The sequence below is a fragment of the Trachemys scripta genome, chromosome 5, assembly GCF_013100865.1.
Source record: "Trachemys scripta elegans isolate TJP31775 chromosome 5, CAS_Tse_1.0, whole genome shotgun sequence".
In the NCBI taxonomy this organism is placed as follows: domain Eukaryota; kingdom Metazoa; phylum Chordata; order Testudines; family Emydidae; genus Trachemys; species Trachemys scripta.
In genome coordinates this window covers 9,811,278-9,883,366 of record NC_048302.1, presented here as the reverse complement: position 1 = coordinate 9,883,366, position 72,089 = coordinate 9,811,278, and the positions used below count along the sequence as shown (strand labels likewise).

Sequence of the window (72,089 nt, the reverse complement as noted above, 5' to 3'; positions counted from 1 at the left end):
AAGTTATTCAGAAGCCTGATTTCAATAGTACTGATCACCCAGTTGCTCTCATTGAGGAGACTGGAAGCCTCAGGGTGGGCTCCACACTTTGAAAACCAGGCCACCTAGGGCCAGATTGTGAATGGTGATGAGCCCCATTGACAATAAACAGTAACAGGATCACTGAGTAAAGAGTTACATAAGGGCCAGGTTATGGGCGCCTTACCCAGGGACAGAGAGAGTGTTACTTGCAGGAGTAATCAATGGGGAGGTGCGGGGAAGCCTGGCCAAGCTCTAATGTATTTAGTGCCATCACACTTGAAAGGAGATACGACGCTTGCAAAGCCTTTACCTCCTCTGCATCCCTCCATCCCTACTTCGAACTACAGCTTCAGTCAAAGCTACGGAAGAAGCCGATGTTGCCACCCACCCTTCCGAAGGCGTCATGCGAGTGTGTGAGGGTTCTGCTGGGGCGAAAGGCAGAAGGAGCCTCGTGGTTTCTGTAGGCCTGTGACTGTCCAATGATGGCTCTCTCAGGGTTGGCTTTTTACCCCTCTTGCTGGTGAGAGAGTCTCAGCTCCACATCTGTATGCCTGCAAATTGGGCTCTGAGGCCCAGGACACCAGTCGCTGAGTGCCTGAACCATGGACCATTGAAGTTAATAGAAAGATTCCTATTGACTTCAACAGAGGTTGAGTTAGGTCCTCAGGATATGTCTACACTGCAAAGAAAAACCCACAGGGCACAACTCAGAGCCTGGGTCACATGACTTGGGCCATCTGGGCTCAGGATGAAGCCCCAGCTCTGAGACCCGGCAAGATGGAGTAACACACTGGCATTTTCTGAAAATCCCAGCCAAGCTGTAACCTCGTAGCAACTGTACAAAACAGCTAATGCGGTATGGAGACTGAGCAGAAGAACCAGGAAAGTGACCGTTATTAAAATACATAGAAGGTCCACTGCACGTCTAGAGAGCAGTTTTTAAAACAAGGTTAGTAGGTTACACCATCCCTGAGATACCTTCATCCCAGCCCCCTGGTGGTGTCCCTGGGGAAAATAGAGGAAAAAAATACCAGTAAAGAGTTGGGGAGGAAAGGGGTTGGTTGGTTTGTTTATTATTCCAAATGCAACTCTAGATCCCCAATTTTGCCATAACAATATTTTGCCATCTGTTTTTCCATCCTCAAACAGTTAAAAAAGGATGCAAGGTCATTAAGTCTTCCCTAAACAGTGATCCTAAAGGAGGCTTTTTTTTTCTTGTGCTGTCTCCGTTCCATAATGCTGTGAAGTGGTGAACTCAGGTGTGAACCAGGGGTCTCAAATACGCGGCCCATGGGACGCATGCGGCCCGTGGGTTGATTTTCTGCGGCCGGCGAGCCCCTCGCAGCTCCCCAGTGTTTACCAGAGCGGCGGCCAGACGTGCACCGGGAGCAGGGCATGCTCCCTGCCCTGCCCTGCCCTGCACAGCTCTGGGAAGAGGCTGGAACGTGGGGAAGGGGGGGCGAAGGGGCTGTGTGTGGCTGTTACTTTAGGCAGCGCCCCCAGCAGCTCCAATTGGAATGGGGAACCGCGGCCAATGGGAGCTGCTGGCGACGGTGCCTCAAGCAACAGAAACACACAGCCCCTCCGCCCCCCTTCCCCACATTCCAGCCTCTTGCGGGGGCAGGGCAGGCAGACAGGGAGCCTGCCCTGCCCCCGGTACGCGCCAGGCCAGATCCTACCCCCCGAACTCCTCCTGCAGCCGAACCCCCTGCCCTGAGCCCCCTGCCGCACCCTGCACCCCGACCCCCTGCCTCACCCCACACTCCTCCTGCATCCCAACCCACTGCCCTGAGCCCCATGCCGCACCCCTCCTGCACCCCGACTCCCTGCTGTACCCTGCACCCCTCCTGCACCCNCCCTGCCCTGAATCCCCTGCTGCACCCCTCCTGCGCTCCGACCCCCTGCCCTGAGCCCCATGCCGCACCCCTCCTGTGCCCCGACCCCCTGCCATACCCTGCACCCCGACCCCCTGCCTGAGCCCCCTGCTGCACCCCGACCCCCTGCCATACCCTGCACCCCTCCTGCAGCCCAACCCACTGTCCTGAGCCCCCTGCTGCAGCCTGCACCCTGACCCCTTGCTGTACCCCTCACCCCAACTCCCTGCCCTGAGCCCCCACCCCACACCCCTCCTGCCCCCGCTGGGGGCTCCGCTCTACCAGCCGCACCGCTGGGGACAGGGAGGGGGCAGAGTTGGGGGTGGGGATTTCGGGGGAGGGGTTGGAATGGGGGCAGGGAAGGGGTGGGAAGAGGTGGGGCAGGGGCGGGGCCTCATGGAAGGGGTGGAGTGGGGGCGGGGCCGAGGGCAGTGGTGGGGGAGGTGTCAGTAATGCGGCCCTCGGGCCAATGTACTAGTCCTCATGTGGCCCTCGTGGTCATTTGAGTTTGAGACCCCTGGTGTGAATCCTGGGCTGAGTGGCTTGCTTCCCCCAAGCCATGAGCCAAAGAGTCCAAGCAGAACACACTTCAGTCCTCGTAGCTGCAGAAAAGCTCTGGTTATGTGAGGGCTGTATGCAGGGAGGGAAGAATTTACACTGGAGGATAAATAAGAATTTCTTGAAAGTAAATTTAGGGCTGGCACCTGTCCCAAAGTTCATCTTATTGCCCTGACTTTGATGGGTAGTGTGGTACATTGAAAACTGTATGAAAATTGTAAGTGGTCACTTGAAATGCTATAGGGTGGGGGGGTGTTCCTGGTCCTGCTTGCAGGCTTGTGTGCAATCTGAACCTAGCAACAGTCGGTTCTGTAGACAGACAGCTTAGAGTAAGGTAGGGTAGTTTGTGCTTCTCTGTTTTAAGGAGCAGCCTGGTTTGACTGTCTCTGGTTGTGGGTTCCTGCGTGTTATCTTTCTGAATTCTAAAAAACAAAGCAGTATGACATTGCAACCTTCCAGCAAAAGTGTTCATCTAACTTCCCTGTGTGTGCGGTGTGAACATTACAGGTAGATACTCCAAAGAAATAAAGAGTCATGTTCATGTGGTGGCGATACTCAGTCTTCATGTTGTGAGGTTACTGGATCAGCTAGTGATGTGTCAACATGCAGTAATACAACACACTCCTACAGAGCACGAAGGAGTCAAGCGGAGTAGGTCCCTTGGGGACAACAGCAAAGCTAGGAGCCCCCAGCATGTGTAATTCCAAGAACATGTCGCTGTTCCCCAGGAAATAATGTATAGTGGAGGCAATGCACAAGCAAGCTAAAACAAACGCTACACAGCTTATAAAAGTCTCAGAAATAGAGTTGATTTTAATTGTCTCTCTCTTTTGGGATTCCTCTGCTCCAGGGCTGCCCCGGCGGGGGGGGGAGGGAGAGGGGCAAGTAGGACAATTTGCCCCAGGCCCCAGAGGGGCCCCCATGAGAATATAGTATTCTAACTTTTTTTTAATGGAAGGGGCCCCCAAAATTGCTTTGCCCCAGGCCCCCTGAATCCTCTGGGCAGCCCTGCTCTGCTCTGCCTCTTGCCCCGCATGGGTGTGTTTTTTAGATAATTGTTTCTCATGAAAAAAACTGACTTTCTATTGATCTTAAACATGTCCTAACAGACAAAGCTATGCGTGTACATTACAGGCAAGATTTTCCATGAGGAATTGCGCCATGAACCCTTTTTCCATGGTGCCACTCAGTGGCGAAAGAAGAAGATGCCGATGCTGCAGATAACAGCTCCGCAGTAAAAAAAAGAAAAGAAATCAAAGAAGAATTTTGCTCTGTGACAGCAGATAACATTAAGAAATCTCTTGTATGTGCCCCAGACACTCTAGTTTAAGTTCTCGGCACTGGTTGCACTAGGAGACTATTTGAAACTCGTTGGCACATGTAATTTGTATGCTATCTATAAGGAAAGGACTGGAGAGGATAATACATATTGAAACATGGGTATTTACTGGAATTGGGTAGTTAAGATCCTGTCCCTAAGGGCATAGAAATGTATCAAATTATGTATAAGCTCTGCACAGACTAGCACTCATTTGGACGTTTGACATTGGAGTCCACCCTCAGCCCTCCAGTTTTCTTTGTAATTTCAGTATTTCCAGTGTGGAGGGAAAAAATTAAAAGTTTTGAGGGGGAAAAATGGAGAGAGGGGAATCTTGAAGATAAGGGATGGGATTTCAAAGAACATTTAGTGCTGTGCTAACTCTGTTCCCATTGAAGTCAATGATAAAACCCCCATTGAGATCAAGGGGAGCAAAGTTTTGAAAGTCAACCTTTAAGTGTATGTTATTCTCTTAGACAGTATCTCTTAAAATAAAGCATTTCAATAAAGCCCAGGGGTCCTATGTGGAATACAATGTCTAGCAGGCAGTATAGTCTTCTACTCTTGTTTCTATGATTTTTTTTCCACTTAGAAAATATTGTAATAAAACAAAACCACCCTGTAGCTATTCATTTAACACACTGGGGCATGAAAAGTTTCTCTCTTTAGCAGATGTGTGACCATACAAAGTAGCGATGCTCTGGAATAGGCAACTAGTTTGGACCCATCCAGCTGTGGGTACAACCAACAATTGAAATAGCAACACTGTCTTAATGACTCCCCTAACTTTGGAAAATAAGGATAAACATACAAAAATAACCCACTTTTACTGTTGCTATTAGATGAATGTTCAATGTTGCATGTTTCACAGAGATTGCTGCCATCCTGTAACAGGCTAGATGTTCAGCCCTGACATCCTGCAGCACAATGCAGGGAAACGTACAATCTTTATGCAAATTAAATGTTCATAGTGGATAAAAAACAGTGGGGCTTTGCAAAGGAATTATTTTTAGGTGGGCTGAACTGTACTGGCCAGCAGATGGCAGCCTATAATCAAATATGCATAAGGTGCCTGCAGAAGAACCACTGCTACATTTGACTCAACTGTCCTGTAGCTTCTAGGCTTGCTAACAGGGAGTTAACTATTGCTGAAAGTTTTCCCAACTCTCACAGTTCCCCCTGCAAAATCTTTTAGCTAAAGAGCCACATTCCCTACATAGTATCAAAGGGGTAGCTGTGTTAGTCTGGATCTGTAAAAGCAGCAAAGAGTTCTGTGGCAGCTTATAGACTAACAGACGTATAGGAGCATGAGCTTTCGTGGGTGAATGTACATGCATCTGAAGAAGTGGGTATTCACACACTGTACTGCTGGTGGGTTTTGCTCACAAGCTGAGGGTCTAACTGATTGCTATATTTGCTGCAAAGCCCTCCAGCCTGGACTTTCACCAGCACACATATAGGTAGGGACACACGCAGCTGCAGTTACATGCAGGCTCTCTGACCAGCCCCTGCATGGGAAGGCTACAGTTAAGACAGTGGTTCCCAAACTTTAACAACTTGTGAACCTCTTTCACTAAAATGTCAAGTCTCACGAACCCCCTCCTAAAAATGAATATTTCCAGGGATTTTCTCGTCTACCCTGAGTATAAATTATAAAAGCAGTGAGCTTGGAAATATAACATTTGTTTTTATGACATGCTTATTACACACTATTAATTATTTATCATTACAGTATTTTGATTACATTATGAAAACAGAAGAACAGGAGTACTTGTGGCACCTTAGAGACTAACAAATTTATAGTCTCTAAGGTGCCACAAGTACTCCTGTTCTTCTTTTTGCGGATACAGACTAACACGGCTGTTACTCTGAAACCTGTCATTATGAAAACAGCAACACTCTTCCAAGATCTCACTTTCGTCACTTGTATCACTTTGAATAAGCCTGTTATAAGACAAGGCTCCTATGTTTCATCAAGGACTATCAGATGTGAAACAACATGAAGGTATTTAAGAAGTCAACTCAAAGACTTCCTCCTACACAAGCATTCAGGTCTTGAGCAGTCCAGGCAAACAACGCACATTACAACAAAGCTTAAACTTGTTCTTCATAATAATTTTAAAAACAATACTAGTTGCCTATTTACTTTTAAAAACAGCAAAAAATATCTACCTCCCTTTCCATTTCTTAGAAGGAGTCTTGAAGTTTAATTCTCCTCAGTGTGATAGCTATGCTTGCTTTGAACTGCTTAGCTCTTGGAAGTCCAGGGGCTCTGGGCTGCTGGCCCCCTGCTGTCCGGGGTGCCTAGGGACAGCTCTGTCCGCCATTAGGGAATTTTTTCCCCGAGAACCCCCTGTAACATTTCGCGAACCCCCAGGGGTTCACGAACCCCAGTTTGGGAACCACTGAGTTAAGGCAACTCCCAGTTTCCCACGTGCACACCCCCTCTGGAGTATAAACCCCAACCCTGCTTTGCCTCCAGCATTTATAATGGTGTTAAATATATAAAAAAAGTGTTTTTAATTCATAAGGGGGGTTGCACTCAGAGGCTTGCTTTGTGAAAGGGGTCACCAGTGAAAAAGTTCCAGAACCCCTGTTCTAGTTTCTCAGATAACTTCCTCTTTCTCGTATTCCTGCTCCTAACCAACAGAGCACAATCATATGCAAACAGAGTGACAACTACCCTGGCAAGATCAATCATCATAATGTTAAATAACATTGGGCTGATAACACTTCCCCGTGGTGTGCCATTTTGAGTATGTATATATATTCGACATAACTTTCCCAACTCAGACCTGCATGGTCCTTTTACTCAAAAATTCTCTAAGCCAGCCATACAGTCTTCTCCTTATCCCTAGTGCAATACGCCTTTCCTCCATAGCATGTCATATGTCTTTTCAATATCTAGAAAGGCAACTCACATGAAACCCTTGTGCTTCAGACTTTTTTGTGTTTCATTTTCTAATTTAGCATTGTTATTAATGGGGCATCTTCCTCTCCTAAAACCACTCTGCACCTTGTCTGTAATGCCATTGTTTTCCAAATAGACAACGAATCGTTCATACACCATTCTTTCCATCATTTAACCCAGACAGTACCTACCTCTTTACAGCCATCCACTTTTGTGGATAGTTTCCTGGGTTGCATACTGGGATTACTACTGCACGTTTCCATCCTACTGGGATCACGCATTTTTCCCACGTAGCATTAAATAATTCAAAGATAACCTTCAAACTGCTTTCGGAGAGATATTTAAACATTATATTACATATCTTATCTTTACCTGGGGATGTATTCTTGATTATATGAATAGCTTTCTCAAGTTCTTGCATACAAAACCATTCATTCAGTATAGTATCTTCATGTTTACTCCAACTACATATTAGATCATGATTCTCTTTAATTAATTATCTTTTAATAATTAATAGTGGAAAACTTCACTTTGGTTTACTCACCCCTCGGAAAGTTTCTGATAAAACTTCTGCTTTCTCATGATCAAGGGGAGCAGTGGGGGCAAAAAACCTAACTTGTTTCAAGATTGAACTTCATAAGTTTATGGAGGGGATGGTATGAGGAGACTACCTACAATAGCATGATGTAGCCAGTCTGCGACTGCTAGCAGCAAATATCTCCGACAGCTGATGATGGGACACTAGAGAGGGAGGACTCCGAGTTAGTACAGAGCATTCTTTCCTAGGTATCTGGCTGGTGGGTTTTGCTCACATGCTGAGGGTCTAACTGAGTGCTAGATTTGAGGTCAGGAAAGAGTTTTCCCTTGGGTCAGATTGGAAGAGACCCATGGGGTGGGGGGTGGGGTTGGCTTCCTCTGCAGCATGGAGCACAGGTCACTTTTCAGTCTTTAAAGTCTTTAAATCATGATTACAATAGTAGAGAGTGACTAGGGGGTGCATTTGGTCACAGGGGACGACTGCTATGGATTACTATACATTAATAAAACATTTCTGGTGCACTGTGACTTCCTGGAGCCAGTGGTCCCATGAAGTTGTCCAGGGAGCCGGTGCCCGCAGTTAGTTCTCAGCCCAGTCTTGTGGGGTTGGATTATGAACGCTGTGGGGCAGGGACAGCCTCTCTCCCTGCATTTGTACAGCGCCGAGCGCAATGGGGCCCCGGTCTGTGGCACCCCTGCTAGGCTCTGCTCCAATCCCGGCCCCGGCCCGGCTGCTGGGGGAGCGGGAAGCGCTAGGCACCGGGGTGCAGGGGGGCGAGGTGCTGGGGGAGGGGAGAGCGGGCTCGCTGCGGGGAGAGGGGCCCGGCTCCCCCGCCCCGTCCAGCAGGGGCCGCCGCGGGCCGCTCCCCGGGGAAGGCTGGGCGGCGTGGGAGGGGCCGGCGGCAGCAGCCTCCGGAGGGGCCGGGCATGGAGCAGACGCGCGGAGGCTGCAGCTGCTGAGTGCGCCCCGCTCTCGCCCGGCTGCTGCTGCTTCTCTCCCGCCGCGGACCATGGTCTGCCCGGCTCGCCTGGCCCTCCTCCTCCTTCTCCTCGCGGCAGGTAAGGGGGCGCCGGGGGCCGAGCGCCGCGGGTCGGTGCCCACCTGCCCGGGGAGCGGCTGCGGGCGAGGGGGGCTGCCCCCCGCCAGGGGTGTGGGTACCATTTCCAGGGGGGGGTGAGAGCCATTGAACCAAACTGCAAACCCTGCATAGAATGGAAACCACTTCAAGCCATCGCTGCTTTAGGAAGAAGCGGCAGCACCCCCATTTCCAGCCCCGGGCCCCCCTCCTCCCTGTGCCCCCAGGCCCATAGCTTATGGGGGAGTGGCACTAGGCTTGCCTGGTATGCCACAGCGAGGAGCTGCAGGGACTCTGCCCACCCCCCCGGGTGCCACCGGGGTGTATTTTACCCAGACAGTCTGGTTTTTGGCTTCTGTGTCTGGGTGCCATCGCTCTGCCCTCGGAAAACTCAGCCCTCTTCCCTTCTCAGCCGGGCCTGGGGCCCAGAGCGAGGAAACCCAGCCGGTGACACCGGGTGCCCGGGCCCGGCAGCAGGTTGATAACGCCCATACCTTGCCCTTCTGATGACCTAAGGGCGGCACTCTAGTCCAGTGACTTGCTTATCTGGGGCTGGGTGTCGTTCAAATAGTGACACACACACACTGCAAGCAGGTGAATGGTGTTGATTCGGCACAGTCCAACTGCAACTCCTTGGACTCCTGGCTGACTCAGCCAAGGTGCTGGGGCCAAGTAGGTGATGGGCTGCTGAGAGTTTTGTTACCACCAGCTGTGGGTTTTTAGGAAGCTCCACGGTCCATAATCATCTGATGCATATAGGGTGACCAGATGTCCCGATTTTATAAGGACAGTCCCGATTTTGGGGGCTTTTTCTTATATAGGCACCTACTATCCCCCACCCCCCTCCTGATTTTTCACATTTGCTATCTGGTCACCCTAGATGCATAAGTGGAAGCAGCTGGACTGAAGGGGACAGCGGGGAGGCACTTAGAACTGGACTCTGGAGGGGACGGGTTAGGGATGATTCTGACCTGCCTCTGGTGGTCCTGGGAAGTGCTACTGATTATCCCAACTTTATACACTACTTGGTGAGTTCACCTTGCCAATGCAAAGCATACCTGTCGACTTCCCTGTGTTGCGTATTCATCTATTAATAAAATCAGAACCCCATAGAGAGTTATACATAAGGCCAGAAGGCACCATTGTGATTATCCAGTCTGACCTCCTGTATAACACATGCTATAGAACTCCCCCCAAATAATTCCGAATATATCTTTTATAAGCGCATCCAATCTTGATTTACAAATTGTCAGTGATGGAGAATCTACAGCTCCTCTGATGCAACTGCGTTTTAGATGCCTAGAGAGCCCTTTTAACATCGGAAATGTGAAACTTGCATGCTGACGATAGGATCTGGTTTTAGAGGGGTGATTATTACTTTACCCACACAGCAAGAATGAATTATTACTTACTGGACTGCGGTTTTACAGTTGAGCTTCTGTAATCCATCAGTAAACAATGGGCTATATTTATACTAGGAAATGAACATTGTAATGGTGAAAACGTAGGTAGGTATGTGATCCATACATCTAGCCACTGCTACTTTAGGAAGAAGCAAAAGTGAAACATATCGTTTGTCTAGTTCAGCATTTGTGGCTTTTTAAAAAAACAACACAAATGTCAGAGAAAAACGCTACAATATACTTTATAATTGCTTCAATCCGCTTAAAAAAATTTCAGGTTTTCAACCATAGTTAGCAGAAATCTCTCCCATTCATAATAGTTCCCAAAATGTCACATTCTGTTTGCTGATAAAGACTTGTCTGCATTAAAGCTGTCTTCCTATTGGAGGAGTACAGACCCGATTTAAGAAGAAACAGTCTGATATTCTTCTGTTACGTAGTTTTACAGCCCTTGCAGTCTGTCCGTGAGAGAGAGTTCTTTTCCTAGTGGTATGATAGTAGTCACTGTAAAAGGGATGGGGAGGGGGGTGTTTGAAAAATGACCTTGCATGGAAGACGAAGACAAAGAGGGGGGTGGGGAAGAGAGCTAGGTATTAAGCACTAAGTCATATGGCTGAGAGCTGCTGCAGGGTTGTTGTTGTTTTTTTACAGTACTTGCTAGCAGAGATAGGCCTGAACAAAACCTCCCCTGAATTCTCGGGAAGTAAAGTCCAACCACAAAGTTTACGATTGGAGCCATTCTGAGAACGCTGCCAGACACTGTTGTTCAGACCCTTCCCTTTTAACTGGTACTGGCTGCATACGGCTGGGTGGGTCCTCCTCAGCCTGGATTTCCCCATCCCTTTCACACAGGTGCCTCTGTGACGCTGCTGACCCAAGCCTTTCGTCACCCCTTCTCCCTAGACATGGCAGAGCTCTCGCTGTGCAGTTGGAGTCAGGGCCAGGTGACTGGAGGAGTGAGCGGTGGGTGGGAATGCACCATCTCAAACCCTGTAGGGACCTTGCCAAGCTAAGTGGAGTTCCTGTTAACATAGCCCCAGTGAAGCTAAGCTGCTATGGAGCAGGTGATGCATCAGAATCAGGGGTCACCTAAAAAGGGACACCTCTGTCCTAATAAGGTTACTGGACACTTGTGCAGTACTTAATGTTTTTACAGTGGCTTGAGACACTCCAGTAAGTCTCAACAGTCCCGTGAAGCAGATAGGTCTGACTTACCAGTACTACAATTATTTGTGTGGCACCATAAACGTATATGGTGCTTTACAGCAGACTAAGGGCCATACTCTGCCTCCATAGCGGTCAATAGGAGCAGGACAGGGCCTCATGACACATTTACCATCTTGGAGGGGAAGAATGCGGTCGCCTTTTGTTCCACCACCACTGTCTCCCCTCTGGCATCAAAACCTTGTAGGTCAGCTCCCCAGTGAAGGAGAAATCAGTACCACTGAGTCATGGGCTGAAATCCCAGGAAGAAAGGATTTCCTGCATGCTGCCTGATCACCTCTGTTCCAAGACAGGTGCATATGTGTAAATTACATGCACACAAAAAACTATGTTAAGAGAACCTTAAGGGTACAGTGTCGAGCATTCAAAAGTCAGGAAATCCCACGGGACCCTTGTCTCATTCAGCGCACATAATGGATAGCATTCACTCACAACTATTCTCTATTTTGTCTTCTCCTTGTTCACTGTGTGGCCCCAGGCCTTAATTTATTGCATCATCATTGCTCTGAAGCCAGTTCTTAATGTACACATGGGCTTTTCTATGGTGCTCATCTCTACAGAGCTTCATAAATATTAATCGGTTTTTAAAACATCCGTGTAATATGAGGGGGTATCTTCCCCATTTTATACATGGGAATCAGAGACACGATTTAAGGTCAAAACTATCCGCTAACTTTGGGTGCCCAGTGTCAGGTGCCTAGGACCTGATTTTTCAGAGAACGTAGCATTATACAGCACTTTATCTGTTCAAAGAACATGCTCCCATTGACTACGGTTGCTCAGCAATGTTCCCTCTAATTTTTTTACATGTATGTGCGGAATGAATTTTATGTGCACCGATATGGAGGTGATGTGTGGTGGGGGTAGGGCCGAGGGTTTGGCATGTGGGAGGGGGCTCAGGGCCGGGGCAGAGGGTTGGAGTGCCGTGAGGAGTGACGGCGCTGGCTGGGAGTGCGGGCTCTGGGGTGGGGCTGGGGCTGAGGGGTTTGGGGTGCAGGCTGCCCCAGGGAGAGAGGACTCCCTCCAGCCCTCTCTCGCCGCAGCAGCCCTAGGCCGGGGGAGAGCATCTCTCCCCACTGGTGCAGCTCTGGGGCTGGTGGCCAGGGGAGAGGCGCCTCTACCTGGCTGCAGCAGCTCCGGGGCCAGGGGAGAGGTGCCTCTCCCCAGCTGTGGCAGCTATGGGGGGGGGGAGAGATGCCTCTCCCCAGCTGTGGCAGCTATGGGGGGGGAGAGATGCCTCTCCCCCCATGCAGCCCTTGATAGCCTGCTGCGTGGCCGCACAAAAGCTTAGAGGGAACTTAGTTGCTCAGCACTTTTAATAATCAGACCCCAGAATCTCAAGTGCTCCCTTGTACAGTCACGCCTCCGAGCAAAGTTACTCCAGGCAATGTCCACTGACTCCCTAGATGCCTTTGATGAACAGTGGGCACTGTCAGGGGCTCTCTGCAAAATGTCCCCTTGTGTTCACCTGATTTTTGCCCTGTGACCGTCATTCCTGTCTCAGTTTTTTCACTTGTCCTCCATAGTTGCTTGTAGCCCTGGTCCACTGGTCCCTTCCCCCAGCCAAGGGAGGGCCTTTAGCTATAGGCGGACTTAGGCCCACTGTTTTCCCTGGACCTACTCTAGGTTCTGGAGTCAAGTATCAGGGGGTAGCCGTGTTAGTCTGTATCTACAAAAACAACAAGGAGTCTGGTGGCACCTTAAAGACTAACAGATTTATTTGGGCATAAACTTTCGTGGGTAAAAACCTCACTTCTTCGGATGCATCCGAAGAAGTGAGGTTTTTACCCACGAAAGTTTATGCCCAAATAAATCTGTTAGTCTTTAAGGTGCCACCAGACTCCTTGTTGTTTTTATAGGTTCTGGAGTAACTGAGAGAAGTAGTAGGTTGTTACCTTCTGTAGGGACCAGCGGGGGATGGGATAGTTTCACAGATATTTGCTGACAGCAAAGGAGGGGTGAGACTCAGGGATCTTGGGTTCCATTCCTGGCTCTGAAGGGAAGTGTGCTGTAGTGGGCACAGATTCTTCTGTCCATTCCCCCAAGCTTGACCTTTTTTGCCCTGTCCCCTCCTACCTGTCTCTGTCATGTCATCCCTGCTATCTCATCCCATCCCAGTCACCTGACCAGTAGCAGTCTCCGCCCCACTCAGCCTTCTCATCTGCATCCTTGCCCTGCCATTCCTGCATCTTCCACCCCCTACCCTATTTTTTTCCAGTCTCTATGACCAGCCAGTCCCAGTCTCCACTCCCCATCCTCCAGTCTCAGACTTTCCTGCCCCAGGCACCTAGTTTCAATCTGCTCCCCCTGCCCCTCGAAGTCCAGCTCTTGTCCCCTCTACATTCAAATCAAACAGCTTCTTCCTCCATGCTGCCTGGGGGGGAGGTTGGGAAGTCCTTGAGAGCACAGGCGAGATTCTCCCTGCTCTCAGTACAAGTGCTTGGAGCCTGCTGGGAGAGGGACGGCAAAGCAGGTGCCTTCCCTCTAGCCCTTCAACACAAGGACACAGTATACATTTGTCAGGTTGTAGTGAAAAGGGCAAAGCATCCTTGCCCAGTCCTTGTGCAAGGGCTTTTGCATCAGAGCAGCGTCACAGCTGGGGGAGTTCCATTGACTTCCACGGGACCCTCCTGTCTGTAAAGCTACTCACGTGCAGAAGCATTGGCAGGATCAATCCCACAGTGTGACATGTCCACACAATACCGACATCAGTTCATCCTCAGTGTTCCGGTGAGCTGGGGGAGTATTAGCCACATTTCACTGATAATGTCCTGGCTTTTACAAAGCCTTTATTTGAAGTGAAGTTATGGTATGATGTATAGATTTGCCCAACCCCTAAGAGAGTCAGGACAAAAAACTTTGCTATTGTTCCCAGCAGGCAGTTAGTAACAGAAAATGGCTGTAGAGTTTAAAGCAAAGGACCATTTTACAGGAGATAGGCAGCCCCCTTATTAGTGACTGCTGAGACTGGAAATTCAGCCCTAAAGTTACACAGCTCAGTTTCAAACGTGGTTGCTACTTGGGTGGTGTTATCACTTCTTCCCTGCTGCACAAAAACACTTAGCAAGCTTGGCTTGACTGAATTACTAATTCAGAAACCCAGTAATTCTTTCAAACTGCTCAAAGAGGACAACGGCTTTCAGTGTTGCACTAAGACTTCAGTACATTTACCAAATACGCTACAATGATTCACACTTCATAGTAAGGGTACATATAGTCTTATAAAGGGTTTAAGGATTAGATATCTAATGGTTAATAGGTAAAAGTCCAACAGATTGCTTATAACCATGTCGAACCTTCTACTGACATGCTTACAGCTATCTATAACATGTACTGCTCGTGTCTGACATGCTTATAGCATATATTAATCATTAACCCTTTTAAAGACAGCTTATAAAAGTACACATAATATAAAGTGTGACCAAGTACATTGTCAGAAAAAGTGAACAAGTTCAGCTTGTGAGGAAATACTTCGTCGGGATTAATACTGTATTTGTTTACTTGCAAAATTCAGTATGCAGGTATAAAGCAGCGTCTCAACTCTGTTTCATGGAGCGTGTAGACTTGGGTGCCTTTTCCGGGCGGAAGGATACGGGAACTCTAAATACTGTCTGCATGGGTTTTATAATACAATAGCTGCAGAACTTGTAAACGGTATTGACTTTTATATACATAGATAATTGCGAGCCTCTAACTTTGTTTCTAGGCAAAGTCAAAACTAGCATTAAAAAATATTTAGTGTTAAATTTTGGCTGCTTCTCCACACCACAGCACTAACATGAATGCAACAATTCACTATAACTTCTCAGTGGAATGTCCTGTCAGATGTTGGCTTTGATGTCGCAAGTGTCCACCCCTGTGTTGGTGTGGCACTACTTTGGAACAAACACTTACTCACTGGTACTACTTCCACCAAACTTAGCAAGGTCAAGGAAGAACCACATTTGTTGTCATTTGTAACTCAAAACTTAGAGTTGAGTGGAACTTGATGAAATCTGAAAGCCAGCAGCAACTGTGCACCGCATATTTTGAACCCGTTGTATTTGTGTTTACATATGTTCACATAACAGTAAGGAAGATTTACAAACATTTCTGTCAGAGGTGCAGCAGTGCCTAATTAAGGTTGTACAATTGTTTCCATTCTAAGGTTTCATTTTTTGTTGCTTGTAATTTTTTCAGTCTCTGTTTTAAATTTGGCAGGTTTGTTCTCAGTCCAGGAGTGAACTTTGTTTGGAAAGTTTAAGCCCAAATAATTAATTGGTTGCTACTGCCGCTGTCACCTTTTGTTTGTTTTTGAGAACGAGGAAAATTGGAGCAGGGGAAGAATACACATTTCTCATTCCTCAAAAAAAAAAAAAAAAAAAAAAAAATTCAGAAGAGATCTTTTTTAAAAGTGGCAGGAACAGAAGCTTGATATTTTGTCAAGGAAATGGACAGAAATGTGCTTTTCAGAAGTTATTTAAAAACCAAATATCAGATTGATGGGAGTACCCCTTCATCCCTCATCATCTATTCATTCTGTCAGTTCCTCAACCAAACAGTGTTTTCAACTCTTGATTTACAAAGTGGGCAGGCAGCCTGGTAGGCATTTGTCAGCCTTGCCACCAACTGCATCTGGCTCCAAACTGTCTAGTTGATTTATTCAACCAGGCACTTCACACTTGTTGAGTAGAAGGGGAAGTCTCTGAGAAACAGGTTCATGGAAGGAAGGCATGGATCATCAAAGGGTTGCTGGGTCAGGCAGATCACTTCCTCCATTCTCAATACTTCCCCACCATGATCCACTTTTCAAAGACAGGTGGTTGCAGGATACACTAGTTTGCAGCTGCTATAATCCAGGCAGCCAGGAGAGGAGGCAATGTTCTACTGGATGTGGTCTACCCCTACAAGTGCCACAGTGGAGTCAATAGGTCCTTTCTTGATGTTTGGCTTCATTTAGTTACACCCAGTGGGATTAGAGTCACGTTCAGAGAATTGGGCTTTTAACCCCAAGAGCTACCGTAGGCTCTCCTGCCATCCCACTTCAGCATTGGTGTGAGACCTTGTGCAGAATATAACCCATAGCAAAAGATTGCAGCATTCTCACACTCATGAGAGGCGGTTGTGTGAGAGTATGGGTAAAGTTAAGTGCAGGGATCGCTCCATGCACTGAATAGAGGGAATTCTCAGGCCCTTTGCATGCCTGCTTCCATCCTGGTGAAAATGCAGGGTAAGAGAGAGCTGCGTGTGGGCAGAGATAGGAGCCTCTGGTCTTCAGTACCGTCCTCCTGCAAATGGAAGCACTTAGCGATACACTCCTGCTTGGCCTCACTCCAAACTAGGCAAGGATAACTTGGAAGCTGTGCTACAGCACTCTTGCCACAATACCAGGACCCCTTCTGCTCCCTTTTCCTGCTAATTGCGATGCACCATGTCCTTATATTTGTAACATAACACACGTGCCATGTACGGGAGCAGGCCCTTCATAAAAGGGGGTTCAGCTGGCTACGGAGCCAAATTCTGCTCCCCTTCTGCACATATCGTATCCCAGTGCCTTCACTAGACGTGTTCTAGCAAAGCCGCCAGGTTTGGCTCGTTGTTATTCTGTCGGCAGTACGCCACCACGTTACTAATGTGCACTCCTCCTTGTGACCTGTATCAAGGTGTCTGAACAGATTCCTTTGGGTAAGTTAGGGGTTTCCTGGCCTAATCACATCTATAGTCTACCCTTAGATTTAAGCAATGCTGCACGTTCTCCGAGCTGGGTGCTTCTCCCTCTGCTCCTCGTTTTCTCTGTGCTACAAGCGTTGACTTAGGCAGGCTCAGTGGGGCTTGGCCACTGCGATGCTTTCCCACTGACTGCGTTTTGTGCTCCAGAATCAAAACTCACTTCTTGGCAAAGAAATGAATCTCTTTAACCTGAACGGGCGCCAAGATCACCTCCAAAATATGGAACAAGCTCAGTTCAGCGACCTTTGCCTGTTCCACTAATGCCGACTACCCCAGTCCGTGACAATAAGGGGTTGACTCTGAAGCCCCGAGATTATACCGTAGAAGTCAGTGTTGTTAATTCATTGCCGATAAACACATACAGGGAGGATCATGTTACGAAAAGCTGTCCCTTCTACTGAGTGTGCTGTCATTGTGTGTGTCAGTGAAGTGGGAGAAGTATGAGCGCCACCCTTTTAATTTTCAATTCAGCGCCTGGGTAACGTGAGTCACTGGAGAAGCAGGCCCGCCTGTTGCTGCCTATGCTGTCTGAAATCTGTTCGGAACCACGTCGCCTATCACGGCCACCTATCAAGATTCCAGGCTGACACTGTGGTTGCTGTTCTCACGCACTGAAACTGTGGGTGGTTTATGAGAATCAAATGTAGGTCAGCAAAATAAACCCAGCTGGCTAGCTCCACTCGGGGCTCAATTCTGCTTCCACTGAAGTCAATGGGAGTTTTGCAGTCCACTGCCTTGGGAGCAAGATCAAGTTCCCTGTTTGTTTTTTACGTGCTCTAAATCCACTGCTCAGTTAATTGTATCCCACATTGCTAGAGCTAAGCCTAGAGAAAGACAACCTGGGGATGGGCTCTAACCATGAAGCAGTGGTGGGCAACCTGTGGCTCCCGGGCCGCACGCGGCTCGTCAGGGTAATCCGCTGGGGGGCCATGAGACAGTGTGTTTACATTGACCATCCTCAGCTCCCCATGGCCGCGGTTCGCCGTTCCCGGCCCATGGGAGCGGCACAGGGTGGCCGCCATTTCCTGCAGCTCCCATTGGCTGGGAATGGCAAACCACGGCCATTGGGAGCTGCAGACGGTCAATGTAAACAAACTGTCTTGCAGCCCCCCAGCGGATTACCCTGACGGGCCACATGTGGCCTGCAGGCTGTAGGTTGCCCACCACTGCCATGAAGCCTATAACTTGGAGGCGGTGCCATTACCTGTTTTTATGGTGAGATTAGCGCAGAGAAAGTTGGCTCAGCCAGTGAGTTTAATCAGCAGGACCCGATACTCAGAGCGGCTGCCGGTTAGCACAAGCCTGCTTGTAAGCAATGCTGTACAATGTAGCATACCTCACTTTACTGTTCTGAATAATGGCATAAGTGTGAGCTTTGTTCTTGTTCCACAACAATGCTTCCTTCGGTTTGGCCATCCAGTACCATATTACCTTAGGGATTGTTATATCCTCCTTTCTTGGAGCACATCCAGTTGCCTTTTGAAAAATACGTTATATGCAGAGGTGCTGGAACTAGGGGTGCTCCCGCACCCCCAGGCGTGAAGTAGTTTCCATCATATTCAGGGTTTACAGTTTGGATCAATGGCTCTCAGCACCCCCACTATACAAATTGTTCCAGCCCCCCTGGTTATACAACCGTGTTTAGAAGAAAAGCACCACTGGCTTGCATAGCAGTTGTAAGTGTGTTATAAGGAACATCAAAAATATACTGTACTTGTTTGGTTCTCTGCTGTGTAGGGTCCTGTAGAAGCATGTGAATAACTGTGGAGGAGGAAGGTGTGTGCCTAGATTATTGTGGTAATTACAGTGCCGCTGGTGCTTGTTTGCAGATACCATTGAAGTTCTAGCAGTCCTAGAGGTAGCATTACAGTGTGTCCTTAATGTGGCCACATTTCCGAGAGACCCCACTCCAATGCCTACTGAAAACCGTGAGAATCCGCTTACCTTTAATAGGCTCAATGGGGCTTATAAGGGGCTCAATTCTTTGCCACATTCCACCGCTGGGAATCCAGGCTGTGGGGTAAAGTCCAGCAAGGGGAATGGTCAGTGGTGCAAAGGATCTGCAACTCCCATGCTGCCAGGAAGCCTCAAGGCAGCTAGGGGAGACTTCCCCAGGGCCCCCGTGCTCGTCAATACTCCCCCGGAGTATCCAGCAGCAGGCACGCTCACAGGGAACTCCGGCTGTAAATGGAAGCAGTGCACCCAAGGCAGAGCACGAGCTGCCCTCTGTAGAGGTGAACCTCCCTGGGCTCGGCCCACCCCGCCAGTGTGCAGACAGGGAAATCAGCAGCAGCTGTTGGAGCAGGGTTGAAGCTCGCCACCCCCCTATGTTTTGTATTTGTTTCCTATTGAGAAGGAGGGTGTCATTAATACACGAACAGCTCACGTGCACGAGGCACCATTGAATCTGTCCAATTGTGCAAGGCTCGTAGTAAAGAAACATAGGAGCTGATCTTGCAAACGTTTTCTACCAGGCATAATGCTCATTACCCTGAATGAGTCCTAGTAAGTGGAACTGCATCGAACTCAATGGCATTCCTCACAGTCCAGAAGTAAACGTGCAAAGGGAACAATCTGTTCAAGAACTACTAATACACTAGGACTTGCCCAAGACTTTGGACTAACCAACATCTGTGTGCCAGTTTTCCCTCTAGGTGCCAGTCAGGTATTTATTGACTACAGAATTTGCTTGCCAGGTTTAAAATCCACTAGCAGGCCATAACAGAGCACTCCCACTCTGTGACTTCCCAGCTCTGTAGCAGGGTTCACCTCTAGCACTTCAGCTTGCTCCCCGCATCTGTTACAGACAGCTCATAGACTCAGGACATCAGATAAGTTAATTATCTTAATAAGGAGAAAGCAATTCTACCCTAACTACATAAGGCCTGAATCTACCTGCACTACCCACCTGTGTGACTGTTTGCAGGAGCGAGCCTTAATTCTGCAAGATTTTTGTTGTTGGTGTTTTTAACACAGAAGCATTGTTGTTGAGCGAGAATGACTTATGCCATACTCTAACTTGGTTCCCCTTATAGTAAAATAGATGGATGCCAGCGGGTTTTTTAACACATTAACACACAATGCCTCTTCTTTGGAAAATTCTTACAGTGTAATTGGCTCAACAATATTTCATGGTTATTGAAAATTAATTACTCCCATTTTAATGGTGGAAGACAGTGGGTCACAATCTCGAAGTATAGACTTGACTTCTGGAATCCTCCCATTGGAAATTGGATCTAATAAGTACAAAGGCCAACAGAGTAATCCAGACTAAAGTGTTGGGAATCTCAACCTTGCTTTAGAAAATAAAATACTCAAAAGGAACAGTAAGTCTCTCAGGTGCTTTCTAGTTTAACCCCAAAATTGCTCCACAAAAAGAATCGCCTCTTTTTTTTCTTCTTAGCCTAATTCATTAACCAAAAGACTCCTGTGATATATTGCGCCTGCTCAATCTTTGAAGTTTTAAACAACAACGAGGACATTACTTTGGAGGAGGAAGATGACACTAAAGTTTGCACTGAGCAGAATGAGAAAGTTTTCAAATGATCCCATTTCTCCATTGGAGAGGGGAAGCAGAAGGCCTTCATTAGACCATTTCTATCTTTGAAACTAAAAGAACTTTTGTCTCTGCCATTACTTCTCTCCCAAAGCGTTAGCCCTCGTAGCTTTGAATATTCTTTACCTCAGATTTTACAGTTCAACAGCTGGTGGTGTTCTTGATCCAGCAGCTGTTAATTTTTAATTTACTGGTATTTTTTTTACCTAACATTCAAAGCGATAACACTTCACATATGTTTGGAGACCAACCAATCTGGAATGAAGAACTGGAAGGGACCTCCTGAGTCATCAAGTCCAGTCGCCTGCTATCGCACACAACCCCATCATATAATCCCCTTCATGAACGTAGCAAGCTACAGCTTAACACTGGTTAGGTTGTTTGCCCCCACACCTGCTCTGGAGAGGCTGTTTCAGAACCTCACTTCTCTGATGGTTAGAAACCTTCTAATTTCCAGCCTACGCAGGGGTGGGCCACCTGGGTGGTCAGGGGGGCGCTGTGCGGCATCACTGAGGCATGCACGGCCGGTGTAGAGTCAGAAGCTACTCCGGGCTAGTAGGGGAGCTCCATGTAGGGCAGCACCCAGATTTCTCCCTGCTTCCTCCTAGTGGAGGGGGAGGTGAGCAGTGAGGCAGATACTGTTCCTCCACTCCACCCCCCAGGGGGCTGTAAGTGGGGGTGGGAGTGAGGAGTAACACCAAGCGTTACGTCTGTGCATCCAGGTCACTTTCCCCATGTGGCTGCAGGAAGGGGGTGCAGTTAAGGGGTAGGGGTGCAGGGGCTAAGACGGCACAATGCAGTGGTTCGGAGTGAAGGGGGGATTCTGGGGAGCCCATGAGTACCAGGGGCGGCACCCACACAGGCCTGGGGCAATGGGGGGCACCCATGAGGTCTGGGGCACCAATTTTCCCTAAGGTCGGCCCTGAGCCTACATTTGTTCACGGCCAGTTTGTATGTTGTCCTTTAGTTTAAATAACTCTTCTCCCTCCTTGGTGCCACTAGCTACCGAATTATTTCCTCTTATGGTCACAAGAGTTGCTGAAATCCCTGTGGGATAAACATGTGTTTTAATTATTCAGACCATTTTGGCTTGTAAAGGCAAGAGAGACTTTTAAGAAATGTAACAAGTCCAGCATCTCAAGAGAGCTCTTCATTGGGGAGGGAAATCATCATTGGAGAAAGACTTGATGCTGTAAACAATCTGTCTTAATGAGAGCAGAGTTCATGCTGAGATAAAGGGTTACAAAATGAGCCAGCGGCCTCATTATGTTCAAAAATCAACTTAAGCCATTGTGTTGCTGGCATATAGCGATGTGACAGGATGCCAGATCTCAGCACGCAGGAGGCTGGAAAGTTCACTGTTAATATGGTGGCTTTTCACACTGTCCCCTTATCAGAAGTTTCTGGCTGTGTAGGGGACACGGTGACCAGCAACTGCACATTTCTCCAACTTTCAGGAAAATCCTTAAGAATACGACGATCTTTTGAGGATGAGATGTATGCTTTTGCTGGAACAGCAGTTCCAGAACATATACCATCCGTTCTCCATTGTCTGAAGTCCATTGTGATTTCAGATAGAAGTATCTGTATAACAATAGATAGAAAAAGGAAAGAGACATTTAGAGCTAAGGCACAAACATTCACTTTATGTTTGCAAGGAGGAGACTGGATGGCTTAGCCATGATTGCTTGTGAGATTCTAACTTCAGTACTTGATTTACTCAGTGAAATGTGGTTGGGGTGTTCCATATTGCAAAGCTGAATTTAGCTTCGTCTGCTCTTACTGGAAAATAGCCAGAGTTTGTGTTACTTATTGTGGGAGCAGCCTGGCTTGGTTTGTTCTTCGTGTACAGTAGGTTGTTTACAAAGCAGTGCATGTGGAAAGTTGGTGATTTCAGACAGTCTAGCAGAGAAGAGCTAAAGGACAGCTCTTTAGTTTCTGCAGTAGGTGGGATGCTGCTTGACCTTCATGATTGCAAGTAAACCACATTAGATTAGGTTTTGTTGTGCAAACATATGAGTGGAAAACAAACTGAGGTCTTTTCTGGGGTCTCACCCTTATTTACTTTTCAAGTCAAGAGCTTAGCTGGTGGTCAAATAGGTCTTTGCTATTTGAAAGCTGAGACTGTTCTATTGTGGAAACTTTATCCGTTCATCTGATCTAGTCAATCTGGGGGCATGAGTAGGTGAGTTGATATGAGGTGTATGGGGCAGTTGCAGATTTTTGTCATAATCCAGTCATAAAGCATTCAAGAATGACTCAGAAAAAATTGTCCATATCTTTGAAAGAGTTGGCAGCAGTGGACCATTTAGATACAGCAGCCATCTGTTCTTGTTTAAAAAACTGACTTTGCAGTTGCAACGTTTGAGATAAGAGTGTGAACCAGCGAGCCCCTCAATGCCAACTGGCAGAGGGTAACATAACTCCTATCAGGTCTGACATACTTCTTGCCCCAATTCACTATGGTCATGTTCTGCATCTAAAAGATATCATGTAAGGGATCATAAACTGCCAAATATTATGGTGTAGTGTATGTATGGGTGATATATGAACAAATATAAATGTGCTGGAAATATGTTCTTAAAATGTGTTGGTCAGGCAAGGCTCAAGTCACCCCGCCCTAGACAAAGGAACATGGTTCCTCCTGTTTGGAGGTGTCTCCGGTGTGAATTGAGCAAGGAGAGACAATGAAATTACATTTACATGAAGAGTAGACAAAACAGTCCGGCAAATCACTGTGGAAGATGGCCACTTAACACTCTCAATGGGGGGATGGAAATGGCAGCGCCAGGAAACTTTCCTGCCTCCTGAAACGAGGTCTTTGAACTTTGGAAGATATAAGCAAGGACAGAAACCCATGATGGCATCCGTAAAACAAGAGGCCAGAGCTCTTGTACATCTGAGCAAAGCGACCCCTTTCAATCAAGAGAGTTGAAAGCCTCTGAAACTGAATATAGGTGAGAAACCGGCTTCAACCAAGACTGTAACTTGCTGAAGTTAAATTTAGTCACTAGAATCCATGTTTAGTTTGTAACTTTTCATCTTTCCCTCTGATTAGAAATCACTTCATCCTATAGTCTTAGCCTAAAAATAAGTTTATTAATGTCTTCACTATGGACCTTAGTGGCACAGCTGTATGGTCTCTCTTGTAGCCACTCTCCTGCTGGCATAATTAAACCACCCCCAAAGAGCAGCATTAGCTGTGTCGGCAGGAGAGTGTCTCCTGCCAATGTAGCGCCATCCACACCTGTGCTTTTGCCAGTGAAACTTGTCGGTCGGGGGTGGTTTTTTCACACCTCTGACTGATAACAGTGGTAGTGTAGACAAAGCCTTGCATTTCAGTGCTGTATGTTAAAGAAAGGGCAAGTCCTCTCCTAAATTACTGGGTTGGTCATGTGTACTGTCTCTTTAAGGGAGCAGCAAACTTCATAACCTTCTGAGAGTGCTGCAGTCAGAAGGATGGTTTTGGGAAAACTAGGGACGGGAGTTTGTGGGTGCCACCCCGCAAGGAGTAACCAGGGTGGTGAATGCCAGGGTGAGGCTTTCGTGCTGTAAGCAGGGCTCTGAGCCAAAACTGCACAGAGGCACCCAGAGTAGCAGGGCAGAGAGTGACACCCTTTACTGGTCTGGGTTGAACCCCAAAGCATCACACAGAGAAAATCAGGAAGTTGGAAGCACAGGAACCGCTTTCACAGATAGGTTATGAGTTAAAAGTCTTAGTGATGACCTTTCTTCAGAGCGTGGGAGAGCACTTGTGAATTTTACTGGAATGTTTGTTCAGGAAGACATCTACATAACCCTGAAAAGACTGAGCTGTGTCTGCCACTAGGACATTCCCAAAGTTATCCATGTGTGGGTGACATTCTGTCTCCTCTTCGTCAGATGCCCTGGGGAAGAGGGAGCCTTTCCCCTCATCATTGCAGGAGCCAGGCAGAACTGTGACCTAGCCCTCCAAGGAACCCTATGTACTGTATAAATCCAAACAAAGCGCCTAACCAAAATTAGATGTGCTTTTGGTGGATGTTAAACAATCATGGGAAGCAGAATGAAGCCAGCCACTTCCGCAAAGCCAGAAAATAACCAGCCAAAACCCTCCCACACATCACCCAGACCCAGGGTCTTCGGGACACATTGCCAGACTCGGAAAATTCAGGCAGTTTTAGACCAAGGGGAGGAGTAAATTCCAACCCGGAGAGCCCCTTGTGGAGAATGCCCTGTCTGCAAGGAGGACCTAGTTTATTTGCTCTGCAGCACTCACTGATCCAGTGGGATATGGCCAAGTCCTCCACCCCAGTGCATCCGCAGTAACTTAGAAATTGCGTCTGGAGCAGTCATAACAATTGTTGTTGAGCGTGCGAATCCCAGGCACCCTGAACAGTCCTGCCTTTTGGCTGCCTAGGATGGGAAGTCTCCATGGGGCTGCTACGGTCCCTCTTCTCCCCATAGCTCTGGCAGTACAGGCTAGATTGTGAATATTGGTCCATTGTGGTATCTGCCATAAAGAATGATTGTTTTGTCCTGGCCTTGATAGTCTCAGGGTAGGCTCGTTACTTAACGGGGGCGGGGGGTGAGGGGGAGGAGACAACAGAAAATGTGGAAATGGCAGACTTTTTTGTTTGTTTTCATCAAAAGGTTTAGTAACGATTGGACATCTAACATAGTGAATACCAGTGGAAATGAGGTAGAATCTGAGGCTAAAATAGAGAAAGAACAAGTTAAAAATTACTTAGACAAGTTAGATGTCTTCAAGTCAGCAGGGCCTGATGAAATGCATCCTAGAATACTCAAGTATCTGACTGAAGAGATGTTTGAGCCATTAGCGATTATCTTCCGAAAGTAATGCAAAATGGGAAAGATTCCAGAGGACTGGAAAAGGGCAAATATAGTGCCCATCTATAAGAAGGGGAATAAGGACCACCCAGGGATTACAGACCAGTCAGTTTAACTTCAGTACCCGGAAAGATAATGGAGCAAATAATTAAGCAATCAATTTGCAAACACCTAGAAGATAATGAGGCCAGTCAGTATGGATTTGTCAAGAAAAATTGTGTCAAACCAAACTAATAGCTTTCTTTGACAGGGTAACAAGCCTTGTGGATGGGGGAAGCAGTAGATATGGTATACCTTGACATCAGTAAGACTTTTGATGTTGTCTTGTGAGATCTTCCCATAAACAAACTAGGGAAATGCAATCTAGATGGAACTACTATAAGGTGGATGCATAACTGGTGGAAAACCATTCCCAGAGAGTAGTTGTCAGTGGTTCACAGTCAAGCTGGAAGGGCATATCGAGTGGGGTCCGGCAGAGATTGGTCCTGGCCTAAGTTCCCTGTAAGCTACGTGGCCACGCAGCAGCCTATTTAGCTCCATGCAGGTGCTCAAGGAACCCGCCCGGGGAGGGTCCCAGCCCCAAGTATGCCACAGCCCGGACCCAGCCGTGGCAGCCTGGCCCCACCGTGACCCAGACCCGTCGCAGGGCGCCCCTTCCCGAAACCTGGCCCAGACCTGCAGGGGCTGTGGGAAGGGCACCTATCGTGCTGCTGCAAGGAGGGAGAGCTGGGAGGGAGTCCTCTCTCCCCGCCATAGCCCTGGAGCACCCTCCTGCACCGCAAACCTCTCATCCCCAGCCCCACCCCAGAACCCACACCCCCAGCCGGAATCCTCCCCCCAAACCTCTGCCCCAGCCCTGAGCCCCTCATCCCCAGCCCCACCCTAGAGCCCACACCCGCAGCTGGAGTCCTCACACTCCTGCACCGCAACCCTCTGCCCCAGCCCTGAGCCCCCTCCCAGACTCCGAACCCCTCAGCCCCACGCCCACCACATGAATTTTGTTATGTGCACCCATATGAAGGTGATGTGTGACACACAACAAAATTCATTCCGCACATGCGTGGGGAACATTAGAGGGAACACTGGTCCTGGGTCCAGTTCAATATCTTAATCAATGATTTAGATAATGGCATAACGAGGACATTTATAAAGTTTGCAGACAATACCACACTGGGTGGGGTTGCAAGTGCTTTGGAGGATAGGATTAAAATTCAAAATAATCTGGAGAAATGGTCTGAAGTAAATAGGATGAAATGCAATAAGGAACAAATGCAAAGTACTTAACTTAGGAAGGAACAATCAATCAATTGCACACATACAAAATGGGAAATGATGCCTAGGAAGGAGTACTGTGGAAAGGGTACAGTGGTCCCAGTGGATCACAGGCTAAATATAAGTCAACAGTGTAACACTGTTGCAAAAAAAGCAAACATCATTCTGGGATGTATTAGCTGGAGTGTTGTAAGCAAGACACGAGAAGTAATTCTTCCACTCTACTCTGCGCTGATTAGGCCTCATCTGGATTATTGTGTCCAATTCTGGGTGCTACATTTCAGGAAAGTTGTGGACAAACTGGAGAAAGTCCAGAGAAGAGCAACAAAAATGATTAAAGGTCTAGAAAACATGATCTATGAGGGAAGATTGAAAAAATTGGGTTTGTTGAGTCTGGAGAAGAGAAGACTGAGCAGAGACATAACAGTTTTCAAGTACATAAAAGGTTGTTACAAGAAGCAATGGACTTAAATTGCAGGAAGGGCGGTTTAGGTTGGACATTAGGAAAAATTTCCTAACTGTCCGGGTGGTTAAGCGCTGGAATAAATTGCCTAGGGAGGTTGTGGAATCTCCATCATTGGAGGTTTTTAAGAGCAGGTTAGACAATGTCAGGGATGGTCTAGATCAGGAATCAGGAACCTTTGGCACGCGGCCTGCCAGGGTAAGCCCCTTGGCGGCCGGGCCGGTTTGTTTACCTGCCTCGTCCGCAGATTCGGCTGATCGCGACGCCCACTGGCTGCAGTTCGCCGCTCCAGGCCAATGGGGGCTGCGGGAAGCGGCGTGGGCCGAGGGATGTGCTGGCTGCCGCTTCCTACCACCCCCATTGGCCTGGAACAGCGAACTGCGGCCAGTGGGAGCTGTGATTGGCCGAACCTGCGGATGCAACAGGTAAACAAACTGGCCTGGCCCGCCAGGGTGCTTACCGTGGCGAGCCGCGTGCCAAAGGTTGCCGATCCCTGGCCTAGATAATACTTAGTTCTGCCAGGAGTGCAGGGGACTGGACTAGATGACCTCTCGAGGTCCCTTCCAGTCCTACGATTCTATGTTCTAGCACTCACTTGTGTACACGACTGGCGGCCTCAAGCATACAAACCCCTTTAGCTGATGGTCAAAGATCTGTGATGGGGGCTTTGAGTTGGACTGCTGAGGAACTTTTAGATGACATGTTTTTTCACTGAAAAATGCAAATGTGTCAAAACCGTGAAACTTTGCATGGGAAATGGTTGAAATTGAAACTAAATATTTCAAAAATATCAAAATGAAATGTTTAGATTGACCCAAACCAAAAACAACATTTTTTGGTTGGTAAAAAAAAAAATTGAGATTTTAATTTTTCGCTCCAGTTCAGGATGGGAAGAGACCGTTTCCTTCCCAGTTGTAGCTTTGGTGTGTTCAGAAAGCAGCTTTTAACTGGGGTCAGGGTAAGTGTATTCTAGATGGTAGAGGGGCTTTCCCTTGGAGAACTGAACTTGTCAGCTGGATTACCTATGGAAATTCAAAAGAAAAGGAGTGGTGGCTGTTTCATTGCGTCTCATTGCAGAGGTAAGGCCCAAATAGCTCCCTAAACTAGAGCTGAGTAGGAAAATGGGCGCAGTCAAATGCAGTGGCCATTGCTGGACTAAGGGGACAGTTTAATGGTAGAGTGGTTTTGCAATGGACTCCCTTTAAACCTGCCTCAGGCTGTTTCTGTGGGACCCAGAGACGCTCTCTAGTGCTTGTTTAGAATGAATACTTGTGAGAGGAGCTTGCAGACAAGAAAGGATCCGGGGGGTTGCCTGCCTACCACTCTGGAAGGACGGGAAGCTGCCATTATTACCACTGAGACTGTATTCTGTGCTGGACACTGGCAGCATGTTCATGCAGTGGTTCTGCTGCTAGTGGAAGAGTTTTATTTAAATCAAAGATAGTCTTAGAGTTTATACACTCAGGCCAGCTGATTTTCCTCTGGCCTGTCCAGTTAGTCTGTTTTGCACATGAAATTTCACTGAGCCTTCCTTCCCTCCGGCTAGATAATTAGGAGAACCCCAGGGCTTCAACCAGCCTGCTGACATTATTGGATCTCAGAGATTCTCTGTCATGAGAAGCTCCTTCTAATAGGGTTTGAAAAACTGGCTGTGGTCATGTGCTGATCTAGTGCTGTATAAAGAAATGCTCCCAGTTCCACGCGCAGGGCCAGGTAGGCAGGCAGAGTCTCAATGCATGGATGAGATGATGGTGTAGAGAGGAGGGGTTTACATTCATTAGGAACTGGGGAAACTTTTGGGATGGGGGGAGCCTATACAGGAGAGATGGGCTCCACCTAAACCAAAGTGGAAGCAGACTGCTGGCACTAAACATTAAAAAGGTTGTAGAGCAGTTTTTAAACGAGGAGATGGGGGAAAGCCAACTGCTGCGGAGGAGCATGTGGATCGGACAGAGACTTCTCTTAGGGGACAGTCTAATGATAGAGAATCTCCAGGTTATAGTCAGGAGCAGAGGATGGAGGAGGATAATGTAAGGGCCAGATCAGATGATAAACATTCACATAAAAAAGAATCTGATACATCAGAAAAGGGCAGACAAATAAACAGTGACAAGTTTTTAAAGTGCTTGTACACAAATGCTAGAAGTCTAAATAATAAGATGGGTGAACTAGAGTGCCTCGTGATAAAGGAGGATATTCATATAATAGGCATCACAGAAACCTGGTGGACTGAGAGCAATCAATGGGACACAATCATTCCGGGGTACAAAATATATGGGAAGGACAGAACAGGTCGTGCGGGGGGAGGAGGGGGGGAAGTGGCACTATATGTGAAAAAAAAAATGTAGAATCAAATGAAGTAAAAATCTTGAGTGAATCCACATGTTCCATAGAATCTCTATGGATAGAAATTTCATGCTCTAATAAAAATATAACATTAGGAATCTATTATAGACCACCTGACCAGGACAGTGATAGTGATGATGAAATGCTAAGGGAAATTAGAGAGGCTATCAAAATTAAGAACCCAATAATAGTGGGAGATTTCAATTATCCGCGTATTGACTGGGAACATTTCACTGCAGGACGAAATGCAGAGATAAAATTTCTCGATACTTTAAATGACTGCTTCATGGAACAGCTGGTACGGGAACCCACAAGGGGAGTGGTGTTCCCCAAGGGTCAGTTCTCGAACCAATCCTATTCAACTTATTTATAAATGATCTGGAGAAAGGGGTAAACAGTGAGGTGGCAAAGTTTGCAGATGATACTAAACTGCTCAAGATAATTAAGACCAAAGCAGACTGTGATGAACTTCAAAAAGATCTCACAAAACTAAGTTATTGGGCAACAAAATGGCAAATGAAATTTAATGTGGATAAATGTAAAGTAATGCACATTGGAAAAAATAACCCCAACTATACATACAATATGATGGGGGCTAATTTAGCTACAAGAAGTCAGGAAAAAGATCTTGGAGTCATCGTGGATAGTTCTCTGAAGACGTCCACGCAGTGTGCAGAGGCGGTCAAAAAAGCAAACAGGATGTTAGGGATCATTAAAAAGGGGATAGAGAATAAGACTGAGAATATATTATTGCCCTTATATAAATCGATGGTACACCCTCATCTCGAATACTGCGTACAGATGTGGTCTCCTCCTCTAAAAAAAGATATACTGGCACTAGAAATGGTTCAGAAAAGGGCAACTAAAATGATTAAGGGTTTGGAACGGGTTCCATATGAGGAGAGATTAAAGATGCTAGGACTCTTCAGCTTGGAGAAGAGGAGACTAAGGAGGGATATGATAGAGGTATATAAAATCATGAGTGATGTGGAGAGAGTGGATAAGGAAAAGTTATTTACTTATTCCCATAATACAAGAACTAGGGGTCACCAAATGAAATTAATAGGCAGCAGGTTTAAAACAAATACAAGGAAGTTCTTCTTCACGCAGCGCACACTCAACTTGTGGAACTCCTTACCTGAGGAGGTTGTGAAGGCTAGGACTATAACAGCGTTTAAAAGAGAACTGGATAAATTCATGGTGGTTAAGTCCATTAATGGCTATTAGCCAGGATGGGTAAGGAATGGTGTCCCTAGTCTCTGTTTGTCAGAGGGTGGAGATGGATGGCAGGAGAGAGATCACTTGATCATTGCCTGTTGGTCCACTCCCTCTGGGGCACCTGGCATTGGCCACTGTCGATAGACAGGATACTGGGCTAGATGGACCTTTGGTCTGACCCGGTACGGCCGTTCTTATGCTTTGTTAAAGGATTTTTTCTTGCATCACAGAATGTACTGGAAAACTTGGTGTGGAACTTGACTCTGTTGCTAATGTTGCCTTCCTGGCACAGGTCAGGTTCTGTCAAAAATCTCCAAAAAAGTAAGAGGGGTCGCTCCAGCCCCACACCATCTCTGCAATCTCACAGGACCCCCTTGGCAGCAGATCTGATGCACAAGTCCCCCATCCCCCGGCATGCCACACACAGGAAAAGCATCTCAATCATCTGTAATATTCTGACCCAGTGTAGCAATGAACAGGGGACAGGGCAGTGTTAGATTGGGGCCGGGGGCACCGGTTCTACATAGGATCTTCCCCTTATCCTCCCCGACACTGCTGTCCCTCCCCTGCAAACATACCCTACAATCAAAGTGCCCCATCTTGTTTTTAAAGGGACAGCTCCCATTAAGAAAGTAAAGACAACAAATATTAATGTCCAAAAAGTGTTCTACGATATAACATTTCAAGGATTATAGTTATTCTGGATCCTCACCATGATTTAGGAAGAGTTCTTTTATATTATATAAAAAGATTAACATTGGGGCCAAACTCAGGTGCTCAAGACACTAAGGGCCAGAATTAAGGTTATCTGTGCAAGTTTGATTCTGTCCCATGATGCATATGCTTTAAGCAACAGTCTTTAATGACAGCATACATTTTTCCAACATGGTGGTTAGCAGAGTTTGAACCCAGGACCTTAAGATCTTCAATTCAGAGTTCTTGCGCTTGAAAGAGCAGGTGGTAGCAAACGTAGACTATTCTCCTCCGTGGACCAGCCCCCTAGAGGGGCACATTACAGACTTTGCCAGCGGGCTGACAACTACATGAGAGACAGCCACGAAACATTGGGTATCTATAGCCCTGGGTTCTCTTCACGATTCACAGAGGGTGGTGAACGGGTTAGAGAAGCCATTACAGACAGGATAGCCAAGCCCATAGATAGGAAACAAAGCTCTGCTCTGTCCTATTACAGATCTGGAGACTGTCCCAGCTCCACCACAAGTGACCTTGTCAGTTAGTGGGTGGGGAATGACGGTTTCATGACGCCTGGAACAGGGATGTGAGGCCTTGGTCAGTAATAAGGGTTGTGGACTGCACAGAACTAACCTCACTTGGTAGAAGTGGCAACACCTGAACCCATGATCTCATGGCTCCCAGACCAGTGCACCTTCACCTAGGCCAAAGGACGTTTCATGGGGGGGGGGGGGGGAGAGTCTCACATATGAGAGTTCACCTGCCACACGCGTCACTCAAGAGGCATGACATTTGGCAGGCCTGCACTGCATTGGAAACCATACGACACTGCATAAGCATCCCAGAGCCTGGGTCAGTAACGAAATCCAGTGTGGATTCTCTAGGGGCAACCTCCTCTGTGCAGCTGCAAACTTCGGTGGCAATGGGGAAGGGATGTTGCAGGGATAAGTGCAGAAGGTTAGATGACAGAGACAGCATCGACACACACCTCTCCTTCGGTGTTACAGCGTAGGGTGACCAGACAGCAAGTGTGAAAAATCGGGACAAGGGGTGGGGGGTAATAGGATCCTATATAAGAAAAAGACCCAAAAATCGGGACTGTCCCTATAAAATCGGGACATCTGGTCACCCTATTACAGCTTTGCAAATAAGGCAAGCCCTTCCCCTACCCGCTGACACTCCTAATCCACAGATACAGCGGGGACAATGGGACAGCATAAAAGACACCCCTTCCTCCCTCCCATTTGTTTTCTTTGAATGTTTGTATCTCTTTATTTAAATACAGAGAGCTCAAGGCTCCCTAAAAATTACTTCAGTCACCTAGTGACCATGCAGCAGCATAAAGCAGTGACACAGGAAACTACTCAGCTAGCCAATAAATCAAAGTAACAGTCTATTTATTAGGTACTTCTGCCTTGACTGTTTTGCCCAGGTATTTGCTAGACTGCCCCTTTTAGCTGCTGACTTTGTGCTTACTTGCTCCTTGATTCAGCTTCCCCAACCCTCATCCAATATTCTATATTACACTACATTATTAACCCCTGGTTGCAAAATCAAGCACTCAAAAAAGTAAGGAAATGCCTGAATTCTATTGTCTGGGCCCCCTTTAAAGTTTGGCAGAATTAGAAGCAACTGAAAACAGTGCCTTATAATGAGAAGCGTTGGGCAATGTTCACTATAGGCAGCATGACCAATTTCACCCAGAATATATGGAGTTTGTATTATTACACCCTTCCTATTTTCATTTCATCTGCGTGGTAATAGGAGTATTTGTTCATGTGCAGTAGGGTTTTTTCCCCTTGGTCCAGTGGAGCGCTAGCACATAGGCTGGAGAGAGCTACTGTCCAGGAAAAGCCCTTTCATGGCATCACTCCTTCCTGTCCTTAACCATGCAGCATTCAGAGCATTAATCTCCATGATTTCACTGGCCATATTTTATGCAGGGCTGTGAAAAAGCCCTTTGCTTGTTTAAATCCATGCACACCAAATGATACAAAAAGCTACCCCACCCCAATAGGGGTCTGGCTAATGAGACGTGGTGCTCGTTTTGAGGGAAGGGTGAAAGCTTTCTACTTCTGAGCCAGATTGAAGACATTACCCAGCGTCTCTCCGACAACCCTTCCGTGGTGCCGTTATAAAAACGAAGCTGCAAGGACACTACAGATATTGATTTTAACACAGCTAGATTAACACCGGGCAGTAAAGGATGTGTGGCTGCTGCTTGGATACAGGCCATCTAAAAATCTTCAATCTGCACAAATGACCAAGCAGTTGAGCTGAGCTATAGTTCGGTCACAAATCTGTACACGTTAAGAGGCTGTTCTAAATACCTTCCTAGTTATTCATGTGCAAAGAGAGCCTGACCTGGATTAGTCATTCCAGATTCATCTATATCCTTTTAATAAGCACAATAACTCAATTCAATTGTTTAGCAAATGCTCCCAGTATTCCACGGAGTGTTCACGCTTGTAAAGCAACATCCTGTGTCGTCAGCAGAAGGCTACGCAGTCCAGTCCGATGTTCCTTTCAGCAGAGGACAGTGGTACACACATGGGAGAGGACAGACAGACAAGAGTTGCATACGGGAAGGCTCATGAACAAGCACTGCAGAGGTCTCATCTCAGTACTGCTCAGATTAAATCTCCTGCTGGGAAAGCCCATTAGAAGGTCACATTCACAGGGCCAGAAGGTGCAAAGCGCATGCTACACCTTTTCACTAGGTGTAGCTAGCCTGCTGGGATGTATGTCCCCATGGCACCGCCTTCATCTCACTCCCGGCCTGGTTTGGCTCAAAGAGCCTAACTTCAACCCATAATATTGACCAGGGCCAGCTCCAGGCACCAACGGAGGAAGCACGTGCCTGGGGTGGCACATGCTAAGGGGCGGCATTCCGTCTAGTCTTGGGGCGGCACAGTCCGAGCGGCTTTTTTTTTTTTTTCGCTTGGGGTGGCAAAAATGGTAGAGCCGGCCCTGATATTGACACCACTGTGTTACTATTTCTTGAACTCCCTGGCTAGAGCCCTGTAAGCCTAGCACTATAAATAGAGAAAGTAATCACAGCAGACTACCCAAGAAGGGGAGAGGCAATCACACCACAATCGAATGCATTCCCCACTTGTTGCCTCTTACGGATCCATTTAAGAGGAGAGGCTTGGCTGAAGAGTCTGACACTTAGGAGAAAATTAGAGACAAGGTGGGAGATGTAATATCTTTTCTTGGACCCACTTCTGTTGGTGAAAGAGACACACCTTCAAGCTGATACAGAGCACTTCAAAGCTGGAAATGCTCATCTAGTCCCAGACAATCCAGAAAAAGGGGCTACATTCAATAAAACGGTTTCACTTTGTGACTGGGTGACTTACTAGTAGAGCTGTGGTAGCAAAACAAAATTAAAAGTGGGTCACTCACTGTCTTGTCACCTGGAGTTTGTTTACTGTGGCAGGACTCCCCTTACTTGCGAAGTGTAGGACTCTGTTTAGAGTCATTCTCACACACACTAATTAACTCCGTAATTTTCAGCCAGCATTTTAACCCAAGCTCAGAAAGCTTTGTTTCTGGTAGGTATAGACTCTCCAGCGCTGTTGCAAAAGAGAGAGATCAAATGAGACTCTAAAGGCAAGTCACACTGCAAAATTAAGGCTACGTCTTCACTACGGGGGGAAGGGGTGTCGATTTAAGATACGCAAATTCAGCGCATAGCTGAATTCGACATATCCGAGCCGACTTACCCCGCTGTGAGGACAGCGGCAAATCGACCTCTGCGGCTCCCCCGTCGACGGCGCTTACTCCTACCTGCGCTGGTGGAGTACAAGCGTCGATTTGGGGATCGATTGTCGCGTCCTGATGAGATGCGATATTGATCTCTCGGGGATCGAATTTTCTACCCGCCGATTCAGGCGGGTAGTGAAGACGTAGCCTAAGTCGACCTAAGTTACAGCGATGTACAGCCACTGCAGTAATTAAATCGCTTTTGCGTGTCCACACTACATTCCTTGCGTCGGCAGTGTGCGTCCTCACCAGGAACGCTTGCACCGATTTAACTGTCAGTGTGGGGCATTGTGGGACAGCTTCTTAAAGGCAGCAACAGTTGATGTAAGCAACGCAATGTTTACATTGACACTGAGTCGACTTAACTACCTCAACCTAAGCGCTACGCCTTATATCAACCTAACTCTATAGCATAGACCAGGGCTAAGGGAAATTCCCTTAAAGTATGTGAAAATAATTCAACATGCCTAGGACAGGGTTACATAAAGCTGCAGTCTCTCACACGAAAAAAAGTAATATACACATTGGAAAGGAGATTAAAAACCTGTGTAGGTGCAGTTAGATTATCTATGTCAATATGTTCCAAGAGCATAATAATGTGTCAGCAGAAATGCAAGCATAGGGTTTTCTGACTGATGCCACTGTAATTCCAGCAGAGGAGATGACCTAGAAAAGGAACCTAATAGTTCACATGTACAGCCTGCATCAAGCTGTCTGTTGTTGTTGGCAAGGAGCAGAGGTGCTTAGGCTGATGTGCACTCCCTATAAGAAGCCTCTTGCTCCACTGCCGTTTTCCTATCCAATTGCATTGTGTTGCCAACTACAATTCCCATCCGAGAGCCAATGCAAGATTAGGGCTGAGTTTTTCAAATTAACCTAAGGGAATTAGATGCCCAGCTCACACCAGAAGTCCTCAGGTACCTAACTCCCTTTTGGCCCAGCCTACTTGTTTTTAAGCCTTAAAAAATTGTTTCTATAGAAAGATATCTTTAGAGATATTTCACTATTTGATTTTATTATTCCTTTCTGCTGCCAACCATTATCGATGAAGTATTAAGACATGAACATTTTTAATTCAGCTTTTAAAAAAAACCAACAACAAAAAGTGGCTATAATTGTTCCCCATTTTAAGCCGGACGTACACTGTTGCTAACCCCAAGCATTCAGGAGTCAGGCTGCAAAAAAGCCAAAGATGGGCAAAAAAAAAAAAAAAAAAGTTTTAATGGATTTTTTAATTTCCCTTCTAGTTTGAGCTTTTAAGCTGCACTCTAGTCACATTGTCAAGCTACCCTCTTCTGCAACTACAAGGGCTAGGGAAACAAACAAATCCAAGTGGGGACTCTGATATAGCCCCTTGACTCTGAGCTGGTGCTGTAAGAAAAACATCAGACTCGTGATAAAGTGATCTGACCATTCATCAGTGTCTGGCTCCTATCTCAAATCTCAGGCATCCAACTTTCCATATAAAACATCGAGCAGCAGCACAAATGCACAGAACTGAGGCAAACCGGTACCAATACACCTACATCTACGGTAACTTATGTACACAGGAGGTAACAGGGATATTAACAGTCCATTCTTACCTGGTAGGAGGAAGTCAGTTCAGTATTTAATGCATCAAATCCACTGGTAAGAAACCAGCGCAAACAGATGGGCCAGTCTATGTAGATAATCCAGAGTGATATCTTCTAGAAATACATAAAGTGGCCGGTGTGGCTATGGCAGAACCCCTGGGAAGGCTGGAAGCATCCCGTGTTGGCATTTTATTTCAGGGCGAGGTTGGGTATCTGTCTAGCATACTGCCGTACTCTCGGGAGTTATTGCCCTGCTCAATGAAACCGTGACAATAAGTGCTATAGCACCTTACCGGGTCAGTAAATATATGGAGATATACCTATCAGATAGAACTGGAAGGGACCCCGAAAGGTCATCGAGTCCAGCCGCCTGCCTTCACTAGCAGGACCAAGTAGATCCCTAAGTGGCCCCCTCAAGGATTGAACTCACAACCCTGGGTTTAGCAGGCCAATGCTCAAACCACTGAGCTATCCCTCCCCCAATCAAGGAAAAGAAATCTCTCTAACTGGTTTCTAATTCTTTAAGTGGTTAGAAAAGGCACAGCCATTAGCAAAATGGAAGTGTGATTTACAATGGTTATTTTAAAATGATATTAAGTGTAAAATGAAACAGGACTTCAAGAATGTCAAGACAGGGTCCTTTGGTTAAATCTAATCAACATTTCTGGCATTATGAGCAAAATGTAGTGGCCAAATTCTGCCCTGGCTTACCTCCCATGTATTTCCTGTCGTTGGCAACCCAATTCTGAATGTGTAACACAAGGTGATGTAATTTTGTCCGCGGTGGGGGAGGGGAAGGGATCACACTTCCTCCACTAGCTTTCCTTTTGCTTTGAAAATAACCAGTTGTTGGCTGCTCTCCTCTTACATCTGCACAGAAGTTAATTTGTGCCCACATTTCCCATACCCTACTGCTGAGACGCTTCTGCCGCTCTGGTTCTGTGCCAGCCACAACGCAGCAGGGAGCTGCACGTAGCCGACCCTTGGCCTTCAATGCTCCAGCAGCACACTGGTTAGCGAGAGCCCCTTTTTCAGTTAACACAGCGTCAGACACCCACCTTTCTGAGAAGTCTGCAAGTGAGGTTTTAGACAGCCAGCGTCACTATACTGAGCATTTGCAACAACCCTTATAATGAAGATGCCTCTTTCATTAGAAACATTGGGAAGGTGCCAGCCTGCCTTGCGAAATGTCTTACTAGCTGGGCTCCCAAGGGTGCGCAGGGAGGTTGCAACCAATCCGGGGCTAACGACAGAGAAATTGGTGCATGGGCACTTTGGTTCAAACACTGCACACTCCACACGACAGGTGGTCGTGCCCAATTACATGCACACCCTTAAACGGCACTTGCTATGATACAGCAGCCCTTTGATCCAAGAACACCTTCAGTGAATGCAAAATGTACATGGTGAACTGCCACCTGAACTCGCAGAAAGATGGAGAAAATGCCTTCCCTCTCCAAGAGACAGGAGGGCTACACCTTGTAAAAAACACACACACCTCCTCTGTTGTCTCAGGACAGCTATTTGTTCAAAATATCCCCTTCCCTCTACTTAGTGGCTCAAGATTTTATGAAAGCATCATGGGGTTTCACGTACCATCCTTTCCCTTGACTTCCAGTCATTAAATTGCTGTGCAGTCTGTTCTTTGCAAGTTGCTCAAAAACTCAGCCAGCTGACCTGACAATTTTCAGCACAGGAGGTCACTACCTAACAATGCTTGCTGTAAACTGTGCTCTTAGCATCCCTGTGTTAGACAAGAAAATACTGCCTGCTGCTGAAAATTGCATGCCATCCCCTTCTGCCTTACGCGAGAGTAGCTTGTACCCTAAATGAGTGTGTTGGACTGATCTATTTGAATAACCTCAAATGCTCTCACAAAGGAGGACGCTGAAGTTACAATGATTTCTTGGAAAAGAGAGGGTAGTTATCAACTGAACCATTGTTCGTGCAACATCTTAAGGGAGTAAGTTCTTACAGCCAGTTTCTGGCCTCTTGGACTAATGTATTTCATAGTGTTTGTCCACAATGGAGGTGGCCCAGCATTCCGGTGGATCCCAAAGAACTTCACAGCAACAATGCGCGGAGACAAGAGAAAGCCAGCAGTGGCTCTGGCTATGACAGTACAGGCCCAGGCATTAGCAGATTTACTAATATTGCAGGAGAAAGTGTTGGCAGTTGCCACTTGTACTGCACAAGCATTTGGTGTCCAGCAAACAAATTAAGCAATGAAGGTAATATTTCCTGGTGTATTAGTCGGCCTTGTGGGCTGTCTGGCTCTAGTCATGAATTCTTACCCTTCATTTTTCAGCAACAGTGAGTAATCAGGCGAGTAGGGGGAACAATCCCTTTTGCTAAAAATTATAGAGGTCAGCCGGAGCCAGCATTGATTTCAGTTGTTCCCGGTGTGACGCTAAGTGAACTCAAGTTCCAGAAACTGAAATGGGCTGGAACCCAAGGGTAACCTGCATCTTTTTCCGCATCGTGCACTCTATAGGAATCTTCCCCACCACCAGAGTAAAGAAAAATGACACTTGGCTACTAGTATTTTTCAGGTTTGCCAAGAGGAGAGTTTTATTTAGTCATTTCCTCATGTTGAAGAAGAGTGAGTGGATCTCCATCATAAACTACTTCTCCACGGCACTTCCTGTTTGCAGGTCCATCTGCTGATGTGCACTTGCTCCTGGCTGAAGACTCAGTTTGTTAGATATATATAGACCTCTGCAGCTACAAGCCAAGGACTTCATTCTCCCTTAACACAAGCGTAACAAAGAAGCACCTTCATTATTTACTGAAATTTATTAACTAGCCACATTTTATAATAAAAAGGAATAGCCCTTATGGCATCAGAGACGGGATGTACAACCATGCTTCTTTCCCATGCAGTCGCCGCAGCTTGACACAGGGATGTGGCATAGTTTATAAGCTGGAGGGGAGGGGCAGCATCAGGAGAGAATGGGGCCCACAAGAATCTCTGGGCGGATAGAACCTACACTATGGAATCGTTTGAGGGGTGGCTGGTCTTGATTCAAGGGTTAAAGGCACAGTACACCCTGAGAGCGCTAAGACAGCAAACAATCTTGGCAACCAAACACTGTGTTGTTACTCAGCCCTCCTTTCCCATCCCTCACCAAACAGGCTTCACAGACCAGGAACCAGAGAACAAAAACCAGACCACTGCTCTAGAGAGTTCTGTGTCACGAGTCTGCTTTGCTCCCTACCGCCTCCTGGAACTCAGCCTTGATGCATCTTTCTGTGTCCACCTCCATCACCACGATGAAAGGGAAAAAGGAAAAAAGCGGAAGGAGATTGTCCCATCCACTCACAGGCAACCCCCAGGCTGAGATTTCCTTTGGTAACAGACCAACTATCAGACTAGCATCTTTGCTACTATAGGCCTTGGGTTTCCCTGAGTATCCCTGTATGGGTGTCGTAGCATTAGCACCTCAACAGGCCATAAATGGACCCTATCAGCTGGGGCTATACCTCTATGGTGCATCTGGGGCATTTACCATCGGACCACAGTGTGGGAAAGTCTGTAGACCCCTGTCCAGCAGCCAGGCCATAAGACTCTCCTGGAGGGTGGATAAAAATAATAATAAAAAATAAAATAGGATTTTTTTTTATAAAATGCTTTTTGAGGAAAACATCCAATCTAAAGATAGTTGTAATTAACATACGTAACAGCTCAAAGATATCTCATCATGGAATAGGGATTATAAATTTTAGTTCTATAGTATGGGACTATATATTCATGTAATGTTGAAGAAAAATTTTGCAAAGGAGTTCCAATAGTTCATGGATTAGGGACCCAATTTTATAGGGTTCCAAGGTAGCGTGACCAGATGTCCCAATTTTGGGGTCTTTTTCTTATATGGGTTCCTATTATCCCCCACCCCCTGTCCTGATTTTTCACATTTGTTGTCTGGTCACCCTATTCCAAGGGCTTCTGTATAGATTATTTAGGTTAATCTTTCTATCTACCCAACGGGACTCAGTGCTCAGTCTAGAAGATGCCTAGTTTTGCAGTTCTCAAACTGTGGATTTGTGTCTCCAGAGATAACATGCTTGTTAACAGCAAACATGTTTTAAATAAATAAATAATATACGAAGGTGAGAAATAACAGACCTCAAGCCTATAGTCCCTCTGCAAATTTGTGTAAACAGAGTCAATCCCTTACCTCTCTCTAAAAGTGCAAAGTTTCAAAAAGTTCAATGAACAGAAGATTGTTGGGGGCGGAATAGATCTGGATAAGGAGAAGAAGTCTGGAGATAAATGTGAGGGACAGGCAGTAGAAACAAAAGTGAAACTGTTTGAGCAGCACATTCCAGAAGTCTTGAGGTCTTTCTGAGTGTAGCCTTCATTGATTTGAGATCTACCATACCATTCTCTCACTATAAGGGAAAACCTATAATGGCAGCAGCCTGTAAAAAAGTGACCCATTTTAGGAATAAGAACCATTCAAGAAATATGTGTTTGCTGATGACGTTTTAAAGAAAGGTTTCAGAGTAGAAGCCGTGTTAGTCTGTATCCACAAAAAGAACAGGAGTACTTGTGGCACCTTAGAGACTAACAAATTTATTAGAGCATAAGCTTTCGTGGACTACAGCCCACTTCTTCGGATATATTGGCTGTTGTGTGGGTCAGTGGCAGGCAAGCACGAGAAGGTGAAATGCCCTTTACAAGTTCAGTTTTAGAAATTAGAATTTAGATTGGTTTTAAAGAGATGGTTACGCAAGGAGGTAATGGGAGAAAAAAAATACATGACTTTTAACAACAGGAGTCTAAAGTCAGGTGGCCTGATTTTCACAAGTCCTGAGCCTGCAGTTAAAACTGCTGAGCGTTCAGCACATCAGTCTGTTTACTTAGGAGGGAGATTTTCAGAAACAGCAAAGGAATTTAGGCTCACAAGTTAGTGACTTTCGATAGCACTCGTGTTCCTAAATCCCTTAGGTGCTTTTGAAAAAAAAAAAATCAACCCCCAGGAGCCTTCTTTGGACTATTTTAAAACCTTGGCCCTGGTATACACGTGTTTGCAATTTCCAGTGGAAGTGTTAGCTAGTAGACGACCAGTAAGCAGCAACTACGTAGCACACATTCCAATAAGGAGGAGGAATTCAAAATTGGTGCCTTTTAAAATCCCTTCTACGTTTAACTGAATCAGCCATAAAAACGAGTAGAACCCCGTTCTAAATCTGCAGCCTTCTGTTTGCATGATGCTGAGAATTTAAAAGAATAGATGCCATATAATGGAGCCAGGGTTGTTGAGACTGCCCCACCTTTTTCATATGAAACGATTAGTGCTCTAATTGTCTGTCTTCTGCTCTTTAATCCTGCTGAAAGGCTCATTCTGAGAGCTGCCCCCACTTTCACTGAACGCTTACCAGGCGGAGGGGGAAAGCACACCGCGCACAAGGAGTTTAGCCCGCGGGGATTGTTAATGAGTTCTGCAGGAGTACAGCGCAGCTGCTCATTCAGAGGCCCTCACACGTTTGAGTTATTGAGCCCTGCTAGCCCAAACGGAGCGCTGTTTTATTGGAGAGCACGCGATCGATTGGACCGGCAGCCCTGGAGTATGTGCAGCCCAGTCTAGCTGGTCTGGCTAAGGTGTGAGCAGGGGTTGGGTGGAGAGAATTATACAGCACTTTTCTTCCAGACATCAGGGCAGTTCACAAAAGAGGCAGATATGCCCATTTCACTGATGGAGAACTTGAGGCACGGTGAGGTGACTTGCCCAGTAATTAAAACCCAGGTTGCCGCCCCCCCAAGTCTCGGGGGGCACAGTGCTCTGTCCCCCAAACCACACTATCTTCCCCCAGAAGCCTCAAATTAGAGAGTCTGTGGGACTTGCAGCTTAAACCCCACCACAGAATAACAGTCTTGTGGCTGGGTACCTGAGAGCAGAGGTGCTACTTGCCTACCCGAATGTCAAGCTTCCTGTATATTTCAAGAGCCCTTGGGCTTTACAAACACTGATTGCAATACTATGTGCCAGCGTGCGGCTTTCAACACCACCCCTACAATTCCGCCTATCTCCGTGTGGCTGCGTGTTGCCAACCAGCCCCTCTCTTTGGTTTAATAGGAGCAAGCCTGCACTAGTAAAAAAGTCACACACACAAATTGATAATTCTCTAGATGGTGAAAGGAGAATATTGATCCGTTTCGTCTTGTGCCCAGCATTTAAACAGCTATGCAGGCTGCCATCCTGTGGGGCACAGCGCCCTGCCCCCTTTGCTTTGCTGGACTGCTGCGTCAGCAGTGGCAACGGAGCGTTCCCAATGGAATCATTTTGCAAGTATGAAGATTTGGCTGCCTGGGCTGCAGTTTTTAAAGGCTGGGTGAATGGTTTGGGTGGGAGCGTGAACTGGCTGCATTCCAGCCCACTGTATCAAAACCACAGCACTTGCAAGTTCTGGTTCAACAGACAAGTGCATCGTGACTCAGCTATCAACATTTTATGCCAGCAGCTTAGAGGAGCACTGAGCTCTAGGACCCCATCCCTGGAGCCCAGAGAGGAGTTTGGTTTGGGGATCGCTACAAAGCTTGAGCGAATACCTGAGCCTCAAAGTTTCCAGGTTCATCCACCGCTGCTCTTAACAGCTACTTTCCCGAGCTATGAGAGAGATGTAGGGCCAGACTGCTTTCAGCAGGGGCACCGATGGGAGGATACAAAGAGCTTTTCCCCCGGAGCCTTCCCAATGCAGTAGCCATGCACAATTGCAGAGCAGGAACTCTTTTCCCCCAAAAGCCACTGCAGAAAAAAGGGACAGGAGACCGGGCCATAGCCACACACAGATACAGAGACACTTTGCACTGTCTTATGTTTAATAATGAAGCAGCATGAATACTGCCCCATGTGCCTAGGAATTCCAGGCTGTATTGCACCTCCCTGACATATAATCATCCCCCACCTCCCACCCCGAGACCTCTAAACAGCTCTTCAGCGGGGATGCCCTTATGTAGTAAGTTCTGAAAATGCACCTCCAAACAGAGAGGAATTCTTAAACTCACTCGGTTTTTGCACACATTAGAACTTTTCAGCTGTAAGTCTTCCCACCCAATTGACCTCAAGTCTAAATGAGATCATCAAATCAAGACAAGTTTGAAGTTTCTAACTTCCATCCCTTGAGTTCTCCAAGAGAGAGCGAGAGCACGCGCTGAACGTTGGAATCTCTTTTCCATATTTGGCTGGAAAAATGACTCAGAAGTAACTACCCATGCATGAGTTCTTCGTAGACCATTTCCAGTCAACTTTCAAAACCTTGAAAGTTTTCTCCAACCAACTCTACTTAGGAATTTCACCTTCACAGGAGACCAAGCGTGGAAAAATTTCAGCTCACAAAGAATTTGTAATGAGCAGCCAAAAGAAGGAAATTATAATGGATGATGAAACTTGACCTAACAGTTGCCACCCACACAGAGTCTAAGTTGTAGCATATTATAATTAGTTAATTGTGTTGCTTGTTGGTGCTTGAATGAATGTGACTCCACAGCATTTGAAGCGCTGCTCCGTGGACATAAATAAATGAATGTCACAAGAATAAAAATTAGTCTGAGGCAATGTATTGTCTGCATGTTCTTTCTGTAGCCAAACTAACACAAAGGAAGATGATAGAATTTGGCCTAGTAGATTAGAAGAAAAATTGAAGTCTGCTGCTGAGGAGAAGAAAGAAAAGACTGACTCATCTTTCTGCTAAGAAAGAAACAAGGAAGTGGAAAGGGGTGGGGAGGCGGAAGGATACACTCTGTGTTATTTCCAGGTGCCCAGCGGGGGTTAATAGGTTGAGTTTGCTACACAGGTGCTGAAGTGCTATTTGCTGAAAGAAAGCTGCTGGCCAGAGAGACTGAAGGAGGGGGGCGGGGGTTGGTAAATTAGATGTTCTAGAAACTGACTTTGGAAAAGAGTTTTTTAATCATTTCTGAGGCACACCAGGAATGAGCCAATTTATTTCCCCAGGTCTGCGCATTCTTACATACAAAGAGACTTCCTGCAGCATTATTGATAGCTTCAGGCTTACCACGCTGTTACAGCCAGGGGAGCGCTCTCAAATATTTTTCAGTGTAGCTCTTATACCTGTTTTGTCCCCCCCTGACTTTGCAGCTAGCATGGAGGGAAATCCTACAGAGGTCATTTTATAGATATAATTGGTGGTTTTGAACATGCAGTCCCAAAATGGAGACAGCAGTGGCCTTTTTAATAGGTGTGCTCTCATAGATACAAACAAATTCTGCCAATCCAGCATACATAAACACCATCTGGATTTGTGTGTAATTCTGACCTTGATGCAATCAGAAACAAGCCAGCATCGTAAGGTAGAGATGTTAAACCCATGGCTAATGCTGCAATTCAGGTTGGCAAGATGTTTGGGTACAGTACTTTGTGTCGTTTGCTTATCTATTGCCGTGACAAGGCATCCATCCTGTACATAAGCCAGTGAAGGACAGGTCAAAGGCGACAGAGCTTCAATGAAAGGCCATTGTAGATCAAAGTAATATTGGAGTGCTGGAGTTGAGTACATGCAGATTTTAGAAATGAATGGTAATATTTCTTCAGTGTGCAGATGAGTGAATGGGTGAGTTTGCATGTAGTGTAGTATTAGGGTGACCAGACAGCAAGTGTGAAAAATTGGGACGGGGGTGGGAGGTAATAGGCGCCTATACAAGACAAAGCCCCTATAAAATCGGGACATCTGGTCACCCTATATAGTACTCCTGGTATACCGAGCAGGAGGCTAAATATTGCATTGTTGGCAAAATGCAATACAGGACTTTTCTGTTTTGCTTTATAATCAGTTGACCCGAGCCGTGAAACTCGCTGCCATGGGGTTCTTTTTGCTGGGTAGATGTACCTTCTGTGTTCCAGTGAAAAAAGCGTCTCTAGAAAATCAAATTAAGTGATAACATTCAGTTTAACTAAGCCTGTCCATCTTCACCTGCAGTAGGCAGATAATACAAGCAGCAGGGGAAGATGTCTCTATTTTCAGGCCTTAAACAGAAGGAAATGTTTCAATAGATAATTTGCTGCCCTGAGTTTAAGTGATTGTGTTCCAGAGAGAATAGATTCAACATGGCAATAGCATTCTTACGGTCATCACAATATTTTGATCCTACACTTGGAATGAGTTATTTCTCATAGCTTAGTTAACATTGGTCTAAGTTTACTGAAGTATACCTAGATTGGCAGACTATTTAGTTTGTTAATAATTATTTTTAAATACTTTTTGATTATAGATTTAAATTTTCACAGCTCTGGGAAATTATGGGGGGGATCAGACAATTATTTAATGACCGTAGATGCTGAGATTCAAAAACTTAAAGCTTGATAACAGTTAAATTGGCAACATCCCATGTCAAAATATACAAAGGAAATATCCTTAAATCAAACTGTAATGCTCACGCTGGTGCGCGAGCAGCAGTGGTGATACAGACTTCTTACTTTGCCTATCTGTACATTTTGATCAGTGGAAATATGTTTTCATCAGTTTGCCTGTGTACTGAGAAATCGTTTACTGACATTTACCAAAAAATCGAATCCTTCCAAATCTAATTATGCTTCATATCATACAGCTATGGTTCATTTAAAAGAGCTTCTCGCCTAAGGATGGTTAACTACTCTGGAAAGTAGGATGCATGAACATTCTGGTGGAAGACGGTCTCAGAATAAAAACAGAGGCAAAATAATCAAAATAGTGCAGTCTCTCGCGTAACCAAATATAGCTGCTGTTTTGTCAATCTTTGCTGCAATGGCTCAGAATCTAGCTTAGGATCCAGGGGTCTCTTCTTGGGGTCTGTCTACACCAGGAAAATGACCCATTGTTAATGACTATCAATAGAAGGTCCCATTGGCCTCAAATCGCTGGCTGCTAGCGTACCTGGGCCAGGCTGTTTTCAATACAGTTATAGAAGACATGGTAAAACTCTTTAGATTTGCTAGTACTTTCCTTAACAATGGAAAACGGTGTTTGGCATGGTGTGTCCTAATAATCAAACCATTCCATTAGGTGCTGGTCAGAAGAGAAAACAATTGTTTCCCCGCTTTAATTTTGAAAATTTCAACCAGCTCTGAGTTTCAGGCTAGGTCTATACTACCCGCCTGAATTGGCGGGTAGAAATCGACCTCTCGGGGATCGATTTATCGCGATAATCGATCCCCAAATCGGCGCTCTTACTCCACCAGCAGAGGTGGGAGTAAGCGCCGCCGACAGAAAGCCGCAGAAGTCGATTTTGCCACCGTCCTCACAACGGGGTAAGTCGGCTGCGATACGTCGAATTCAGCTACGCTATTCACGTAGCTGAATTTGCGTATCTTAAATCGACTCCCCCCTGTAGTGTAGATGTACCCTCAGATAATAGTTCCAGGGACCCAAGAGAGGAGTTATTGACAGCCATTAAACAGGTTGTTGTCCTACTGTAGAAGGACCCTTATAGGACAGTCTGTAACATACACAAAGCCACCCTGGATATTAAGGTGTAACCCGATATCACTCATGTGAACAAAGTTCTCTTCCCAAGGCTACTGCTCAGTGCCATGTTATTGTCCTGCTACCAACCGTGTTTGAGTTAAATTACAGCCTATTTGAATAAGTGCCCCCAATTTGATATAAATAAATGTAGTGGGAAGCAAGCACAAAAATAGTTTAACTTTTACAACATGATTTTTCATTTGTACCGTCTATTTCAGTGGTAACTGAAATCCTCCTTACTTCATTCATCCTTGAAAGGGATGTTTGCCTGTTGTAAAACTAACTGACTGGCCACTCATTCCAAACCCTTCGCTGTGTGCTCAGAGTGCAGCTTGTCACAACAATTTTCCAATGTTAACATTTGTGTGTCTTCTCCTCCTCAGGACTGAGTCTTCACTCTGCACGTTCAGAAACTACATCCTCTCCCAGTCCTTCTGTGAGAAATACCACTGCATCAGAATCAACTCAAACTGTCCATGTCACCCTTGCTACTAGTACATCAGCAAACGAGCTACAATCAACAGCAGCAGGAACAGTGACCACTTCAAGAGACAAAGTCACCTCAGGACCAGCAGAACAGGGCAATACCACAATCTCCTCAGACACCACAAGAGAGTTGTCAGCTACCACTACACATCTTGCCTCAGATACAGAAAGAGCAAATGTTTCAGCCACCAGCCCGTCACCGTCCTCAAGCACTGGGTCAGAATCAACAGCCACAGAACACATCTCTGGGACTTCAGTTTCCAACCTGACAAATACAACAGCTCCAGATACAGCCACCCCTCCCACAACAGCTCCAGATACAGCCACCCCTCCCACAACAGCTCCAGATACAGCCACCCCTCCCAAAGAGACCCCAGCAACCACCTTTTCTCACCTAACTAATACCTCGTCTTCGTCGTCATCGGCAGGTTCCTCCAGACAGACCACCATTACAAATCAACACACAACCCAGCTGCCAAACGCATCCACAGCAGCCCCCGCTACAGAGGATGCCTCTACTAAAAAGATGCCCCCAGAGTCCCTCTCATCAGGCCCAGTGATCAGACAAACATCTCAAGTGACTTTGGCAACCAAGTCGGTCACGGAGGCCGTCTCCATGGATAGCACCACTCTCTCCACAGGAGTCACCATGGAAGAAGTCCAGCGTGCTTTAAGTTCAGGTGAGGCAGATGATTTTAGTATGTGCGTTATTTATGCTGTCACCTTTAGTGCTTCATTTCTCCTGTTATTTTGGGGGGCATTTAGGCAGGAGGCAAAGAGGTGAGAAAAAGAACACTTACATCTATTCCTAGGAAGTGTTGTCATGTTACTTGTAATATTAACAAAGTCACCCAGGAGCTACAGCTGTGTTTTATGTACATCACACGGTATTGCCTTATTATGAATCTCCTCTACACCTGTGATCCCTTCATAGAAAGACGTTATAACAATGACTGGGTATATTCTGACAGGTCTGACACCAAGCTCTAAGTTTCAATAAGAATTTCACTTCCTACACTCTAGACTAGGAGACCACAACAGATCTGCTGACCATAGATGCCGCGTTTTCTAATGAGAATGGACACTTTTCCCTTTCCCCACGGCCAGTGAACTTAGAAACCTTTCTGAGAGTTATCCAATAACTTTTCTACACAGTTTTAAGGTTTGAAATCTCAACCTGCCGTGGTTAGAGAAGTACCCTATCCTGCTAGAAAAATGGAAGAATTCATGGCTTTCTAATGGCATATAACTTCTTCTCGTCCTGATGGATGAGGTATTGGACCTTAAACAAATCACTGGTTCAGGATTAAATTCAGTCAATGCCAGAGCTCAAGGGAAATTCCCCATGTATGGAGGAAATAACACGACAACATTCTGGCACAGGCTTTTAATGGCATCTTAGATGTTTGGAAGGTCAGATATAATCACCTACTAATCCATTATCTTTGAAAAGTGGTCAAAGGTGCGTTGTGTGTACGTACATACACCACATATGGTGATGTCAGCATGGCAAGTTGCCCTATGAAGGGCTAGTGTGAGAATAGACCAGGGATAGCGTGAATCAATGTGGATTCCCATGATCAGGATATTATCTCAATGTCCTTCATTATGGGCGACCTTACTCATTTCAGACCGATTCTTTCCTGTCCTCTCCATACCTGGCATTCTGTTTAATCCGGTAACTTGATGTACAGAGTGAGACATTTTAAAACTGAGGCTACAGCAAGCTTTATACAATCTTTCAAACTTGTTTGGTGGCATTTTCCCCCCCAGTCTCATTGCGGGTGGGTTGGCCTATTCCAAGGGCTGGAGCCATCACCGTTCAAGGAGCTAGAGTCAGGATCATTCACTTTGACCAAGTACCTTGGGGAAAAAACAACAAAATAAAGGCACTTCTGCCAAACTGAATTCTCTCCTGCTCCCTTGAATTTTGAATAAAATGCAGTGTACGCGCAGGTGATACCTCTAGAGAAAAATCAGTCCCCGTCACCCTGAAATCTGGGGGAGCCCTACAGTGCTGTGATGTATCAGTGTGTATTTTTTCTTCTGATTAAATTTAGTGTCTGCAGCATATTCCATAGCATTAAACATCAGCTACAGGGATGATTGTGAGTTGTGATACAAAGTGACCCTTTTAAGAGAGGGCAAGGAAGTAGTGGTGCTATAAAGACACAAATAAACAGCATCTCATTTGTCGAGTGCTCAAATGCCTCATTCAGCACTCTCCTGCATTACAGCACCAAAGAGCTTATTCACGGAGACTAGAGATTAGTAGATGTGTTGTGAACCATCCCAACTGTATAAAGAAAGGAGATGGAGGCACAACTGGAATACAGATCTGGATGCAAAAGTCCCCAAAGTTCAGGAGTTGTTTGAAGTTGTGCCATCTAGTCCCAACTGTTTTGTTTATTTCATCACATTCCTTTAGTCCTTAACTTTTCTTCCCCCTCATCAAGCAGAACAAGTGGGAGCGATCTCTGTCTAACAGCCAAAATCTAGAGAGTTAACAGCACGTTACGGCTGACTCATCAAGCCCTGTAAAGTAAAACAAGAAGTTATGAGTTCTCTGGCCCAGCCTTTGCACCCAAGTGTATTTTATGGTATAGGATGACAGTGTTATGGCTACAGGTGAGAGTGCAGTAAAAACCACTTCATACATGCAACGTAGATCAAAGTGCTATCAGGCTGCATCTTCATGGGGCATACGAGCTATTTTGGGGTAGAAAGGGTCTGTTCTTATCTTAATGGGTTTGTTCTGGGGGAAAACAGAATAGGATGTTGGGAGGGGATTTAAAGTAATGGATACAAGTTCTGCTGGTTTTGCAAGACAAACTCACAGGCAGACAGTCTGGGTCCCAGGCCAGCATGCTTAATACCAGCACAAGCCACTGCATGTGCTTCCTCCGCTTTGCTCGAAGACATCCCTACTCCTCCTCCACTACGCCCCCGTGTCTCCTCAGTACAGGTGGAGAGACACCTTGAATCAGCCACCTGACATTTTGGTGGGATGGTTATGTACAAATCACGGTAGTTTCAAAGATTAAAGCCAACATTCATTCCTCAGCCTGTCGTTTCCCCCAGCCAAGGCTGAGTGCCGGCTGAGTCCCATGCTGCTGGAAGCGTTTTCGGTCTCCGTGGTTAAGAGGAGCTACAAGGAGTTAATAGGAGGAATTCTCAGACTGTTTTCTTTCCCCAGGCAGAAGTCCAGTATCTTCTCCACTTAACTGCATTGGCTAATTGTAGCTCCTCTTGAACGTAGGGCACACAGACAAGCAGCATGAGACTGGCCAGTTATGCTGGCTTTGTGGACATGGGTGTCCACTCAGTCTCTCCACGGCCCCCCCAAGGTGGAAGGCATTGATTTACAGAGAAGGGTAGTGTAAGGCAGGAGCGGGCAAACTTTTTGGCCTGAGGGCCAAATGGGGTTTCCGAAATTGTATGGAGGGCCGGTTAGGGGAGGCTGTGCCTCCCCAAACAGCCAGGCGTGGCTTGGCCCTGCCCCCTGCTTCTTGCCCCCTGACACACACACACCCCGGGCTCCCTCATCCAAATCCCCCTGTTCCCTGATGGCCCCCCCATACCCCATCCATCCCCTGACTGCCCCCTGCTGCCCCATCCAACCCCCCGTCCTTCCTGACTGCCCCCCAGACCCTGACTGCCCCCTGCTGCCCCATCCAACCCCCCCTCCTTCCTGACTGCCCCCCAAGACCCTTGCCCCCATTCAACCCCCCTGTTCCCCACCCTCTGATCACCCCAACACCTAGCCACCCCCCTGAACTCCCCTGCCCTCTATCCAACCCCCTGCTCCCTTGAGCACCGGTGGAGCCAGCCACGCCACCATGCAGCACGGAGCACTGGGTCAGGCCCCGACTCTGCAGCGGCGCTGCCCGACGAGCTTACAGCCCTGCCGCCCAGAGCATTGCGCCGGCGGTGCAGTGAGATGAGGCTGCGGGGGAGGGGAGACAATAAGGGAGGGGCGGGGGGCTAGCCTCCCCAGCCGGGAGCTCAAGGGCCGGGCAGGAGGGTCCCGTGGGCCGTAGTTTGCCCACCTTTGGTGTAAGGGCATGAGGAGTGTCTTCCAGTGAGAGCAGTCTTAGTTTTTTTCTGTAGGAGAGTCTCAAGATCCTAGAACCACAGGATCTGGAGCCATGTTTCAGAGTTGATTTTCCTCCTGTGTCATGAGAAAAGTATATTCAGAAGCTGACATTAAACATCTTTGCAGCTGGTGTCCTTTGGGGTTAAGAGTATGGACAGAGGTGCCATACACCAGAAGTGATGAGTGATCTCTCGTCGGCACACAGACATTTCCTGGTGCTGGAAAGCCAAGGTGGCTGAATGAGATACACCCTGAAATGGATCTTGGCAGCGGCTGCTGGCTCGCAGTTGGCAGTGGGTGTGTGCCCATTATGTGGGAGGAGGGGGGGGAAGAAGTGTTACTATCTGGTAAAATAGAGTAACAGCTTTGCCACAAAATGACAATGGGGGCAGAGGGGTTGTTTAAAACAACATAGGGCAATGATAAAGTCTATAGTTTGAAAGGTGCTGTGTGAGTGTAGTTAAGAGGCTGAAGTAAGATGGGCGACTTGTTACAGAAGGAAGCCCTGGCTGTCCTGAGCAGTAGTAGGTAAAAATTAATTCTTTCAGTGTAGAAAATAGGACACCCAGCTAACCATGGTGTCATGGGCGTTGGCATGGCCACTTCCACATTTCCCGAGCTCTGCCTGTCTCAGCTGGGAGCTGACCCTCTACCCATCCACAGCTGGTGCCAGACGCTTGCTCCCTCTTTCTCAAAGGAGGAATCTTTGTTCCCAGCAGTGGGAAGAGGGGGACAGGGGAGCCACGGAAGGGAGAAGAGAGGAGTTCCTAAAGAAAAACAGAGCAGAGAAGAAACTTTGTAAGGGAGAATGGGAAGTGGAGAGGAGACTTCGCAGGGGCTGGCAGATTTGAAGAGCTGTGGGAGAAATTTTAGGTTGGCAGAAGTCACTTATTTGGTAGATATTTTGTCCAAAATTTTTCAAAGCAGCCAGTGAGTCTGTTTCAGAGTTTCGGCACCGCACAGACGGTGCTGATCTCCTGCCCTTTGAAAATCAGGCCCCTCCACATGTCTCACGCTGAGCACCCACAGTCACCAGTGGCTTCTGAAAATCTTGGCCCTAATTTTTGAGAGATTTTTATTAAAAAACAAACAAAAAAAAAACCCTGTATTTTGGGGGGACTTTTCTGAGCTCTTAAAGTTTTGTCTAACATGCTCTGTAAGCCCTGAACAGTGTTTTTGCATAAGCAAAACCATTTCCCTGTGAAGTAATTACTGCTTGGTCAGAAGACTGTATGCTTTTGTGGATTGTTTTTGGATCATTCGGGTTGAGAGTATGAAGTCACAAGTCTGGCACTTGATACTTATCTTAAAGATGGTAAAAACAAACAAACACAAAAAAAAAAAAAAAAAACACCCATGTACCATATTTTCATTGTCTGCCAGATTGTGACCTGCACAGTGCAGGGTCAGTATTTCAGTGCACACACACTTCCAGTGTTTGCTGTGTTTATTGTATCCAAATCCATTCGGCTGCCTTTACCAGAGCATCACAGTTACAAAAATATAAAGCTGCCCAACTCTCATCAAATATCTCCCTGCTGCAAAGGAAATACAAAGATTGCACGTATTTCCTCCCGCCCCCTTAAATGTTATCATACCAAGCAGACAAGAGCATTAAAGGGAGCAAGTGAAGACTTCGTTTGACCCCGACAGTCTTCTTCAGCTAATAGCAATGCTGAGAGGAAACCAGTCCAAAGTGCTGCTTGTCCAGCGAGCGTCTGCAGGCTGCGGAGTGGAATCAGTATGGCCTTGGCAGTGCAGTCTTAGGTGGAGGGGCTGCAAGGTGAAGCCAATTAACAGGCACCATTGAATAACTGTCAGGAAGCCCCGGCGGCCTGGAGCCTCGTGAATACGTTATTGGAGGCTGCAGAACCACTGGCCTCAGAAGCTCATTACTTAAGAATAAACCTGTAACTTGAAGGAGTGTTGAAAACTTTCCCCTCTTTGTCCCCCTGGGAATTTAAATGAGATCAGTTCTGAGGGCAGCTCCTAAACAGTGACTCTACATTGTCAGGGACTGAGGGCTCATCCAGCCATAAACCTGCTTATTCACGCCTTGTAAACCCCCCCCCCCCCCAGGAGATTTTAACTGAGCCATTAAAAGGCGGCATGTACTCGCCTGCCAGAGATGTGCCACAGCTTCCTCCTTCAGCAGGGAAACCGTCAACCACTCGTAACCCCGCTGTGTGTACATAGTAACATCGCACGCGAGAGGAACATAGCCACACGTGGCTTTTAAAGCGAGGAACATGAGCCCATCCCAGGAATAAAGCAATAAGCCTGGATGGGATGGAACTAGACAACTAGAGACAAATTTTCAAGGGCCCAACACGAACACTTGGGACCTCGTTTTCCAAGCACTCAGCTCTCATTTCCATGCCTAAATAAGCACCAGATTTTCCAAAGTCCACAGCAGCTCCTATTGTGCCACTACCAGTTCAACACCTAGCCTGCCCCTTTTGAAAGTCTGGCCACATATTTTGGTGCCTATATGGGCACCAAACTCTTCAGAAAAATCTAGCCTAAGGGCCCCATTCCCATCATGCAGGCTTGTGTCCGTGAGACTCTGCAGACTTCGGCGGGGGCATTCCTGATTGACAGCAGTGTAAACCAGAGAGAATCAGGTTCCTGGTTAGGGCACTTTGCCTGATGGCTGCAGGTAAAAGTTACAGTATGTAAAGAATAGGAATAGAACAGCGGTCCTCAAAGTTTTGTACTGGTGACCCCCTTTCACACAGCAGGCCTCTGAGTGCGACCCCCCTCTTATAAATTAACATTTGAATATAATTTAACACCATTATAAATGCTGGAGGCAAAGCGGAGTTTGGGGATGGAGGCCGACAGCTCGCGACCCCCCATGTAATAACTTTGCAACCCCCTGAGGGGTCCCAACCCCCGGTTTGAGAGCCCCTAGAATAGAACCGGCCCTGGGAACAGACAGCTTGGGAAGGGAGGGGGAGCTTAGGTTAAAGGGCAGTCTCGTTTCAGAATCATTCCACAGTGCAATTGCCCATTCACATCCAGGCCTCAGTTACAAACAAGGACAGATCTTAGCAGTGAGGCGGAGTGGCCATAGTCTCTCAGATGTGCAGTGAATGAACCACCTTCCTTCTCAATAAGGCATCTGGGGTTGACAGCAAATACCACATTGCATACATGCGCAGGCAATCCACACGTGGCCAGCGTGGTGTTAACTCGCGCACTGCAAACAAGTGAGCCGGAAGGGGACAGAGGTAATTGTTTTGATAAATTATGACCTCACTTAAACATGTTTATGCCCTTTTCTTCCTCTTCCCTCCCATCCCCTTTGCAGGAAGCATTGCAGCCATTACAGTAACGGTCATTGTGGTGGTGCTGCTGGTGTTTGGGGTGGCAGCATACCTTAAGATCAGGTAAGCATCCACTTGGTAAAAGGACAGTTACCCTGAACATAAGAACAGCCATACTGAGTCAGACCAAAGGTCCATCTAGCCCAGTGTCCTGTCTTCCGACAGTGGCCAGTGCCAGGTGTCCCAGAGGGAATGAACAGAACAGGTAATCATTAAGTGATCCATTCCCTGCTGCCCATTCCCAGCTTCTGGCTAACAGAGACTAGAGACACCATCCCCGGAAGCAACTCAGTTACTGGAACAAGCTGGAGTATATTCTCCTCTCCATGTGTATTCATGACTGACAGGTCACCTTCCTTCAGTGCAACAGCTGATGCTAATACAGCAGAGCTGGTGGCACTCAGGACTGGCGGCGGGGGGCGGGGGGGAAGCCACGATTGCAATTGCGATCAGCGGCACTCCAGCGGCAGCTCCACCGCACCGCTTTCTTCTTTGGCGGGAATTCGGCGGCAGGGGCTTCCCTCGGAGAGGGACCCGCCGCCGAATTGCCACCGAACAGCCAGACGTGCCGCCCCTTCCCCTTGGCTGCCCCAAGCACCTGCTTGCTGGGCTGGTGCCTGGAGCCGGCCCTTGTGGCCTGGTGCTGCTGTCAGGCCTGGACTGTGCATCAGTGACTGTTGTGTTCAGGAGAGGCCTGAGCCTGACTGCTCTGCTCTCCAGCCCCAGCAGCAGTAGGGCAATGCAAGCTTGTGTGCGCTGCTGGCCTACCACTGTGCCTCCAACCCCGGGGAGCCCAGATCTAGGGCCAGACGCGCATTTCAGCCTCTTGATGAGGGACCAGCGAGTGCCAGTGATGGTAGCAATGGTGGTGTCGACACCTGGCCACAGGAATAAGAGCCCTGGCTCATTTTATCAAGGTCACCAAGCAGCTACCCGATGACAATGGTGTCCAGCCGTTATTGGGCTGGCTGGGATACAAGCTCGTTAGCCGACAGTGAGTGGTACCACAGCCCCTGTCTCCCTTGGTGCACCTGTACCAGCGCTAGGGGGCAATCGAAGGCGCACTATTATCTGAGTGCAAAGAGGCTCGGAGTTGGAGGAGACGCTGTAGCAATCCCATTTTATGTAGTTTTCAATGGTACAAGGTGGCATTTTTCTCATTACAAAGGCCTCACTCACATGCCAGAGCCAGTCCTGCAATGTGTTGTGACCATAAACAGTAATTATCCCTCTGGCAAGCTTTACTCATACCCTATCTGTGACCTTAAAATAAGAACAACCTACACGGAGCATCTTTAATTGGGTTTAATTTAAGACTGAGGTAAGCAAGGTTTCTGTTTCAACTACTTCATAGTGATTCATACGAGTTCAGGCTTGGGCACAACCAAAATAGTCCTGTGCGGAGCTATCACTGGTGGTATGGAGGGACACTAGAAAATAGATGGGTTAGTAAATCAAACAGACAACAGCCAGCTATTCTTGCTGTAAAAATGAATGTCTTGTTTGCACGGACACAGTCCTCCCTGGCCAAGTATTTCCTGAAAGTCACGTGTTCAGTTGGCATTCTCTCGGACTAGAATAACTTTTAAGTGTGGCTGAAGAAGGGAGTAGACTGCATTGAACAAGAACGTCCTGCTTTGGAAATTGAAAGAGGTTTTCACAGCTCCTGTAGGGCAGTGCTTCTCAAAGCCGGTCCGCTGCTTGTTCAGGGAAAGCCCCTGGCGGGCCGGGCCGGTTTGTTTACCTGCCACATCCGCAGGTTCGGCCGAACGCGGCTCCCACTGACTGCGGTTCACCGCTCCAGGCCAATGGGGGCTGCGGGAAGGGCAGCCAGCACATCCCACAGCCCCCATTGGCCTGGAGCAGCGAACCGCGGCCAATGGGAGCCGCGATCAGCCAAACCTGCGGACGCGGTAGGTAAACAAACCGGCCCGGCCCGCCAGGGGCTTTCCCTGCACAAGCGGCGGCCAGACTTTGAGAAGCACTGATGTAGGGCACAGCATGAACTGGGATCCCTAGGAAGGTTCTCTAAAACTCTCTGCAATTGCACCTGAGATTTGACGATTTAAGGTATTTCAGAATTACATTCCAGGGGCATTTTTGGCACGATGTTTATGTGGACTTTGCCAGTGGTGAATCGCATTCTGTTAAAATATCAACAACAGAACTGCAGGATCCCAAATGCCACTGTAATGCTACATATGCACACCATCCGATAAAAATATCAAAGAGACAGCATTTAATAAACAGTCAACGAAAGCAAGTTCCTTCCCAGCCTCCATACATCCAAATATTGGGCTCCATGCCAACCTCCCATCCATAACCATGTCTCCCAGGCAGTGTTGAACAGGAGCAGAGGCCCTTTCCTGCCTCTGAGGGATGAGTTCAAGGCCATGTCAGTATTATAAAAGCATGTGAAAAGCCTGCATATTTACACACATATATACACAAACTTTTTCTGCAAATATTCTCATTAAAAAAAAATCATTTCCACAAATATTCCGGACAGGAATCTCATGTGCTCTTATATTCACAACAAACTAACAGGAGAGGAATGGGAACAGAGTCAAAAAGCAAATTATTTAGGTTGGTGACTGAGTTTTCACTCCTTGCGGTGTTCAGCCAGCTCTCCTACCCCGTGCACTGACTTCATCATAGATCACTAAGAGAGAGACAAAAAGTATGGTCAACATGCATTCATTCTCTTCTCACCCAATTGAGATCCAGCCCACAGACCACTAAATATTCAGAGCTTAACAAAACAACCCTATTAAAAATCCATAGCACTTAGTACACTACCACACCTAACTCTAGATCAAGAGGCAATATTAATATCTATATAAAAGCAGGAAGGTTTTAACTCCCTGCAGAGGAACAACAGACCATCTACTACACTCAAATGCATTCATACCACAACACAGAATCATCGATCACCCCCGGGAATTAGAAACTAGAAGGCATGGGGCCTACTGCAAACTGAAATAAACTAACTGATCAAAGGGCCCAATTGTATTGCAATGCACAGTCAGGGGACATGACTGTTCCCTGATATCATTAAAGTTCAAATCATTCCTATAGCATAGACAGGATCTAGCTGTGTTTTAAGTGCGTCCCTGAACCGGACCAAGGAAGCAGCTAGCATTAGACTTCTCGCTGTCCCAGATGGTTGATCATTAAAGATTTTAGGCACCTGGAGCTGAGATGTGATTTAGGTGTCATCTAAATCAGAATCAAAACCGTAGCCTAAAATTAATCGGGATCTAAATACCACCAATTTATCCTCTCACATATTAAGTTCCCTGGGCCTGGTTACAGAGATGGGTTTTAGCAGTAGGTGCTTTTCAATGTCTGCAGGAGCGAGGGTATCCTTTCTACAGGGCTGTGCACTGAATAGGAATAGCGCTGGAATAGGGTGTTTCTAAACCATTCCCAACTAATCCCAGACTTTTTTTTCCCCTCCCTCTCACCCTCCCAGACATTCTTCATATGGAAGGCTGTTGGATGACCATGACTACGGATCCTGGGGAAACTACAACAACCCGCTCTATGACGACTCTTAGCACAGGAAAGTTAATTGGGACAAGAAATAAATGTTCTTATTTATAAGTGCTTATACAGTAGAACAACAACAAGTCGCCGGGTATGCATTCAGTTCCAGTGCCACACCATCTTCTCTTCCTGCTGCTTCTTCCTCTGTTACACATGGAATCATACTTTTAAGACAAGCCTAAATGCTGAATCACAACTGCAATGGGACTAAACTGAAGCTGACAGACTGCAATCACGGTCTCGAAACCAAAGGCAGTCACTCCACAAGCGCAATAAATTTGAGTTTACGCTTTTAAGGAGGAAATTATATTAAATCTCAGTGAGGGGATGGGAATGGGAAGTAATGACTGAAAGATTTTCATCTGTACGGCTTCTGTTCCTTTGATTTCTCTTTAATCTTCCCTGTCTGTTCAGAGCAGATGGGGTTCTGGTCAGAGCTCTGCAGTGCAGTACAGGCCTTCTATCGTTTATTACCAAAAGATCAAAACAAATTACCCAGGAGGCTGGGAAGTAGAGAAAAGGAAAACTCAGCAGGGTCATGCCAGAAACGGATGCTTTTATTGTTGGTCGTCTTTACCAGGCTGTCATTTTCAGAATGTTATAATTATAAATTCAGCTGAAGGTTAAATCCACCACCTATGTCATGGTGGGCGGCAGGTTTACACACTGACGTGTTACACGTTGAAGTGGAAAATTAGTGATAAGCAGGAAGGGGCGACAAAGGTACCACCGCTGCTGCAATGAAGGCATGTGGCAGAAATGCCGGCAGGAGTTGGGAACTTTCTTTTTGGAAGGGTGAAACGTTAGGAGAGAACCCGTACCATGGCAACGTAAGATTCCATGAAGTGCAACATTCACATTCAAAACACCACTTCCTCTGATCTGACCGCTGCTAGTGAAGAATATGGTTATACCCCAAATAAACTGCAAATAGGCAAAACCAGTTCTGCTGCCCTTCCCTTCATTTAAGCTGCTAGGATGAGTAACTACGATTTAACCTGAGGTAAAGATCGCAGAATTAGGCCCCAGATTAGAAGATGTGGTGGAGGTTTTTAGAACAGTCTATGGGAATTGCACACACCTCTCTTTGAAATTAATCCCTGGGATGCTTTGCTTTGAGAGTCTCAACTTAATGTTTAATAGCTGTTCACTGCAGCAAATCTTCAACCCAGTTCAATCATTTCTCTCTCCCTGACCTTTCCCTTTTCTTTTTTAATTGTGTGAACAAGGCTGGGTGTCTTTATTTATTACATAAAAGAAACTTGACAGATCACCAGTGCTGTAAGGAAACAAATATAGCTCCTGTTTCTACAGAATCTGAGATAGAAGTGTGGTCATCTGCTACATATATTGCTTTATTGAATTATTTTCTTACAGTTATTTTTATCTGGTAAGGTCATTTGCTAAAACAAGCAAGTATTTTTAATCCAAAGTTTGTGTTTACTAATCCTGCTACTGCTACCAGTAAACAAAGCCACATGGGTTCATTTAGGAGATCAAAACAGACTTGGCTTGTTTAAATACACAATAACATTGGAGCACATGATCCGACAGACTTATGAAACTCCAAACCTTGTCTTTTTCAGAGTAGTTTTTTGATTGTTGTAAAAAGACAGCACAGTATCATTAGGTTAACATGCATTAGCTCATCAAAGCTACAGTAGTGGTTGGCATGCATTTCCATTTTACCAGTTTGACAGGTAAACCAAGACCTGCACTCCCAAAACATAAGCTTGGATGGAAACTTACTTTTTAAGCTGTCACTTCTCTTTGTCAAATAGAAGGTGCAGGTAACTGCTTGAGTGCAGCAGGACATTTTGCTACAGGGGTGGTAGTTCTACTGGATGAGAAACGTGTGCAGGGGCCTTGCTGTTGGGAATAAAAGTCACCTACACGGAGAACACAGACCATGTTTGAAAACCAGTCAAGAACTATTAATTATTGGTACTGCAGTAGCGCTAGGAGCCCCAGTCATGGATCGGGGCACCATTGTGCTGTATAGACACAGAACAAAAAGTTTCCGCCTCAGAGCACTTGGGTGGCTCAGCTTGGGCCCTCCAAAGTAGTAGATCCTAAAATTAGTGGACACTTGGAATGTATGCTGTCAGTCCAGTCTCCCTCCATCAAATCAGGATAAGAAGTTACCTAGCATCACTTTAAGGAGCGTTGTGAGGTTTAGGGTCTAAACTGCTTTGACAGCCTCAAAAAACGTGATCTGCATACATACAAAGGACTATGAGAAACCAGCATGTGTTAACTCCTTGTGCTTAACAATCTGTTCCACTTTGTTTTTCGCTTAGGCACTAAGTACCTTTCCCAAGCCTGAAGAACTCTTTAAAGTTCAAAAGGTTGCCTCTTTCCCCAACAGAATTCGGTCCAACGTGAGAAATCATAGAAAGGTACCCTTGTTGGGGCCATTTCTATTGCTCTGTACCATTACATGCGATTCCTACTGTAGTACCCTAAAGATATAGATTACGGATTGCTTAAAAATACATTGTGTTTCTATAGCATCTTTCAAATAAGGATCGTGTGTGTGTGTGTGTGTGTGTGTGTGGCTTAATTAACGTATATAAAGCACCACACCTTTGATACAGGTAAGTGTTATCCCATTACAGTTGGGGAAACACCCAGGAGGTTGTCCCCGGTCACAAATGGGGCAGCAAGAAAGAAACCAAGTCTATCGCCTTGGTTCTGCCCATTAGACCACACTCCCTACCGTCTCTTGGTACCCACAAAGATTATATTTGCTTTATATTTCCCACATTCCTTGTGTTAAATCTCTTTCATTTAGTTACGGTAGGTGCATCCAACGTCATTGGAATGTCTCAGTGTGTCAAGGAAACAAACAATTCAAGATCAAAGGCTAGAAGTGGCCTGCTCAGAGAAAACCACCTGTTTTGCTCAGTCCCTCCCACCTGCACTGCAGAAGTTAGCACATCATAAGCCAAAAAAATTCTGAAAAGTTCATCAACTTCTTTAGAAAGAGTAGCGCGTCTCCAATCGTCTTTGGAAAGAGCTGGGGAATTAGCAGATTCAAAGGAGCTCAGCATTGGACAAATCTCATCCCTAGTTTCGGTTGTGAGGCTTTAGAAGGGAGCTACTATGCCATCTCCCAATAGGATTTTTTGTTTAATGGCGAGAGATCTTTTCCCAGTAGTTTTCATATCACCCAATTGATGGACATTGTGCTTTACGGACACAAAATAACTAGGAGGTCCCTGCCTCGTAGAGCTTTCGATCCAAGTAGCCGGTTGCTGGCCTATCAAAAGCAGTTACCATATACAGGTCCCCCATATGCCCTACTGGGGAGAGCCACAGTCATGTGATGAGATGTCACAACCACAGCATCAGTAATAAGACCGGTTGATGAGATACCAGCGAAAACAGCAAGGACTGTCTGAAGTCTGTGTGGGAGCTTCCGAGATCTCCTAGTTCCAGCAGGATTAGCTGTTCATTAGTTCTCCTTCCTCCGATTTGCCCTGGATTACAGCCCCACCTTAGTATATCCCTCTTTCCCAGATGCCTCGGAGGAGGGATTCCCAGCAGGCTAGGATGATAATTTGCACAGATTCACCTTTTGCCTCTAGCTTTCTGGCAATGAATGGATCCGTAAGGCTGCTTTTATTAAAAAAAGGCAACAGATGGCAGAGCCAACACTCAGTCTGTGGCGGTAGTCATTTTTACTTGGGGCAGTTGGGGAAAGAATGGGAAGATTTAAGTGCAGCCAATTGGATATTTGATGTCATCATAACCACATTCATTGTAAAATATACCAGTGACACCAATTAAAGTCATGCAAAGCTTGTGCCATGTTGTACTGAGGTGTGTTAACTTTGCGCTTCTTTCCGTACAGTTCCCAGTGACATTTTTAAAGGGAGGAGTCAAGGACTCCAGCCTGAATCAAGTCACGTTGGAACAGTGTCTAGAGTTACTCCCTGTAGCGACATCTCTGGGTTCTATGCTGGTTGGGTCTCCAGTCCCAGATCAAATTGTTCAGTCTACAAGTAAAGATAGTATCTTCTAATTGTACCCTCATCTAGCAGGCTGAAAGTGGCCCTAACTGTTTTCCCTATTTCAGAATTGACCAGTTTTCATTGCCGCCTAGTTCAGTGCTGACTTTTACTAAATAGAAAGGGTGACTCATTTTGTAGGAAGATTGTGGTTATCCAGTAGATGCAAAGCAGACACTAATGGAATCATAGAATCATAAAAGATTAGGGTTGGAAGAGAACTCAGGAGGTCATCTAGTCCAACCCCCTGCTCAAAGCAGGACCAACCCAACGAAATCATCCCAGCCAGGGCTTTGTCAAGCTGGGCCTTAAAAAACCTCTAAGGATGGAGGTTCCACCACCTCTCTAGGTAACCCATTCCAGTGCTTCACCACGCTCCTAGTGAAATAGCATTTCCTAATATCCAACCTAGACCACCCCCACTGCAACTTGAGACCATTACTCCTTGTTCTGTAATCTGAGAACAGCCAAGCTCCATCCTCTTTGGACCCCCACCCTCTTCAGGTAGTTGAAGGCTGCTATCAAATCTCCCCTCACTCTTCTGAAATCCATAATCTTGCTCCCATCTAGAACCCTGCCCCCTTCCCTATGTTCTCGCCTATCTTGACTCTCCTCACTGCTCCCTTTGCCTTCCAATGCTTTCTATTATGCCTTTACACCTGAAATAAATCCCTTGCCATCTACAAACTTCTCTTTCCTTCAAAAATCCCTCTGTTCAAGTAATCGCTTCCCCTTGTCAGTAAACCCCACACCCATGCTCCAGTCTCCTGAACTGTGATTCTGTCTCTTGCATTTGTCAGCCTTGTCTTTTGACTGGCAGCTGTACAAGAGGGAGCATTTTGTTGTGTGCGTAAGGCAACATCCTAAATGGAATTTTTCTGTAGGAAACAGAGCTGGTCACATTTATGGTCAAAGCGTTCTTTGGATAGAGTCAAACTTTCATGAAAATTTTTTGATGCAGTGAATGTTACTGGGAAATGCTCAAAGTGAAACCATTGCTTTGTTTTGAACTGGAAATTTGTTGTGGTTTATAACTTTTGGTTTTCTGGATGGGGAGGAACTTCCCCCCTTTCCATTTACTCTCCACTCAGTTGTCCCATGGGATAGGCAAAAACAGAAATACTTGGGTTTTCAAAAACCAATGTGGAATTTTTCCATTTGAAAACAAACACATGTTGACTTGAATTTTCTCCTGAAGATGTCCATGAAGAATTTTGAACATAGCTCACATTTGTCATTCCTTCAAATTTTTGGGCAGAAACTAAAATGTGGGGGGTTCTACCAGTCCTAAAAGAAAGGCTGTTGTATTGCAACCGAGTTGGCTGTGGAATTTCTGGGGACCATATTGTTCCTAGCTCTTCACCTCAGGGTAAGATCTTGAAGAAGAGGGAGACACCATAGCTCAGTACAAACTGTGGTGTGTGACATTCCAGCCATTCGCTTCCCAACAATTTAAGAAGGTGATATATGAACTAATAAAGTCTGGAGCTCCATTGAATTAGCATGGGCTGCTTTCAGAATGGTAGAGGGTCCCCCTCTTGTCCTAACCCCGATTAGGGACAGTTTAGTCTGGCCACTGAATTACTGCACCTCATAAGGCACAGGAACCGTAAGCAGCTGTTCTCTAGCCTACTGTGAGGAATGGTATTGGGTACTGTCTGCCCTAATCATAAGCCACCACGCCCAAGGCAGCTGCAGCAGATAGCCCATAGAGCTGGCCTTTGGTTCACAGACCACCAACAGCCTCTGAAATGTACTTTAAGGGATCCACATTCAAAGCAATTGGAAAACACTAAGCCAGTAAGGCAGCCGCAGACCTAAACTGTATGAGAAACTGCCATCCAAGTGAACACCTGGTCCTCATTACACAGCATCTGGAGGAAGCAGCTGCAGCAAGAGCTCTGCCTCCCTTTAGATGCTTTCGGAAGACAGGCAGGCTACTAACCTGCTTTATAATGGGTCACTTGAGGCCTTGTCTACGTGGAGAAATTTTACCAGTTGTACAGGTATGATCCCGCCGTGTGGACACTTACTCCACTGTAAGAATGGCTTTTCGGGGTTTTGTTTCTGTGACTTGGGAAGTCCTGAGAACACTCTTATTTGAGAATCAGAGGATAGCACAAACATATTGGATTGGTATAACTGTATCTGTTTAAATTCACACCTGAAATGGGTTTCCAGGTAGACAAGGCCAAAACTCAACCCAATCTCAGTGCCTGTTCATCAAGTCCTTTAAGATCCTGCAAACTCTTTAAAGCATCTCTCCCAACGCACACTGCATTGTGCATCTTCGGTACGAAATGCTGAATGCCCTACGGAATTCCACCATGTCTAGAGTTAAGGGGACAACCGGAAATCTAGTCAGCTAAAATACATTTATCGTAGAGCTGGGTGACATTTTTCAAACTTAGCTGAAACGCTTCTGTTTTGTCAAAGTGCCCATGGCTCTTTGGCCAGCTGTAACTGGTCATACACCGGCCTGGCCATTATTTGTGGTTTTACAAAAATACCCCAAAAGAATCTCTCTGCCCATTGCTGCGTGAAATGCCCACATGAAACAAAGGAAACTGACTACACAAGAGAAACAGTGACAAATATCAATCACCCTGTAACCAGAGCTGTGTGAGTAGATTCTTTTGGAGCGCCACTGGCTCTGCCTGGGCACAAGAGTCTGCCTTGGATGGAGCCAATCACTGGGGTCTGGACTGATGTCTGAACAGTACCCAGCACAATCCCAACCAGGGCCTCCGACACGGGTGGTATTGGCCTAAATGCTGTAACGGCACCTCTCAGAAGGTAGGGCCCTCTTCTGAATCTCCGTTTTCATTTTTAAGAAGTCTCTAGCTGTTCTGTTTGCAGCGAAAGCCTCGGAAACACAACCTGAGCGTAATCAAAAAGAAGAGAAGAGTGCAGAATGCCTGGAACACGACCTCTGAGGGAGTGCGAACTGCCCCGTTCAGCTCAGGGAGAGGTTCTCTCAAACATGTGTGATGACCATTTAAACGTACACATTGACGACTCATCCCTCAGGTTAAAAAAAAAAAAAAAGGTTTGGGGGGAGGGTGAGAGTCACAGATCTGCACAATTTACCACGAGTGATCTCTCATTTGGTGCCACAAGTGGGTGGCGTTTGGGAAATACCCCTATTTATTTCCCTCTCCCTCTCCCCATCCCAATCAAGAAGGAGCCAACCCAAAGGAACCTAGCGGGACCCATGTGCATAATGAAGCCCTGCCAGGGGGAGACAAGTGGCACACGCCTACGTATGGTGAACATCTGCACAATCTCCTGTGAGCAGCATCTCACAGAGCTGGAGTTTATTTGTCAGTGTGGTCTGGGACTTTCCCCAGCCCAGACTTTTGCAGGTGCTACTGTGATAAAAATAACTAGGTTACCACCACAAGAGGCTCTCGGATGTGCAAAATAAGCTAAGAATGTCGTCATCCTGGCCAATCTCTTTCCAAATCAGCTGCATTTGCTGTATTTTGCATCAACTGTAGCTGAAGATTCAGACAGAAGGGTGATTAAGTGGACAGGGTCCCTTTAACTTAGTCTGGGATCCTGCAGAACAAACTGCAGATCATCTCTCCATTGCCAGTGTGACCCTCCAGCATGCACTCTGCTGTCAATGTCACATCCATGCACGGAGACTTTTCCCATGGGGAAAAGAGGCAATTTCTCCTTTCACACCTCCTAGTTTTTAAAATATATATATATATATTTAAATTCCTCAGAGGTATAAATACTAATGTAACATGGGAGCAGGGCTGTAAGGATAAGGTCTTATTTCTCCTACCCATCTCTTACTGATTGTATGGAGCCAATCGCTGGGGTCTGGGCTTATGTCTGAATAGTACCCAGCACAATTCTGACCCAAGCCCCCCAGGAGCTCAGACGCAGTAGATGCATAAACCAACCGAGTCTCTACTCAGCCATCCATCAGGAGCTTGGGAATCAGAGGAGAGTCTGGACTTCATAGACATCCAAAATAAGAAAAGAAAAAGTGAAATATTCAGGAAAATGGCACCTTCTCCTGATTATTTAGGTCACTTTCGTACATTTCCATCTTGCCTCTGATGTTACAGTTATTTGGGGTATCCAGAGAGATTTGCTTTTAGAAGCCATACATAATATTTCAAGAAGCATGGAGCTCCCTGGATAATTAAAGGTAATTATGGGTAAACAGGATTTCATTTCTCTAGGGGATGCAATGTCTGAGATAAGAAAGACACAATCAAAGCATGCGAGTAGCAGGCATCCCATCACATACCCATCTCTGCGCTTACAATGTGTCAAACCTGGGTGGCGTCTGTTGCTGTCGGAGTTTGACTGACATTGGCACATATCTCAGTTAGGAACCCGGCAGCATGTCTGATGAAGACACGTAGGTTCCTGTCATCACTGCAGCAGGCGATTAGACAATGCAGCTGCTCAGGTATGCTGCTCTCCTTCCTGCAGCAGTAGCATGAATTATTTCATACGGGTCATTTGTAATGCCAGTTCTGCCCTCCAGCTGGTCTATACTAAAAACTTGGAATCTTATCCCCACTCCCCCGCCAGCTGTTCTGACTTTGCACAGACACAACACCTCTTTCATACATGGAGTGATGGGGAGGGGGGGAAATAGACTGTTTCAGCAGGAGCAAACGTGTCAGCAGGTCAGTGGGCAGCGATCCTTAAAGCTAGCCCTGATCCTTAAAACCTGCGCACCCACATCTCCCATTGAGTACAGTGAGTAGCAGGGATTCAGCAGCTCCCAGTGAGGCCTGTTGTTTTATTCTGGGGACTGCTCAGCAGCACCTCCTTGCTGTTCATCTGGGGAATTAGCTCTGTCACCTGGTCAGAGGCCCCTCCCTGTGGTTACGCAATCCATCAATCCCCTCACTCACTCCACAGCAACTCCTGCTCCTGGAGCTGCAGCGCTTTCCTCTTCACAGCTTAGCCCTCCGGCCAAGTCACAGTGAAGTTCTTCCCCCTTCCAGGATACCGCAAGTCCTTTGAGGCAAACCCCATCCCAGGCGGTCAGCTCCCTACTACCTGGTCTGTGCCACTCCCCCAGTGCCTGGTAGGAGGACCCGGGGCCATCCTCTGCAGCAGGTTGCAGTCCGGGGACCCTCAACCAGCAATTCTGGGCATTAATCTTCCAGCCCTGACTGCTCCTTCCCTGGATGGCTTCCTACTCTCCCCTGACAGCTTCCTGCTCTCCCCCCTTGGACCAGGGAGTGCAACTACAGGTCTCCTCTCCCAGCTTGCCAATGTCCTCTCTTTATAGATCCTGCACAGCTCCTCCCCCGAGCTGGACTTCATCTGCAATCAGGCCCTAGCACTCCTTAGGTTTCCTCCAGGTGCAGCTTAAGGTTAGTTGGCCTAATTTACCCCTTCAGGCCTTGTTTGGGGTGGACATCCCATCACAGGGACTATTAAAAAACAGCTTGTTTGGAAAACTCTTTGTGATGCTTCCCAGTGACCCAGGGTTATGAGGCACCTCACTACCATCTGCCCTTGGGTGAGGAAGCCTCATCTGTGCGTGCCAGGGGTCCGCTCCTCACCACCACCAGCCTTCAGCAACACAAGCTCTGCCTTCCAGGCCCCCACAGGCCCTGCTGTCTCTGTACAGGTTAGCGATGGGCACACACCAACCCTGAGTCCTCCAAGCATCTCCCTGGAGTGCCCAGCCCCCGATCCACTGGACATGCACAGAATTGCCAGATCCTCTGCTCCCTTACCAGTTAAGCATAGAACACAGCTCTGGTTAACACACAGTACTTACATTTGCTTACAGAGAAAGCAAGTACAAGTTTACTGAACAAAGAACAGAGATCCAAAGGATAGCCAGCAGAAACAAAGGGTTATATAGAAAATAAAATCATAATACACGTACTAGAGACCAAGCTTAACTAATAAGACATTGTCATGTCATATAGAGCAAAAGCAAACCCAAAATCCCTCCAGCATACCACAGCCAGGCATGGCGATGATCTTCCGCTCATGCTGTCCTCCTGCCTCCTCAGTGGACAGATGCAAAGTTGGTCACGGTCCCTACACTTACAGGCCAAAAATCCATTGGCTCAAGCTATCCCGCACTGCTTGTGTTTTTCTCCAGGGGGAACTTTGCAATCACTTGATTAGCATTTTGCTCAGCCTGTAAACGGGCATTCCCTGCAGCACAAACAACACTCAATTCACATGTGGACCAACAGACATCTTTTACCTGCAAGAAACCAGTTTCTCACGTTCTAATGACTGGTCCCAACTCATGGACCTTAGGAATATAATTTTCAGCATATCTACGTAAGTCCTTAAAGCATTGTCCACACATCGTTTCGCTAGGATTACAATGACCACTGCGACAAAGGTTTAGGCCTTGGCTACACTTGCAAGTTAGAGAGCATTAAATCAGTCCCAGGGGCCCTACCTCCTGAGGTGTCCACCCTGGCAAGGCACTTAAAGTACCCAGACCCCGCGGCTGGAGCGCTCCTGGTAATCCACTTCCACAAGAAGCATAAAGCTTGCTGTGCCCTGGCCTGAGTCCTGGGGTGTCAGTGTGGACGACGTGTTGCATTACTGCGCTGTGATTGGCCTCCGGAAACGTCCCATCATCCCCTGAAGTCAAGTAGCCACTCTGGTCATTGTTTTAAACTTGGCTGCAGGTATGCGAATATCCCCTTTCAAAGCTCCGTTTCTGACAGCCGGCGTGCTTATCTGCTGCAGGACACACAGCAAACATTACTGTGGAATGCTCCTGCTGCAGAGGCAGAGGGGTGTGTGTGTGTGTGTGTGTGTGTGTCGCGCTGATGTCAGGTTTCCCCTTCCCCTTGCCGCTGTCTGAACTTACAAGACAGCATGGTGACATACACTGCCCCCCAAAACACACTCTCTCTCCTCCCACATACACACAACACACTCCCTGTCACACTCCCCACCCCCTCATTTGAAAAGCAGCTGGCAATCTAGTAGGATGCCCATGGAACAATGGGACTGGGAAACCTGCATCATGTGATGCTGTGTCTGCCCCATGAGGCATTGCAAACCCTTCCCAAAGCACGCTGCAGCCACTTGCACACTGGGATAGCTACCACAACATACTGCTTTCTGTGGGGTTGCAAGAACTGCTAACGTGGACATGCTCCACAATCACAAGGAGCACAGTGTGAACACACAGCAGCGCTTTCCCTGCTGCTATCTCCAAAGGCTGGTTTAACTCCTAGTGCTCTACATCTGCGAGTGTAGCCATGCCCTTAGTTTCAGTAGAGACCTTATGTGACACACACTGGCAAACTAGTATGCAGATACCAGGCCTGGGGATCCTTGCAACCCTTATGCACCCCCTGCCTTCTGCCAATTGGCACCAAAAGGTCCCTTGGTCACACCCTTCTTTTCATATGAAAAAAATATTGTCCTACAATATTAAGCCCCAGGACGTGGTCAAATGAGTACACCGCACTGCAGAGTATTGGGCGCAATCAGTGTAGCACACAGGGGAGCTTCCTGACCTGCTGTACATTCTAATGACTTGGTTACCTCAAGTCACAGTCAATCAGCTGACGTCTCCTGCCCCTGCAGGGTCTGAGCAACACACACTTATCTGTGGAATCAGAGGTAATCGGTTTAACTCGTTTCTCCATAAGTGTTTTGCGAAGCTTTAATCAGCCTGCGTGTCCGATGACGCCAGCTTTAATTAGGCTGCCTCTGGTAACTCAAGCGCCAACGGTGTCGGTGTCAGTTCAGTCTGAAGCCATCACAAAGTGTGGCCAGGTTTTTTCAGATAGAACTTCAGCTTATAAAACAAAAAATCCTTTAAAGAAAAGCAATCAAGGCAATGCTCAGGTTGCAGACTCCGGCCTGAATCTGCAATACAAGTGCTTAACTTACACTCATGAGTAGTCCCGTTGAATTCAATAGGACAACTCCTGCATTTAAGTGATCGCAGGATCCGGATCTCAGAGCCCAATCATGGTCCCACTGAACTGAATGGCAAAACTCCCACTCCCCTAAATAGGAACTGGGAAGCCCACTCGAGTATACAAGGGCGGAGATTCTCTCTTGGTCACCTCTAAGCGTATGGGGTGAGAGCTACTGCTTGGCATGTTGTCTGAACGGTGCGTTAAACAAAGAAGGGTCGTTATCTGAGTGACTCAGCCCTTACCTTGCCCCCTGCGATGGGCCAGATAACCCCCCACCAGTCAAGAAGGGGTTAAAGAATAAATCAGACCCAACCCGCTGCACCTGTGCGGCTTGTCAGGCCTGGGGCAGACCCCAGCCCAACGGGGGCAGGACTCGAACAAGCAGAGCTAGAACTGCCTGTCCAGGGCACTGGGCTGTGCCCTGGAGAAGGGCTCGAGAGTGCCCCCAGCCTGAGCCCGCTGAGGAAAGACAAGGGGTCAGTTTGTTTCTTTCGTTAAAACTCCCGGGATTAAGTCTTGGCAGGACGGTGGGAGCCAAGACTCTCTGCAGAACCTGAAAAATGGCCTCCTCTCTGCTTTGTGCGAAGGAGGGGCCCGAGCCCCTCGTGGGCATTGGAACTTTTTACTTGGACTGTTTCCTACTCCCCACCCTAGGAGGGCACAGACTTGCTACGGGGCACAGCCAGAGGGCTACCCCCCGCCCAGGACTCGACCATCGGAGTGCCATCACCCAGGTAACAAAGTAACGATGAGGTAAGCAAGGAGCCTGCCTTCACCTCAAGTGGGGCGGGGGGGAAAGAACCTTGAGAGACAACCTTTGACACCCCCACTGTTAATTTTTCTCTCTGGTTGGTTTTGAGACCTGGTTACCCGGGCATGTGTTAGTGAGACCAGACGGGGCACACAGCACTCAAACAGTGACAAAGATCTGGTGCAGAGAAACGACTAGCCATCGACAGCTTGTATCCACAGCTGCCAAAGCGTTATGAACCAAGGCCCCTACTGTCTCCTTCCTACCCAGAAAAAACAAATTCTGGTCCTTTGTTGATACATCAAGAGAGGCCCCTTCCAGCAAGTGAAGAAACCACCCTCTCGTGTCAGTTTTATCAATGCAAGTGCGTGTGTGCAAAAGTTTCCTGATAGAGTTTTATCCAATTCCCAGCAACTTCACAAGGTGGGGTACTGGGTACTCAGAGATAGGGGAGGCTTTGGAAAGCAGAGGCAGGGTCATGTGGAAAAAAATAGCTGCAGTTTCATCTAAATCTTCAGCTAAAGAGGAATACTGAAGATAGCTGGTTCCTTTGTCAAGCAGCCGTTTGTTTTCCAGGTCAGGAATAACAATGGGAACCCACAGATAGCCCTGCTGTCCCCCAGCCTGTCAGCACTTCGCCAAATGTTATTTCACATAAACCACATCTGCCATCATAGTATCAGGCAGATCTGAGCCACCACGGACTTCATTCAGGCTTTCAGTTAATCACGGTTATCGATGCAGGCTCTACTTCTCGCTTTTGCTCAGCGGCCGCCAGTAAATCAAGCGTTCTGGGGACAACAAAGCCTGCTCCATTTGCATAATTGTTTCATTCGCTGCTTTCCTTTAATATATGCATGATCTCTTATTTTCATAAAGTGAGTTTAACAAATGCAACTGGGACCACAATAGTCATCTGAGAAGGTCAGAAGAAATTAGCGTCAAGGCCAGGTCTGCAAAGCATAATGCCAATCTAATGCTCACTGAGGCGTGGAAATATGATCATGAATTCCTTTAGGGATTCTCTCACACGTCTAGATTTCCTAGATGTTTGTGCATTAGATGAATAATATACTCTCACTTTGTACATTCCCAGAGATAAAACACCCTGCTCACCGATTCTTCTATTCAGCACGAAGAGTAGGACAG

General features: G+C 46.8%; 1 protein-coding gene across 1 annotated transcript; it reads left to right on the top strand.

Annotated features, from left to right (window-relative positions):
- Positions 1 to 17,489: 17,489 nt before the first annotated feature.
- Positions 17,490 to 60,173, top strand: PARM1 (prostate androgen-regulated mucin-like protein 1). Its single transcript, XM_034771324.1, has 5 exons — positions 17,490 to 17,542; positions 19,232 to 19,296; positions 47,196 to 47,978; positions 54,708 to 54,786; positions 58,199 to 60,173. The coding sequence occupies exons 1-5, from the start codon at positions 17,490 to 17,492 to the stop codon at positions 58,281 to 58,283; spliced, it is 1,065 nt and encodes a 354-aa protein (XP_034627215.1). The 3' UTR covers positions 58,284 to 60,173.
- Positions 60,174 to 72,089: the final 11,916 nt, after the last annotated feature.

Bases quoted from the DNA above. Each gene is read 5' to 3' on its own strand.
- PARM1 (XM_034771324.1), top strand. From the start codon at position 17,490: ATGAAGCAGTGGTGGGCAACCTGTGGCTCCCGGGCCGCACGCGGCTCG. The intron at 17,543-19,231 runs GTAATCCGCTGG...CTAATACACTAG, and splicing joins GCCGCACGCGGCTCGTCAGG to GACTTGCCCAAGACTTTGGA. The intron at 54,787-58,198 runs GTAAGCATCCAC...TCACCCTCCCAG, and splicing joins GCAGCATACCTTAAGATCAG to ACATTCTTCATATGGAAGGC.